The 72,089-nt window shown below is 38.8% G+C and overlaps 1 protein-coding gene and 1 long non-coding RNA gene across 2 annotated transcripts in view; one reads left to right on the top strand and one right to left on the bottom strand.

Annotated features, from left to right (window-relative positions):
* LOC308101756 overlaps positions 1 to 633 on the top strand; it is a 1,612-nt gene extending 979 nt beyond the window's left edge. The window contains exons 2-3 of the long non-coding RNA XR_013934557.1: positions 8 to 58; positions 210 to 633. This is a non-coding gene — a long non-coding RNA (uncharacterized lncRNA). The remainder of the gene's footprint in view (positions 1 to 7; positions 59 to 209) is intronic.
* Positions 634 to 16,199: 15,566 nt separating this feature from the next.
* Positions 16,200 to 42,018, bottom strand: LOC308102158 (uncharacterized protein; the record flags this gene model as incomplete). Its single annotated transcript, XM_080451759.1, has 13 exons — positions 16,200 to 16,207; positions 18,194 to 18,356; positions 19,616 to 19,748; positions 20,067 to 20,167; positions 20,666 to 20,792; positions 21,571 to 21,791; positions 21,880 to 22,043; positions 22,167 to 23,597; positions 23,953 to 24,072; positions 27,834 to 28,077; positions 31,172 to 31,338; positions 39,673 to 40,017; positions 41,763 to 42,018. 13 exons carry the CDS (start codon positions 42,016 to 42,018, stop codon positions 16,200 to 16,202), a joined length of 3,480 nt encoding a protein of 1,159 aa, XP_080307885.1.
* Positions 42,019 to 72,089: the final 30,071 nt, after the last annotated feature.

Genomic DNA, 72,089 nt, shown 5'->3' with positions numbered 1-72,089 from the left:
TCTCCAGTTGATGTTTTACATCCAGTGGAGCCTCAGACCAGAAAGGACTTTTTTCAATGTGAGTCCATGTTGATGCAGGTTCTGAACGTTGAAGTTTCATTCTGATATGTTGTTATTTAAAGCTCTAATGAGTTTGATCTGAGAGACTAACTCTAAACACAATAAGGTTCATGAGGTTTGATTTTTCTTTTGTCGTGTGTTTCTCACAGATTCCTCTCCTCTGTCTCTGGACATGAACACAATACACAAAATGCTCTCCCTGTCAGAGGAGAAGAGGAAGGTGACTTTTACACATCAACAACCTTACCCTCATCATGCAGAGAGATTTACTTACTATCAGGTGTTGTGTACAGAGGGTCTGTCTGAGCGTTGTTACTGGGAAGTAGAGTGGAGTGGTGGACGGGTTGATATAGCAGTTTGTTATAAAGACATCAGCAGACAAACCCTCTTTGGAAACAATGATAAATCCTGGCGTTTACAGTGCATGGGTAAAAACTACAGTTTCAAACACAACAATGTTGAGACTAAAGTGTCAGGGCCTCTCTCCTCCAGAGTGGGGGTGTACCTGGACCACAAGGCAGGTACTCTGTCCTTCTACAGTGTTTCTGACATAATGACCCTCCTACACACAGTTCAAACCACGTTCACACAATCTCTCTATCCAGGGATAATGGTTTGGTGCTATGGAGAGACAGCAGAGCTGTGTAAGACATGGTAGACATGTTAAGAATACTGATGATGATATTCAGTTGAAAACTTTATTTTCTTCATTTTATTATAGATTTTCTCTTCTAGATAAAGCATGTGTAAGAATGATGTGTACAGTATACTACACCATCATGATCGATCAATCCATTGTGTTCCGCTCATTGCATTTCTTTAATAATCCTGCTGCAGACAATCATTATACAGTATGCCCTGTTATCTTGTTGATATTACTACAGAGCCCTCTCTTCTTTTGTATATATGTTTTTCTCTCTTCATAACAGTAACCTGAAAGCTGATTGTATGACATAGTGTGTATATCTGTCTGTCTCTTATGTGTCATCATGATTTGTGTGCATGGGGTTCTCATCTTAAACAAGCCAAGTGCTTAATGAGTCTTCCAGTTTAGTAGACCATGTATTGTGAATTTGTACTTCCATGTACTGTGATTCTCATGTCTTACTAAATAAAAGTACATCAATCAATCAATCAGTCAGTCTGTGTAGATTGGTTATACTTCATGTAGTGGTTTTCAAACTGTGGGTCGGGACCCCCAGGGGGTCCCCAAATGATGACATTTTGTTTAATGTGCAACATTGTTTTCTCACTCAACAGTAAACAAACCAACATACAGTATGTATAGTGTATACAGGGTATCTGCACATTTCATATACGTCTAAAATGAAAACGAAAACATGGCATTACTGCGTTAAAAGTAATCAACAAACTATACTATAAAATTATGGTCAAAAATTGGCCAAAATTACCTGACAAAGAGACAGAAAATGTGAAAATAGCCGATCTACAAGCTCTAGATCTGCTATTTTCACAATATTTATGAAGTCAAACTAAATATAATGCCTCAACTCCTGCAATTCCAAGTGCTTGTCAGGGTGGGTGGTCCTCAGTTCAAATATTATTTTGGGGGTCCCCAGTTGGAACTTTGGAGTCCTTCAAACAGTTACTTACTTAAAACCTCTCATGTTAAAGACAAAAGAGGGGGAAAAGCTTCCCTAATTTCTTTAATATTCGATCTACAAGCTCACACCTTATCTGGCAAGATAAACAAAATGTTTCAATTCATATAAAGGAGTTTGAGACTGTCAGGTAATCATAATTCTTTGCATTAACTTTACTTCATTTACACAGACTTTTTTTCCCTTCAAAACAAATGTGCGCACTGTGGCTGCAACCTCTATAGCAGTGTTTTAGTCTTATTGTGAGTGTGTGTGTGTGTGTGTGTGTGTGTGTGTGTGTGTGTGTGTGTGTGTGTGTGTGTGTGTGTGTGTGTGTGTGTGTGTGTGTGTGTGTGTGTGTGTGTGTGTGAGAAAAGTCAAACTTGTGTCTATGCTACATTGTTCTATGCTATTCTATGTTGTGTCTATGCTACACTGAACAATAATAATAATTAAATATTATACATAGTGTAAATATAATGCTGAGTTTTCTTTTATCCATTTTCTATGTTTTACTAATTGTACACTTAAACAATGTTGCCAGTAATCTTCAATACATGTTCTATATACATGTTTCCATCAGAGGCTTCCATTCATAATGAATGACATCATTGACATGACATATCATGGGTTAATAACTCATTAACTTTGGATTACAACTGGACTTTCTATCATTTATTACTTATTTTCCCGTTGCACAATGGTGAATGAACTGTCTCTTTTCTTCAGTCAGTTTATTACAACTTCTTTAGCAAAATAGAACAACAGTTTTCAAGTTCACATAACTTCCTCAATAGTACAATAGACCAGTGGTGTAAACTAACTAAGTACATGTACTCAAGTACATGTACTTAGTTAGTTATTTGCCTCTGAGATGTAGTGGAGTAGAAGTAAAAGTTTGGAGAAAAAAAAAAGATTGGAAATACTCCAGTAAAGTAAAAATCACACCCAGTGTGAAGTGGGCGGTGTGGTCATCACAGTGGTCATCATAGTGATGGAAGCTCACTTCAAAAAGAAACACATTTATTGAAAATAATCTTTATTGGTCATCATAGTGATGGAAGCTCACTTCCCAAAAAAATGGATTTTTGGAAGTCCATAATCTTATTTATAGGTTATTAATGTCATCATGTGTCTCGCTAGCCAATCACAGTGCTGAATAGAGTCAGCCAATAGAGTCAGCCAATCACAGTACAGCTAACTGGGCCAGCTGGGCCAATCACTCCACTACTAATACTAATGAGATGTCCCAACCCCACTTATGTCCCAACCCCACTTATAGGGGCGGCTACACCGCCCAAAAATACCTCAAAATTGTACTTAAGTACAGTACTTGAGTAAATGTACTCAGTTACTTTACACCAGTGGTCATAAGTATAGGTCAAGTCCTACAGGCTGAGGTGGAGTCTGAAGACAATCCTCAATATCTATATTACAATACACAATATAGAAATACTCAACATTTTACTTAAAGGTAGGGTAAGTGATATTTTTTGGTTAAAACAAAAAGTATTTTGTTAAAAGGTTAAAGCACTATATTCTGATAGTAATCATTGCTATAGAGTGTTTGTTCAGTAACAGGAGTCTCCCCGTCTCTCCAGCTCTTTAATAAACAGAAAATACATTTTCCGGTAGGTGTCAAAATCTCAGCCAATTAGGAGAAAGTACCCATTTTTAAGCTTAATTTTTATAGTGTTCCAGTTCCAATTTTGCCTGCTCATTTCTTAGTGTCATCACTTCCAATTTCACTTGTTTAATCTATATCCTGATTGAGTTTTCTATCCTGATCGGATAAAATTGGAAATTAAACTGAAACTGAATATAAAGAGCTGGAGAGACAGGGAGACTCCTTTTACTGAACAAACACTCTATAGCAATGAGTACTATCAGAATATAGAGCTATTTAAAGGGATATTTCACTTTAAAATAAAATAAACATTTAAAAAATATATTAAAGATAAATGAAAAAAGTAATGGAAAAATCACGGCCCCCTCACGCATTAGAGTGTCCTACTAATGTGTGAGGGGGCCGCGATTTTAACATAACTTTTTTCATTTTTTAAAAATATTTATTTTTAATGTTTATTTTATTTGAAAGTGAAATATCCCTTTAACACTTATTTTAACCAAAGAAAATCACTTACCCTACCTTTAAGTAAAATTGCAAACGTATTGGCATCAAAATATACCTAAATAGCCAAGGTATCAAATATGGCTTAAGTTGTTCATGTGTTTTACAATAATAATAATAATAATAATAATAATAATAATAATAATAATAAGGGTAATATTAATAATAATAATAATAATAATAATAATAATAATAATAATAATAATAATAATAACAATATTAATTATAATAATAATTGACAAAGTAACTTGTCATTGAAGTTTTTAAGTAATTGTAGTGGAGTAAAAGGTACAATATTTGTATTGGAGTAGAAATATAAAGTACAGATAAATGTTAAATCTAAGTAAAAGTACCGTCAGATAGAACTTAGAGTAAATGTACTCTGATATTTTCCATCCTTTGGTATTTAGGAGTGGTTGGTATTTTGTGACCTTTGGTCGTAATGAAGGCTTCCTATTGGCTGGGGTTCAAAGGTCAGCAGGTAATGGACTGAAACATGCAGAATGTTACAGAAATGGAACCGCGCCGGTTTGACAGGACGGAATGTTCCTTTAAGTAACAACATGATGTTATTCTGTTCATTTGCATTTAAGATGCATTAAGTGATATCAATGGTAAATGGTGCATTTATATAGGGATATATATTGGGATACCATCTCATCCAATCAGGAGAGAGAACTCATACCAGGATGGCAAAAAGTGAAATTGGAAGTGATGTTGAATTGAAGTTACTAGGTTGGTGTATGTGACTCAGCACTGCCCCCTGGTGGTCAGATATGTGGAGGCGTGTAGAGCATGTGTCTGTCTGCAGGGCTCTTCAACAGGGGGTCCGGGACCCCTAGGGGGTCCTCGGAGCTACTAGGGGGGGCCAAATCGTTTTTACACTATCCACTTGAATCCTAGAATCCTCACTTTGTGTGCAGATCTACAAGCTCACGACTATTTTTGGCAAAGAGATTTGGTGCAGAGGGAAAAAAAGAGCTGAACAAGTATTGAGGGTTTAAGGCAACGGTTCAATTCCAAACCTCTGCAAGCAAGGTCACAGCTAGGTTCAAGTCCAGACTAGGGAGGCACCAAGGCCAATACTCATGGATGAATACCTTGAAGATTCTTGCAGGGGCCCTCATATAAGGTCATTTCGATTATGCATGCTCCTCATGGTATCACATCACCACCAAGGCCTTAAAAACAAGGCTCCAGACATCCCAAAACAAACTAGGGAGGCTACTTGTTGGCCTCAAACATACAACCCATCTAACCCCCTGCTCATTTTGCTGGGGTTGGATGGCTCAGGGTTGAGGATGGAGTACGACAACTTGCAATGGGCCTGGTCTACAAGATTCACAACAACATTGGGATACCCATGTACCTGTCAAAATACTTCAAAAACTTAAATGAAGTCCACAATCACAACACCAGAGGCAGCAACACGGATCAGGTTCAACCCTGATAGTACTGTTGCACTAATCACAGCAGCAGTGAGTTCACCTGTTGGGTTTGAGCAGGGCAGAACAAACACAGTTTCAGTGCTGAAAGGAGCTCTGTCTATGTTAAAGAAGAGTCTACAAAATATAAATACAGATAAATAAGATAAGAAAGGACATAACACTTAGATATTCTGTGCAGAAGGCGCACACGGTATGTCACCTGTTTATTTTGTTTGTCTGTACAATGATAATTGTTATTGTTTGTGTTTGTGTGTGTGTGTGTGTGTGTGTGTTATGCAACGTGGACAATTCATCAATATGGACATTTCATTTATGTGGACATTTTTCATGGACATTTAAAAAGACAGCATGACTGTCAACAAGGACATTCATAATTACGGGGCCAGAGCTCTCAGCTCTGGACCTGTTTTAATGTTCCCCTCTTTTTTCTTCTCCCCCTTTCTTCATACGCTTTTTACGAAACTCGGCCATATGGTAGATGGTCATGAAAAACTATCAAGAAATAATTCTCACAATCTTTCGTCAAAAGGTGGCGCTATAGCACTCAATTGAAAATGCCAACTTTGAACAGGTACAACTCATGCCCTGTTTGACCTACAGCCATAAAACTTCAATACACACATGCGTCTACTCATGATGAACAACTTTAACCCTCTGACTTTTGACCTCTGACCTTTAGATCTCCCACCATTTTGAATTATATGAAAAACAGTTAAAACCTATCTCCTCCTGGGATTTTTGAGTAATCTGCACGAAACGTTTTACACATGAACTTTGGACCTATGCCGACAAACTGATGCAAAAGATTTTCCATAAGTGAAAAAATGAAGCTTTAATGAGCCAATGAATATTGCAGTTTTATGACAATTATTCATCTGCCCCTAACACATACATGCAGACTCACATTTCTTTGAAACTTTGCGTTAATGTTGAGGGTCATTCCAAATATCACTGAAACCAATCTTACTCCAATTGGTCAAAGGGGGGCGCTATAGCGATTTTTTGAAAGTGCAAACTTTAAACAGGCAAAAGTCATGCCTCGTTTGGCCGACAGCCATTAAACCTGCTTACACATGTGCCTTGACTCATGAGGAACACATGTATCACGTTGACCAGTAAGCTCCGCCCTTAGATTGTCCGCAATTTTGAGCAGTTTGAAAAACACTTAAACCCAGGATTTTCCAGCTATTTGCGTGAAACTGTATCATCTGTGTGATCTCCTTTTTCACAAGTTCTTGTCTGTTGGTCCAATGGCTTCTCACTTAAACGTATGCCTCACAACCTGAAGGTTGCCAGTTCAAGCCTCACATGATGCAGACTCATTTAAGTTAAATTGCAAAAAACATGACTGTATCAATGAATACATGTGCAAACGGTAAAGATAACATGAAATGCTTATTTGAGAGTATGTTTTTTCAATGTATGACGTACTTCATTGTGAAAATAGCCGATCTACAATCTCACAACTTTTCAGATAGCAACGTTTTGTGAGCTTGTAGATCGGCTGCTTTCACTGGTTTCGGTTTCGAGGAGACATACAATTTCTCTATTGGTAAATGGTTTGTGAACGAGTGATCTTAGTGTTAGTGAAACAGGGGCTTGGTTCATGACAGAAGGCAAAAGTTTATGATCTTCAACAGACAACTTCAGCCTGGATGAAGCTATAGCACTACAGGTAGTGTCTCAGCCTGTGAGTCTGAAGGTTGAGAGTTTGATTCCTGTCAATGGCAATAGGTTGAGCTGTCTGTTTCTCTCACTCTGTCTATCTGGCTCTGGTAGGTGGGTCATTACGGGGCCAGAGCTCAGCTCTGGACCTGTATTAATGTTCCCCTCTTTTTTCTTCTGCCACTTTTGGCAGTTCTGGCTGTTCTGGCTGAACCGTGCATACGCCACAACCTGTTTTTAACTATATTTTTACACTATAGATTTTAAAGTTTTTAATTCAAATTGCTACTCAACAATTGAGTGACAAGCTAAGACTACAAGCAGACAACAGTGGTGGATGATTTCTGTGATTCCGGATATTTGGTGGATTCACTCTTCCTCGGCCTACTCATCTGCTGTGCTCGAATTAGCCTGAACCAGAGACAAAGACACTCTGACTGTGAAGGCCCTAGGATTTCTTCAGGTTCATCTCATCCCCAAACAGAGGGTAACCATGCCACGTAGTGACAGAAAAAACATCTCTAATGATGAAGATTTCGTCACTATGGGGACCATGAAAGAGATGATGGACCAGCAGAAGGTGTTCTACACGGAAATGCTCAACAGGCAAGAAACAAACTTCATGAACTTCACCAAGATGATCCTGGATTCTGCAACTTCCAGAATCGATGGACTCCTGAAAGAGGTACAGGAGGTCAAAACCAGCCTTCAGTTCTCTCAAGGCCAAATTGATGACCTGAGAGAGATGGAGAAGAAAGTTGGTTCATTTGAAACACAACTGCAGTCTCTGCCCTCTCAGGGTATGAACGATGAAAACAAAGACATCATTTCCAAAATTGATTATATAGAAAACCAGAGTCGACGAAACAATGTAATTATTGACGGTCTGCTACAGGACAACTCATATGAGTCTTGGGCAGACACTGAACAGAAGGTTAGAGATTTCATGAACAACAAACTGAAAATTGACTCTAAGTCTATTGAAATTGAAAGAGCCCACCGCACTGGAGCTGTGAAACAGAACACTGGAAAACCTAGACCAATTGTTGTAAAATTCCTAAGGTACAAAGACAAAGAACTTATAATGGCTAAAGCGAGAGCCCACCTTAAGAACACTTCAATCTATGTAAATGAGGACTTCTCTGAACTGATAAGGAAGAAGAGAGCAGCCCTCATTCCTGCAATGAAACAGGCCAGGGAAAGTGGAAACTATGCTGTCATAAACTATGACCGGCTGGTAATCAAACCACGAAAGCCACAGGATGAGTGAATCTATGTATCCCAATATTATTGTGATTGTTTTTCTTTTTTAACATTTTTTCCTCCCTAACAGGTTACCATGACATCGAACATCTTATATAATACTGACCCTGACACAAACTGTTTTACTCAGCTCAAACAAGTTTCTATTGGAATATCTGATTACTACACTGAGAAGGAATTTAAATCCTTTGTTGACCATCAAAACATGAGTAGTGATTTTTCCATCATTCACTTCAATGTTCGTAGCATGAAGGCAAATTATGGCACTTTATCCCTTTGTTTGACCAAACTTGACTTCTCATTCAAAGTGATTGGACTAACTGAAACTTGGCTGAATGAAGACAATGCTGATTTGTATGAAATGAATAACTATAACCATGTATATAGACACAGAGAAGACCAAGCGGGTGGGGGTGTCTCTTTGTATCTCAATTCTAATCTGGTCTATAAAGAAAGACATGACATTGAACACCTTTTCATGTCTTCTGCTGAAGCTGTGGTTGTTGAAACCGATCAGTCCATTATTGCATGTATCTATAGACCACCTAGCTCTAGTCTGCCTGATTTCAATAGGGACTTAGCAAAGGTTCTTGACGTTATCTCTAAAGAAGGGAAAAACTGTTATTTAATGGGTGATCTAAATATCAACATTGCAAACTACATGAATAATAATCTAACTAATAATTTAACTAAGGACTTTATTGATACAATGTACTCGTATTATTTTCATCCTATGATTTCAGTTCCAACCAGAGTGACAGAGACTTCTGCCACTCTGATTGATAATATTTTTACAAATGTGTTGGGTGTTAACAGTAAGTCAGGGGTCCTGTGTGTGGAGGTTGCTGATCATTGTCCAATTTTTCTAATTACATTCAAGGAACATATTGAGTCTACTTCTACCCTATATCCCAAATATAGGAGAAAGTTTAATGTAGCAAATACAGCTAAATTTGAATCGGTGATCAGCAAGTACCCATGGACAGATATCCTTCACTCTGCAGACCCACAGGAATCTTATACTTTGTTTTTAAAATGTATCTCTCGGGCCTATGATCTGTGTTTTCCCCTTAGATTGGTGTCTTCCAAACCTCATCATAACCCAACCAAACCATGGATAACCTCAGCCATCATGAAATCAGTAAATACTAAACATAGATTGTACAAAAAATATCTTCTTAGTCCAACACCATATAATCATGCCCAATTAAAGAATTATAGAAATAAATTAAACCACATTATTAGAGGAGCAAAAAAACATTATTATAATGAAGAACTGTCCAAACACAAACATAACATGACTCTCCTTTGGAGAACAATTAATAGTATTCTCAACAAAAACAAAAAATGCAAGAAATTACCAAAAGAATTTAAGGCTGATGGGGGGCTTATTTCTGACCCTCAAGTAATTGCCAATAATTTTAATACCTTTTTTTCAGAAGTTGGTCATAATCTGGCCTCAAAGATTCCTCCCAGCAACCACAATCCCCTTCAATTTATGAATGCTCCTATCCTTGAAAATATTAATTTCTCAACGGTATCAGAGGATGAGGTTCGGAAGACATTAATTGGTCTGAAAGATTCTTCTCCAGGTTATGACAATATTGACTGTAAATTACTGAAAACCATTCATGAGTACATTGTACAACCTCTAACTCACATTTTCAATCTTTCATTGGAGCAGGGAATAGTACCTTCTGAACTAAAAATAGCCAAGATTATCCCTATTCATAAAGATGACGACCCGGCCATTTTCAATCATTATAGACCTATTTCCATTTTGCCTGCTATATCAAAAATACTCGAAAAACTTGTTTATGAGAGATTAATTGAACATCTTAATAAGTACAACATTATATATACACACCAGTACGGGTTCAGAAAGAAGCATTCAACATATATGGCACTTATACACCTAGTAAATGAAATATATAAAGCTAGAGATAGAAAGGAAAACACTATAGGTATCTTTTTGGATTTATCTAAGGCTTTTGATACGGTCAATCACCATATTCTTCTTCAGAAACTGTCTCATATTGGAGTAAAAAACAATGCACTTCTCTGGTTCAAAAGTTATCTTAAAGACAGGCAGCAGTTTGTATCCTATAATGGAACAAACTCACCTCTTCTTCATATGCAATGCGGAGTCCCCCAAGGATCAATTATTGGGCCTTTGTTGTTTCTGTTATATATTAATGACCTTTCAAATGTCTCGGATAAACTGTCTAAGATTTTGTTTGCAGATGACACAAGTGTCCTCTACTCTCATAAAGATCCTGACACCATTATAAAGGTTATAAATGAAGAACTTGGTAAGCTGTCCATTTGGTTTCGCTCAAATAAATTATCACTCAACATTAAAAAAACTAATTTCATATGTTTTGGTCTTAAACCACATACTTTCAACAAATCAACAAAAATAGATATCGATAACATCCCTATAACCAATGTGTGTTCCACACGATTCCTTGGCATTATGCTTGATGAATCATTATCCTGGAAATCACATATTATGGCTATATCCACAAAAATAGCTAAGAGTATTGGTATCCTACGTAAAATCCGTCATTTGATCAGTTCTGAGGTAGCCACTATGTTATATTATTCCATGATTTATCCGTATATTAATTATTGTAATATAGTCTGGGCTAGTACTCATCAGACCAAACTGGAGCCCATATACCGTCTTCAGAAACGAGCTGTAAGAACAATAAGTTGTGCACACCCAAGACATTCATCTCAGCCTTTATTTATCCGATTAGGTGTCCTCAGTATTTATCAAGTGAACCATCTTCAAATTGGCTTATTTGTTTATGGCTCATTGGGGAGAACCCTTCCCTCCTTTTTTCATCATATATTTGAGTATAACTTTCAGGTTCATAATTACCCAACACGTAGCTCAAATAACCTCAGACCCCCAAAGGCCCGTACCTCTCAAACCCAGTTTAATATAGGCTTCAGAGGGTCAAAAATATGGAATTCTCTGCCATTACATCTATGGAAGTTGTCTTCTCACCAATTTAAGAAGTTTCTAAAATCGCTTCTCTTAACAACCAAATACTTTCCATATGGTCTGCCTAATATAATATAATATAATAACATTTTCCCTAGAGGTTTATGTTTTGGTTCCCTTGACTTTTATTGTTGTGATATGTTTTTGCTGATTCTTTCTTTTTTTGAAACCGTGTCCATTTTGGTCTTTTCCGTTCTGTTTCTTCATCTGTATGACATGTCTATTAGTGTTTATCTGTAATGGATGTGTATATTCCACATTGATGTTAATTTTATCCTATGAATGTACAAATATTCCCGGAGAATGCCACTTCTCAAGCCCCTGGAGGGTTTTTAGGCATTCTCCTTCACATTTCTACCGAATCTTTGTATCATTTTTAAATGTTCTCTAAGTGATAATAAACAAACAAACAAACAAACAAACAAAACGCTTTTTACGAAACTTGGCCATATGGTAGATGGTCATGAAAAACTATCAAGAAATAATTCTCACAATCTTTCGTCAAAAGGTGGCGCTATAGCAAAATGCCAACTTTGAACAGGTACAACTCATGCCCTGTTTGACCTACAGCCATGAAACTTCAATATACATATGCGTCTACTCATGATCAACAACTTTCACACTCTGACTTTTGACCTCTGACCTTTAGATCTCCCAACATTTTGAATTATATGAAAAACGGTTCAAACCTATCTCCTCCTGGGATTTTTGAGTAATCTGCACGAAACGTTTTACACATGAACTTTGGACCTATGCCGACAAACATGTGCAAAAGATTTTCCATAAGTGAAAAAATTAAGCTTTAATGAGCCAATGAATATTGCAGTTTTATGACAATTATTCATCTGCCCCTAACATATACATGCAGACTCACATTTCTTTGAAACTTTGCGGTAATGTTGAGGGTCATTCCAAATATCACTGAAACCAATCTTACTCCAATTGGTCAAAGGGGGGCGCTATAGCATTTTTTTTTAAATGCAAACTTTAAACAGGCAAAAGTCATGCCTCGTTTGGCCGACAGCCATTAAACCTGCTTACACATGTGCCTTGACTCATGAGGAACACATGTATCACGTTGACCAGTAAGCTCCGCCCTTAGATTGTCTGCAATTTTGAGCAGTTTGAAAAACACTTAAACCCAGGATTTTTCTGCTATTTGCGTGAAATTGTATCATCTGAGTGATCTCCTTTTTCACAGGTTCTTGTCTGTTGGTCCAATGGCTTCTCCCTTAAACGTGTGCTTCACAACCTGAAGGTTGCCAGTTCAAGCCTCACTTGATACGGACTTCATTAAAGTTGCATTGCACACAACATGATTGTGTCAATTAATACATGTGCAATTGTTAAACATAACCTGAAATACTTATTTGAGAGGGTATGTTTTTGCAATGTATGACATACTTCATTCTGAAAATAGCCTATCTACAATCTCAATACTTTTCAGATAGCAACGTGTTTCTGAGCTTGTAGATCGACTGCTTTCACTGGTTCACTTTTATCTTCAACAGACAACCTCAGCCTGGACAAGGCTATAGCACTATAGGTAGTGTTGCAGCCCGTCAATCCGAAGGTTGAGGGTTCGATTCCTGTTAATGGCAATAGGTTGACACGTCCAATCAATCCATTCTGCTTCAATCTATTGTTTCCATGTCTCTCTCTCTTCAATCTATTCCGTTTCCATGTCTCTCTCTCCGCCCTTAGAGTGTCTGCAATTTTGAGCAGTTTGAAAAACACTTAAACCCAGAATTTTTCAGTTATTTGCGTGAAATGGTATCATCTGTCTGACCTCCGTTTTCACTGGAACAGGTCTGTTGGTCCAATGGCTTCCCGCTTAAGTGAATGTTTCACAACACCAAGGTTGCCGGTTCAAGGCTCACTTGGTGGAGACTTCATTTAAAGTGCATTGCAAACAACAAGACTGTATTAATGAATACATATGCAATTGATAAAGATAACATGAAATGCTTATCTGAGAAGGTCTGTTTTTGCAATGTATGACATGCTTCATTCTGAAAATAGCCGATCTACAATCTCAAAACTTTTCAGATAGCAACGTGTTTCTGAGCTTGTAGATCGGCTGCTTTCACTGGTTCAGTTTTATCTTCAACAGACAACCTCAGCCTGGTCAAAGCTATAGCACTATAGGTAGTGTTGCAGCCTGTCAATCCAAATGTTGAGGGTTCGATTCCTGTTAATGGCAATAGGTTGACACGTCCAATCAATCCATTCTGCTTCCATCTTTCTCTCTCTTCAATCTATTGTTTCCATGTCTCTCTCTCTCAATTAATGCATGTGCAACTGTTAAAGGTAACATGAAATGCTTCTTGGAGAGAGTATGTTTTTGCAATGTATGACAAACTTCATTGTGAAAATAGCCGATCTACAATCTCACAACTTTTCAGATAGCAACGTTTTGTGAGCTTGTAGATCGGCTACTTTCACTAGTTTTCGTTCCGAGGAGACACAAAAATGCCTTTATTGGTAAATGGTTTGTGAACCAGTGATCTAGAGTAGTTCGGGACACAGAGGCTTGGTTCATAATGGACGGAAATACTTATAAATATCAACAGACACTACCAGTAATTGTGTCACTTAATACATATGCAATTGATAAAGATAACCTGAAATGCTTATTTGAGAGGGTATGAAGTATGTATGACATACTTCATTCTGAAAATAGCCGATCTACAATCTCAAAACCTTTCAGATAGCAACGTTCTTTCTGAGCTTGTAGATCGGCTGCTTTCACTGGTTCACTTTTATCTTCAACAGACAACCTCAGCCTGGACAAAGCTATAGCACTATAGGTAGTGTTGCAGCCTGTCAATTCAAAGGTTAATGGTTCGATTCCTGTTAATGGCAATAGGTTGAGATGTCCAATCAATCCATTCTGCTTCCATCTCTCTCTCTTCAATCTATTATGTTTCCGTGTCTCTCTCTCTTCAATCTATTCCGTTTCCATGTCTCTCTCTCTCTCTCTCTTCAATCTATTCCGTTTCCATGGCTCTCTCGCTCTCTCTCTCCAATCTATTCCGTTTCCATGTCTCTCTCTCTCTCTTTCTCTTCAATCTATTATGTCTCTCTCTCTCTCTCTCTTTCTCTTCAATCTATTATGTCTCTCTCTCTCTCTCTCTTTCTCTTCAATCTATTATGTCTCTCTCTCTCTCTCTCTCTCTCTCTCTCTCTCTCTCTCTCTCTCTCTCTCTCTCTCTCTCTCTCTCTCTCTCTCTCTGCCTCTCTCTCATCATCATGTAGATCGGCTACTTTCACTGGTTTCTGTTCCGAGGAGACATACAATTTCTCTATCGGTAGATGGTTAGGGAACCAGTGATCTAGAGTAGTTAGAAACAAAGGCCTGGTCCATGAGGGACGGAAAGACTTATATATATCAACAGACACTATCAGGACTATCATATCTCTAGCTCAATGAGAAGAAAGGCAGCCTATGAGTCCAGAGGTCACCGGTTCGATCCCTGTCCCCGACAATGTGTTGAGGCGATCATGATGATCTGTCTCTCTCTCTTCAATCTATTCAGTTTCCATCTCTCTCTCTCTCTCCAGTTTCCATGTCTCTCTCTCTAGTTTCCATGTCTCTCTCTCTCCATCTCCAGTTTCCTTGTCTCTCTCTTTCTTCAATCTATTCAGTCTCCATGTCTCTCTCTCTCTCTTTCACTGGCCCCGTGTTATCGCTGCTTGCAGCTATATTTCATGTTTATAATTCATTGTGGTTAAAAAATATTAATTGTCTTATGTCATTTCATTCACAGTTTTTCACGGTGTCTCTCTTGGGAGAAATAAAAAAGCCCTTGTGAACATCAGTCGGAGCGTGGTTTAGTCTGCCTCAGGAAAAGACAGTTAAGGAGCAGTTATAGTTCACATGACGCTCGTCTGTCACGAGCTTCATGGAGCAACTGGTTCCTGGCTTTGGACTTTCTCCATTTACAACCCGTACATCTACATAAACATTCACATTTCAAACATAAAGTGCTGACCCTACGGCCATGGATGTTACAAGTTGAAAAATCGGGTTTACAGTAAGTACCCGTATCTTCTGTATTGTTCAATAAAAAGCATTTTAATATGATCGGCGGCCATTTTCTCATAGAGTTATGATGTATATCAGAGTGCAATACACCTCCCTGCTGGACCTCCAGAATGCCTTTGACACCGTTAATTACCCAATTATGATCGATAAGCTCAAAGCAATAGGTTTTGATGATACGTCGGTGAGCTGGATGACTTTTTTCGCGTTTTTTCTACATTTTCCACTTTTTTCACCTTTTTCAGCAAATATTTTATTCCCCAAAGTTAAATACATCATTGTTTTAATATGTATGTGTGTGTAAAGACTTTAAGTATAAGTATTTTTTAAATAAAATTTAAAAAAAAATATATTTTTTTTTCTTTTTTTGCTTCCCACCACCAGGGGGGCTGCAGCCCTCATAGCCCCCCCCCTTCCCGCGCCACTGATACACCACAACATTGGGATTCCCCTGTATTTGTCTAAATACTTCCTAAATGTTAATGAAGTCCACGATCATAACACCAGAGGCAGCTCCACAAATCATGTTCAACCCAGATTTGGCTCAACAAAGGGAATGAAATCGTTCTCATGCTATTCATCAAAAATGTGGAATGCCCTACCAAAAGGAGTAAAGGAGTGTAAACCCTACTCACTCTCAAAACTGCCCTAAAGATACACCTTCAGGAGGCTGCAATTCGAAAATGGCCCCTGTCTAAGTCTTAACCTAACCACCCCCCCTCCCCGTTTTTTCCTTCTCTTGTACATATTTTTCACTCTTCATACCAGTAACCTGTAAGCTGATTGTATGACGTTCTGTATAGTAGTGTGTATATCTGTCTGTCTCTTATATGTCATCATGATTTGTGTGCATGGGGATCTCATCTTAAACAAGCTCAGTGCCTGGGTTTACAGACCGGGCCATGGCCTCGTTGGCCCCAATTAATGACGATACGCGCCTGGTAAAACATTTGAGTAATCTTCCCACCACTTGCTAGGGGACTAAGAGGACACAGGTGTAAATCACAGGACTGGTTAGACAAGACAGGTACAGATAACTAAGCAGATAGGAAACAATAGGAACGATACTACATAAATAACATACAGAACACCAAGGCAACAAACTACACAGAACTAGAAGACTAAAACAGAACAGGAATACACAGTAAAAGTCCACAAACTAATAAACACAGACAAAGTCCCAGGGCTGAGGAGCGGAGCGTGACTGTATGTTGGTTTGTTGACTGAGTGAGAAAACAATGTTGCACATGAAGCTAATCCTCTGGGGACTGACCTGACGGCAGAGGAAAGCATGCATGATGCTCATCAGGAGCAGTTATAGGGGTTCAGTGTCTTGCTCAAGGACACGTCCACACACGCAGCCCGGAAGGAAGGAGCCGGGGATCGAACCGGGAGCCTTTCCCGACAATGCCGAGACGGGCCGTATGCCTCCTGAGCCACTGCTGCTGAATGGGATTTAGGATTCATAAAACAAAAGGTGCACGGGGCAGATATGACACATAACTTACATCATTTAATAACTTTGTATGAGTAGTGGAAATAGCAGATCTACAAGCTCAAAACGCGTGACGTGTTTTGAGCTTGTAAATCGGATATTTCCACTATTTTCCGAAAATATGAAAATATATGAACATTTTTTCAACATGGAAACGATAATGACGATTATGCAAAAAATGTTGTTATTATCTTAAATAATTGTGACAGGCCTAGAACTGAGTGCCTCCTATTTAGATAATTCACTGTCAAAATATCATGGCTTTTTTTTTACATGATCTTACAATGTAAGGAAGAAATGCCACGGAATCCAGGGGAAAAAATATGTTGATAGTATGACCTACAGTTCAAGAGTTATAGGCCAAAACGTGAATCTGCCTGTTATAGCGCCACCATGAGGCTGATTAAAAAAAATTGGAATTTCCTCCTTGGTGTAGAGGGAATGTGCGTGTAAAGTTTCACGGCAATCGGACGCTGCGTTCATAATTTGAGGCATTTTGTACAAAACGGGTCACTCCTGCACTTGGAACTTTGGAAGCCAATCTTAGCCAATCAGGATGGAATATGAAAAAATCCTACAGATCCGTCTTGGTCACATGACTATAGAGATACAGTGTACCGATTTGCGTGATTTTTTGGACAAAATCTGTAGGAGTAACATAAAGATAATGTGTTTTGCTGAAATCGTCCTCCTGGTGGCGCTATAACAGGCCGATGTGAAAGATGTGGGGCAGAGGTTCTACCCTGAACTCCATGCCTTCCGCCTCGTAGAGACACAAAAAAATAGCAAATTTACCAATTACCTGAATGCCCCGTCCCCAATTAAAAATCGCAAAAATGATAGAAAGCAATAAGTCACTACATTTTAACACTCATCTATTAGTATCATTACAAACTAATGAAAGAAACCTTGTTTTGTAAAAAAACACAAAGTTGTCCTTTAATGGGATAAGAGCAGTCACACCATCACCAACACTCCTTAGCTGATCCTGTTATAATGTTATAAACCATATTATGTTGAATGTTTATATTTATTTCATATTTACAACATGATACATCATAGGAAGGGGGGGGGGGGGGGTAGGGGGGGAAACATGAGCAGACTGATTGGCCGTAACATGATCGATCCATGAATAAAAATATACTGTAATACAGGGGTCTTCAACAGGGGGTCCGGGACCCCTGGGGGGTCCTCACAGATACTACAGGGAGCCACCAAATCGTTGTGTGACAGGAACGTCACCCCCCCCCCCCCCCCCCTTAACCACTAAGGTGTAACAGAACTTAAAGGAGAATTCCGCATGACCTTTTTCTTACCTTTCATATGATATTATATCCTAGGGCGAGTGGTACAGTAGAAATAAATCATAACACCATACCGAGTCCATCACAGCTAAAAACCTGAGTCTATGGGCCATGCGCTAGATCACGTATTTTAATAGCTTTCTCTTTTTCTTTTTGGTGGGATCTGACCTTCATATCGACGGAAAACCCTCCACAGGGTTTTTGTCCCAAAGGGGCCGCCGTAGTGTTTACAAACAGACGTGGATGACGTCACGGGTGAAATCTCGTCTCGCGAGACTTCTGGAGGGTTAGGGTTAGCATCTGTTACTTTGAATGGTGGACTGGGCACATTCTAGGGGATATACATCAGACACATAATTATTCACAATATACCATCTACAACATCAATACAATATAGAAAACCAAACATAGTACACATATATCTATAAACATGTTCAATGGTGGTGTGACTATGAACATCCCTGACATTTGTGAAATATTCACAGAGATAGCCAGGAACTGAGTAGCTCACTATGTTCTGCACTCTGCACAACTTCATCATGATGCCCTCTCTTCTACCCTGAGCCACTTGAGCTGATGGAAGTGAGCTGGGAGGAGGTGGCTGCGTTCATGATTTGTGGCATTTTGTGCAAAACAGGCTCCTCCCACAAACGTTGAAAGACGATTGTAGTCAATCGGAATGGAATCTGGGGAGTTGCGTCATGATCCAAGGAATCCAGGGAAAAACATATATACTTTTTTGACTGCATGAATTGGCCTGTTGTAGCGCCACCATGAGGCCAATTCCCTTGCTACCACCTTGCAAAAGTTTCACACCAATCGGTCCAACGGTGCCGGAGATTAGCTATTCACGGACAGACAGACGGACTATAAGCTGCCTGTACCCCTTAAAACATGAATACTCCTTGAATAATAACGCCTTTCAAAAACTCAAGGATGCTTTACAATACATAGTACAGCATATATATATAGACAGGAAAATGGGGAGAGAGAGACAGGGAGTGACATGCAGCAAAGGTCGTCGGGATTGGGAGTCGAACACTACCTTGCAGCCTAGGTGCCCGAACCTCTAGGCCAGCGGTCCGGGGAGTTCTATTTCTCACTTCAAATGTTTTCAAAATCATTCTTGAGAGCAATGTTCAGCTGTAAATGATAATGTTTGTTTGTTTACATGGCTGCCATGTTGGATACGGCACAAAATCAAGCAACACAGATTAATATGAGCAGGTGCTCTGAGTCTTTGATTAGACAGATTGATATGAGCAGGTGCTCTAAGTCTTTGATTAGACAGGTTGATATGAGCAGGTGCTCAGGTGCTCTGATTAGACAGCGGTTTGTTATTAGAGTTCAGAGGTGAATTCGGTGATTGACCAATCAGAATCGAGCATTCAACCAAGCCGTATAATAAACTTAGTTACTGTTCACCACTGCCCTCACTCACAGACACCATCTAGACTGCAGTCAGATTACAGTTATGAGTCTATTGGACTCATGAATCATGAGTCCTTCAAGTCACTGTGAGTCATTGGGTCCTGATTCCTGGACTGGTAGACTGAGACTGGTCTTGCTCTCAGGGTTTGGGGACTTTACATCATCTGCTGTTACAAACATGTCCTTCAGGGAGGGCCTTGAGTTCCAGTCTTGTTCTTTGGCAAACTTGTAAACTCCTCCAAACAGATCAGGAAACATCTTCATCAGGTCAATACCTGCTACATCTTCAGCACTGTGAACACAAAGTAGTGGTCACTGAAGGTGAGCAGTGACATAAGGAACACAACTCATGGAAAGACATTTTACGTCCATTTTACATCCAACCAGGGAAACTCTCCCCTGTCAGGCGATAAGAAGGTCAGACGGCTCTCATGCATTGAAGGAGGCATGAGCTCGGCCCTGGCCTCCCTAGGTTGGCAGAGGGAAGGTAGTGCCCAGGATTACATAGACAATTGGTACTGGGTGGGTTAGGGTTAGTGGCGGTTTTGAAGGAGGGTAGGGGGTGCCCTACAACCACACAACAAAACCTTTTAAAAGCAATTCTACTTACTAGTGCTGATGGAGATCATGCGTGAAGCGTAGCAATCCAAATGAGTTCTCAGGGTAGGACTTCTTCTCATCATCCAACCTCTGGACCAACTCCTGTGGGAACTGTAAAATCATGCAACTTAAAGATCTAATTCACTTCGGAACATAATGATGAATGAGAGCATGACATTAGGCTCTAGTTACCTTGGCAAAGCAAGTGTTTTACCATTTTATATGCAAGGTTAAAATGTTATTTAGATTTAGACAGATGCTAAGTTCATTGTTCACCTGGTATGTTATAGGTTCAATGTACACATTATTTTTATTGTTGTTTAGACAGATGCTAGGTTCATTGTTTACCTGTGATCCTAGTTTACTGAGACACTACATTGTCTCTAATGTATTCTATGAATAGCATTTTGAGCTTTTGTTCTTTTCTCAATTTTATTCCTTCTGCCCTTTATTTCTCTAAGACCCTATTTAATGCCTTTAAGAAACGGTGTACATACCATTTTCAAAGTAGGTATTTAGCGGACACCCTTTATCCAGAGTAACTTACAATAAGCAAGGTAAACATTGTTCTCTATCTATTGTTCCTCACACTATGAGTAATAAAGTCACCTTGTGTTTCCATGTGTTGAACTGTCCCTGCTCACCATACTGGTCTAACCTCCTGATGAGATCCTCGTCATTTAGACAGTTCTCCATTTCCTTTAGATGTCCAATCCTTCTCAAGTACTCTGCTCTCCTGGGAATAATAATAATAATAATAAATGTATTAATAATAATAATAATAACAACTAGAAAAAGTGCTCTTCGGAGCATAGGTCTCCGCCAGGTCAGGTAGGCTATTGTGGGCCAGCAATGTTGATGGAATATGAAAAATCACACCCTGTGGGAAGTGGGCGGTGTCTTGCTAGCTAATCACAATACTGAATGGAGTCAACCAATCATGTACAAAAGATAAATACATTTATTGAAACACTCTTTATGATGAACGAAACCATAACTTTACAAAAACCAATTTATGTTTTTTGTAAAGTTATGGTTGCTTATATAGGGCTATGCACATGTGTCATGTGACACTGGCCAATCACAGTCCTGAATAGATTGTGATTGGCCAATCACAGCGCAGGATAATTGTACAAATTTCCAAACCTCACTTTTAGGGCCGGTTTCACTGCCCAAGATATTTGTAAATTTTTCCAAATCTCACTTATAGGGGCGGTTTCACCGCCCAAAAATCTGACTTATCTGTCTTGGACAAAATCTGTAGGAGTAATATCAAAAACTATGTTGTGCAAAAAGCGGCCTCCTGGTGGCCTTATGAAAGGACAATGTGAAAAAGGTGGCATGTGAGACAATAATAATAATAATAATTATTATTATTATTACATTTATAATAATTCTGAAAGCATGAGACTAAAATATATGTACCTTACCAGTGGATAAAATGATTAAGATTAGCTGAAATAATGTTTATCTGAGAATAAATGAATAACGCAATGCAAAATGTTCTATCTTACCTCTCGTTTGACCAAAAGAAGGGATGAACCAAGCATTCCTCAGCTCTAGGTCTTTTGTTTGGGTCTTTATTGATCATCCTCTCAATGAGATCCTTGGCAACCACATCCTGAACATGGTGCAGATCGTACTTTCCATCCAGAACGTTGGTTTCACATCTAGCTCCTTTGCCAAATGGGTGGTGTCCTCCAGACAGGATGTAATATATCAACATCCCAGCAACCTTAAGAATGAGCATGAGAATGAGTAAGAACATTTGTATGCTGTTGTCTTCAATCAAATTGTTCTCACGCAGAATGAAAAAGAACAACCTGGATATCAGAGCTTCTTTTATATGGGATATCACTGTGTGCATCCAAAGTCTCCGTTGCCTTCCAGCATTTGGTTCCTGCAACGCTTGTGAACAGGGTTGTTTGTCCTTCAGGTAGTAGTCGGCTTATTCCAAAATCTGCCAATCTTGCCTTGCCTCGAATATCTAAGACAAAGTGAGTAGATCAATATAACTGAAGGGTTTTATATTGAGCAAAGATAAATTCAGCATAAGTTGCTTAGATTACTGATATTATTTGCTTGTTTTTTTTCTTATTGCTATGCTTACCAATCAAGACATTCTGGGGCTTGATATCCCGGTGGAGAATTGTAGGATTATGACAATGAAGAATGCTTAAACTCTTGAGAAACTGCTCTGCTAGCTGTTTTCTGTTCAGTTCAGAAAGATTGTGTTCAGTGATGTATTCTTCCAGAGTGTATTCACATAACTGTAGAACAAGGTAAACAAAGTTCTTATCCTCTAGAAAGTCAACATATCGTACAATCGAAGGATCATCAAGGTCTGGAAGACCTAAAAAGTTTTTCTCCTTCTTCAACACATGATGGTTGGATTTAGTCATTCTCTTCACTGCCACTTCAGTGCCATCCTCTCTTAACCCCAAGAAGACCTCATTTCCATCACTTCCCTTTGCAATGCGGAATTCATAACCTTCCACAAAAACAAGACTCCCAACTTTGGTAACGTTACAGTCATCAGTGTTTGCGAGCTTCTCTAACTGTGGCCTCCATCTTTTACTGACTGGGCTCCACTCTCGTAGTTTTGATGAAGTAACTTTGACAACATCAGAGTCAACAGCGTTTGTAAGGTCCTCTAACTGTGGACTCCATTCTTGTGGATTTGGTGAAGTAAGTTTGGTAACTTCCGAGCCATCAACATTTGCAAGGTCCTCTAACTGTGGACTCCATTCTTGTGGTTTTGGTGAAGTAAGTTTGGTAACTTCAGAGTCATCAGCATTTGCAAGGTCCTCTAACTGTGGACTCCATTCTTGTGGTTTTGGTGAAGTAAGTTTGGTAGCTTCAGAGTCATCAGCATTTGCAAGGTCCTCCAACTGTGGACTCCATTCTTGTGGTTTTGGTGAAGTAAGTTTGGTAACTTCACAGTCATCGGCGTTTGGAGGCTTCTCTAACTGTGGACTCCATTCTCGTAGTTTTGGTGATGTAACTTTGGTAACTTTACAGTCATCAGCGTTTGGAAGCTTCTCTGGCCTCCATCTTATACTGACGGAGCTTCTATCTCGTGGTTTTGGTGAAGTAACTTTGGTAACTTTATAGTCATCGGTGTTTGGAGGTTTCTCTAACTGTGGGCTACATTCTTGTGGTTTTGGTGAAGTAACTTTGGTAACTTCGCGGCCATCAGCGTTTGCGAGCTTCTCTAACCGTGGCCTCCGTCTTTCACCGGTGTGGAGACATTCTCCTGGTCTTGGTGATGTAACTTTGGTAACATCAGAGTCATCAGTGTTAGGAAGTTCCTCTCGCCTCCATCTTACACTGACAGGGCTCCATTCTTGTGGTTTTGGTGATGTAACTTTAGAAACGTTATGTTCATCAGTGTTTGCAAGCTGCTCTAACAACCACCTTTCACCGATGTGGAGGCCTTCTCGTGGTTCTGGTGATGGACCAGGAATGCTGTCGTCTCTCAGCTGCTGCTCCTCTCCTGACTCCTCCTGACTCATGTGCATCTCAATGGATTCTGCTGGCTCTGTAATGGTTTTCATGGAAATGTCACATTGTGAGGTAGCCTCCCTTATATACAACACACACACACACACACACACACACACACACACACACACACACACACACACACACACACACACACACACACACACACACACACACACACACACACACACACACACACACACACACACACACACACACACAGTGTCTGCATTGTTGTACTGTAACAGTAGAGATGTGAGTCAGTGAATCATCAGTGTGGAGGCACTAATCATTTTCCATATTCACATTATTATCATTGTAGATGCATATAGTAGATGATTTATCAAATGTGTATTTGAAAAAAAATATTGATAAATCACTTTAACACTTACTAGTTTTCTTCTGCTTTTTCCAGTAGAAATATCCCAGAACTGATGTGACCATGATGATGATGATCACTGTAAACGCAATCCCTGCAATCACTCCTGCATTCACTCCTGCAGTCACTCCTGCTGTTGAATGATTGAATGAATGCACAGTTTTTAGTTAGCTTGACAAACTGAAAACAATAATTACGTCAACAAATGTTTGCATGAAACAAACCAAGAATGTAGAAATACTCAATCATACACATTAAGCAATCTATAGTGTATGCATATCAAATATAATACTGTATAGCACATAAACACACACCGCCTCACATATACGCAAATACATACACCACACCCATGCATATATAAAATATATATATATATATATATATATATATATATATATATATATATATATATATATATATATATATATTATGTACATAAATAGACGTTTATGTACACACATGTGCATACCACATTTCCATGTCTGCTATATGCCAAATATGTATTTTTCTGATTGACCTATACATGCATGTATTACTGATATATAATAATAAATGCATTTGGTCTATTTGCAGTGTTTAAGCTGATAATTAATATTTATTACTTAATACTTGCTATCATTGCTATTGATTTGGATATTTTCATAATTTTGTTAATATTTATTAAATACTTACATTTTCAAACATCTTTTTAAATTGTATGATTGATGTGCACAGTTTTAGTTGTTTATCTAGGCTATTTCATACATAAAACCCCTATTACAGATATACATGTGCCTTTTGTGTTGGTCCTTGCATTTGTTTTCTTTAATACGGGCCTCTCTCACTGTAAACAGCTCCTGTATGCATGGTGGTAGTGTATTGTTATGTACCTCTTACATGTATACTGCAGTGTTGAGGTGGACTATATCTTCTAATTTTAATGTGTTTTTACAGATGAAGAGTGGATTTGTAGGTGCAAGATAGTCAGTTTTATTAATGATTCTTATGGCCTTTTTTTGTAACATAAAGATTGGATTGGTTTTACTATTGTTTTGTATGTGTTCCCCCATACAGTAAGTTAGGTATGGAAGTATGAGGAAACAGTACAGTGTATATAGCAAATTATTATTATTGTTATTGTGGGCCAGCAATGTTCGGATATTGCCAATCAGGATGGAATATGAAAAATCTGACGGATCCGTCTTGATCACTTGACTATAGAGATAATGTGTAGGCCTACCAATGTTTGGATGACATTTGTAGGAGTAATATAAAATTATTTATTTTTTGCAAAAAGCGGCCTCCTGGTGGTGCTATAACAGGCCCATGTGTCCAGGGATGTCTTTTTTTTGTTTATGATTTACTGTTAAACAACATCTACAATTATGAATTGGAATTTAAAACAATAATTTAGTCTCCTTATTGATTACACATCAATCAAAAGGCAATAATTTGGTGCAGAAAGCTACAAATACCAAACAATAATTCATAACAAGCCTTTACATTAAAGGGACATTAAAATGCCCGAAATGCCCCTATATATATATACCCGCATATCTTGTGTGTGTGTGTGTGTGTGTGTGTGTGTGTGTGTGTGTGTGTGTGTGTGTGTGTGTGTGTGTGTGTGTGTGTGTGTGTGTGTGTGTGTGTGTGTGCGCGCGCGCGTGCGTGAGATTTCCTCATTTACGTGCGAGGAGAAGTGTGCGCTGTGGTGGCCGTGCCGTGGAAGAAAACGAAATATGCCCTGGCCTTTCTAAAAAGAAAATACTTTGTTCTTAAAACAAACAGTTGGAAGATAAACTGTGTTTAAGTCCATGAGTGGAGATGTGTCAGAGTCTTCTGAATCTGCACCTTGTGTCAAACGGACTCTGTCTGACTCTGTAGCACCAGGTTAGAACTTCCTACAAAGCTCTGGACCAGAGTTACTGTATATCAGAGGTAGGTTTCATAACATGCTGGCGACACGAAATAAAGGTGCATCTAACATTACTCTACCGAAAATAAGTTGCTGCATGTGAGGTTACGTTAGTATATAGCGTATAGTTAGTTAGACACGGACTGAGCTGCAACAGCATGGACTGCCAGCTGAACTAATGTTTAATGATCCAAATACTGCAAAGAAAATCCAAGGCTGCTGAGATGATAACAGCCCCGACACTGTGCTGGATATTCTAAAAGACCTGCAGCAGGTGAGCAAGTAAATGCACCCCCCTGTGTGTGTGTGTGTGTGTGTGTGTGTGTGTGTGTGTGTGTGTGTGTGTGTGTGTGTGTGTGTGTGTGTGTGTGCGTGTTTGTCAGCTGATTGATGGGAAAATAGCGCTGGGAAAATGGTTGGTTGAAGGATAACATTAAGTCTAATAATGATGTACAGTGCATGTTCACATCATGTATACTTTACATTACTTAATACCATTAATATAACATTATAGCCATTATAGCCAACAAAATAGCCAATTGTACATCAAAATGCCCAGATGTCCCTAGTGCCCACCTGTATCCGATTTGAACATGCTTGTTGTAGAACATTTCACATTTAAGGCCTCATTTGAACAGCTATAAAAGCTGTGGATGTCATTAGGGCATAAACAATAAGGTGAAGGCAGGGTACATTTTGGAGGTTCAAATCATGTACAGCCTACTTATTTCATACCCTTTTCCAAAGCATACTTTTGTTATTTACTTTTTCACATTTTGCAAACAACTGCCAATGTCAAACTGCAAAACATACACAATGGTGTATGGCTGAAGCTTGCATTTACTAGTATTTAGCACATAGCAGTGACATATGGTACTTTTTTGCCTTGAATATTCTTGAAAGGCAAAGAGTGACATGGTTTGTTTTTTTGCCTGGAAAACAATGCAATCAGACAGTATGGCATACTGTCTGATTGGGGAATTTTTTTTATTTTAATAGGACGTGTGTGTGTGTGTGTGTGTGTGTGTGTGTGTGTGTGTGTGTGTGTGTGTGTGTGTGTGTGTGTGTGTGTGTGTGTGTGTGTGTGTGTGTGTGTGTGTGTGTGTGTTTGTGTTAAATATGTTGTGTTATACCACTAGACACTATTAACCCATTCTATCCAGGAACACATCTGTGTCACTTTAGATTTCTTCAAGCTCAGAGCGCGGCACCAAGTGCCACGCTATGAGCTTGTAGATCTGCTATTTTTGAATAGCCTAAAGTATAAAATAATGGTTATAGTTAAAAATGTAATATGACACAGTATGCGGTCCTGGTCTTAAATCTGCTCCAAGCGCGCACGCACGCGCACACACACACACACACACACACACACACACACACACACACACACACACACACACACACACACACACACACACACACACACACACACACACACACACACACACACACACACAGAGAAAAAGCACTCAAATGTTTTACTTAAGTAAAAGTATCAATACTGCAATTTAGAAGTACTCTGTTATAAGTAAATGTCCAGAATTAAAAATATACTTGAGTAAAAGTACAAAAGTATTGGTATCAAAATGTACTTAAGGTACCAAAAGTAAAAGTGCTAAAATGTTTGAAAATTGGAAAACTACAAGCTCACAACGTGACGCGGTGTGACACGTTGTGAGCTTGTAGATCTGCTATTTTCAAATAGCCTATGTATAAAATAGGGCTAAAGTGGTTAAAGAAAGTTTTATAACGTAATAATATTAACTAAGTAACTAATAACTAAAGTTTTCAAATAATTGTAGTGGAGTAAAAGTACAATAATGTTGAATTAATAACAGCTATCAGGAAGAACTGGTTTATTATTATTACTATATTATCAGGATCCCTCACACTACCACAATTATTTTTTAAGTGATAACATATCAGCTTAATGAAAACTATTTAGTCATTCTATTTAATTGTTGTTTTTCATCCATGTTTTGAACAGTAAATCTTACCAACAAGGAGCTGGATGTCACTGTAGCGGTTCAGGTCTGGAACAGAACACTTGTATGGTCCCTGATCTGAGAGCTTCACCCTGGTCAGCTTCAGTGAGATGTTACCATGAGACAACTGCTCAGGAAACAGAGACGTCCTCTGTTTGTATGATGAGATCTGATCCTCAGAATCCACACGTCCATCTTGGAGACGGTGCACGTATGATGACCCCAGGTCAGGTCTGTCCCACCTCACCGTCCTCTTCTTCATGTTGAGAGGAGGTTCAATGTGACAAGGAAGGATGACATCATCTCCCACCATGGCCATCACAGGCTGAGATGAACCAATCACCTGCTGTTGTTCTTAAAACAAAACAAAATGGATTTAGTGTAGAGATATTAATGTGTAATGTTTAATTTATATTCAGATAGATGTGTGTGTGTGTGTGTGTGTGTGTGTGTGTGTGTGTGTGTGTGTGTGTGTGTGTGTGTGTGTGTGTGTGTGTGTGTGTGTGTGTGTGTGTGTGTGTGTGTGTGTGTTAAATATGTTGTGTTATTGTGTATAAATACAGGGTGGTGTACCACTATACACTATTAACCCATTCTATCCAGGAACGCATCTGTGTAACTTTAGATTTCTTCAAGCTCATAGTATGATGAGATCTGATCCTCAGAATTCACACGTCCATCTTGGAGACGGTGCACGTATGATGACCCCAGGTCAGGTCTGTCCCACCTCACCGTCCTCTTCTCCATGTTGAGACTCGGTGCCGCGCTATGAGCTTGTAGATCTGCTATTTTTGAATAGCCAAAGGTATAAAATAATGGTTATAGCTAAAAATGTAAAATGACACAGTATGCGTTCCCGGTCTTAAAGGGATAGTTCACCCAAAAAAGTATTTTTTTCTGTCAATTACACATTTTGTTTTTGTCTTGTTTATTCTTAAGTCATCCGTTTCTCTTAGCCAGTGGAGCATTAGTTACCATGAGCTGTGCTTTCTTTTTCTGTTCTTTTTCGATCTCCCAATTCTACATTCTCTTAAAATCAGCGTGAGGTTCCTTTTTGTTAATAGCGCGGTAGTTCCTGGCCAAACAGGAAACCGTTGCGGTAGTTCCTGAGGACGTCGGCCACGACGTCATGACGTTGGCCAGGAACGTCATTTTCCCGGGAAAGTCCCCCCCGTACACGTTCAATAGAAAATATATAAATAAAAGGCTTCCGGGGGTGAAATTCACGGAGTGGGTGTTGTGAAACTTTTGCCACTCGCAAAAGATATACAATTTAACTTTAGTTTTGTTGAAAACGTTACCTAGTATTACTTTAACTAATGCTTTATAGTGTATAGTTATTATAAAGTGCTACCGAATGGGTTAATAGTGGTGTATAGTGGTACACCACCCTGTATTTATACACAATAACACAACATATTTAACACACACACACTGCAGCAGGTGAGCAAGTAAATGCACCCCCCTGTGTCTGTGTGTGTGTGTGTGTGTGTGTGTGTGTGTGTGTGTGTGTGTGTGTGTGTGTGTGTGTGTGTGTGTGTGTGCGTGTTTGTCAGCTGATTGATGGGAAAATAGCGCTGGGAAAATGGTTGGTTGAAGGATAACATTAAGTCTAATAATGATGTACAGTGCATGTTCACATCATGTATACTTTACATTACTTAATACCATTAATATAACATTATAGCCATTATAGCCAACAAAATAGCCAATTGTACATCAAAATGCCCAGATGTCCCTAGTGCCCACCTGTATCCGATTTGAACATGCTTGTTGTAGAACATTTCACATTTAAGGCCTCATTTGAACAGCTATAAAAGCTGTGGATGTCATTAGGGCATAAACAATAAGGTGAAGGCAGGGTACATTTTGGAGGTTCAAATCATGTACAGCCTACTTATTTCATACCCTTTTCCAAAGCATACTTTTGTTATTTACTTTTTCACATTTTGCAAACAACTGCCAATGTCAAACTGCAAAACATACACAATGGTGTATGGCTGAAGCTTGCATTTACTAGTATTTAGCACATAGCAGTGACATATGGTACTTTTTTGCCTTGAATATTCTTGAAAGGCAAAGAGTGACATGGTTTGTTTTTTTGCCTTGAAAACAATGCAATCAGACAGTATGGCATACTGTCTGATTGGGGAAATGTTTTTATTTTAATAGGACGTGTGTGTGTGTGTGTGTGTGTGTGTGTGTGTGTGTGTGTGTGTGTGTGTGTGTGTGTGTGTGTGTGTGTGTGTGTGTGTGTGTGTGTGTGTGTGTGTGTGTGTGTGTGTGTGTGTGTGTGTGTTAAATATGTTGTGTTATACCACTAGACACTATTAACCCATTCTATCCAGGAACACATCTGTGTCACTTTAGATTTCTTCAAGCTCAGAGCGCGGCACCAAGTGCCACGCTATGAGCTTGTAGATCTGCTATTTTTGAATAGCCTAAAGTATAAAATAATGGTTATAGTTAAAAATGTAATATGACACAGTATGCGGTCCTGGTCTTAAATCTGCTCCACGCGCGCGCACACACACACACACACACACACACACACACACACACACACACACACACACACACACACACACACACACACACACACACACACACACACACACACACACACACACACAGAGAGAAAAAGCACTCAAATGTTTTACTTAAGTAAAAGTATCAATACTGCAATTTAGAAGTACTCTGTTATAAGTAAATGTCCAGAATTAAAAATATACTTGAGTAAAAGTACAAAAGTATTGGTATCAAAATGTACTTAAGGTACCAAAAGTAAAAGTGCTAAAATGTTTGAAAATTGGAAAACTACAAGCTCACAACGTGACGCGGTGTGACACGTTGTGAGCTTGTAGATCTGCTATTTTCAAATAGCCTATGTATAAAATAGGGCTAAAGTGGTTAAAGAAAGTTTTATAACGTAATAATATTAACTAAGTAACTAATAACTAAAGTTTTCAAATAATTGTAGTGGAGTAAAAGTACAATAATGTTGAATTAATAACAGCTATCAGGAAGAACTGGTTTATTATTATTAATATATTATCAGGATCCCTCACACTACCACAATTATTTTTTAAGTAATAACATATCAGCTTAATGAAAACTATTTAGTCATTCTATTTAATTGTTGTTTTTCATCCATGTTTTGAACAGTAAATCTTACCAACAAGGAGCTGGATGTCACTGTAGCGGTTCAGGTCTGGAACAGAACACTTGTATGGTCCCTGATCTGAGAGCTTCACCCTGGTCAGCTTCAGTGAGATGTTACCATGAGACAACTGCTCAGGAAACAGAGACGTCCTCTGTTTGTATGATGAGATCTGATCCTCAGAATCCACACGTCCATCTTGGAGACGGTGCACGTATGATGACCCCAGGTCAGGTCTGTCCCACCTCACCGTCCTCTTCTTCATGTTGAGAGGAGGTTCAATGTGACAAGGAAGGATGACATCATCTCCCACCATGGCCATCACAGGCTGAGATGAACCAATCACCTGCTGTTGTTCTTAAAACAAAACAAAATGGATTTAGTGTAGAGATATTAATGTGTAATGTTTAATTTATATTCAGATAGATGTGTGTGTGTGTGTGTGTGTGTGTGTGTGTGTGTGTGTGTGTGTGTGTGTGTGTGTGTGTGTGTGTGTGTGTGTGTGCGTGTGTGTGTGTGTGTGTGTGTGTGTGTTAAATATGTTGTGTTATTGTGTATAAATACAGGGTGGTGTACCACTATACACTATTAACCCATTCTATCCAGGAACGCATCTGTGTAACTTTAGATTTCTTCAAGCTCATAGTATGATGAGATCTGATCCTCAGAATTCACACGTCCATCTTGGAGACGGTGCACGTATGATGACCCCAGGTCAGGTCTGTCCCACCTCACCGTCCTCTTCTCCATGTTGAGACTCGGTGCCGCGCTATGAGCTTGTAGATCTGCTATTTTTGAATAGCCAAAAGTATAAAATAATGGTTATAGCTAAAAATGTAAAATGACACAGTATGCGTTCCCGGTCTTAAAGGGATAGTTCACCCAAAAAAGTATTTTTTTCTGTCAATTACACATTTTGTTTTTGTCTTGTTTATTCTTAAGTCAATAATTTGATGACTGGCTGAAAGATGCTTATGTATCCGGTAGGAGCGCGCGCGCGTGATTTTTTTTGCGGTTTTGGGCGGATATTTCAGAGTTTTTGGTGGTTATTTGCGGTTATTTCTTTTTATAACTCTTAATAAATGTGATTCTGTTCATCGTTTTTTTGTGGGGCTCCCCCAAGCGCGGGGCCCTGTGCGACCGCACAGTTCGCACACCCCTTCCTGCGGCCCTGGACACCGCCAGTCATCAAATTATTGGCTTAAGAATGCGATAAAAACCAAAACATCTGCATGAATTCAAGTCTCTATGGGTGTGTAATCGATAGAAAATAAGTCATTTTGGGAGTGAACTATTCCTTTAATGGGCAGAGGTGGACAGTAACGGAGTAAATGTACTTGAGTACTGTACTTAAGTACATATTCTGAGGATCTGTACTTTACTTGAGTATTAGATTTATTTGATACTTATTACTCTTACTCGAGTACATTTCCAAGACAAATATTTTACTTTTACTTGAGTAAGTCATTTTCTAGGAAGGCTGAAAAGTACTCGTTACTTTTAGGGAATGGACGCACACGGCCCAACGATGGAGAAAAAAAAATGTTTTCTGTGCATGCGCCAGGCAGTGCATCTGTCTGCCCGACTATGTATCTGTGTGTTGTATGCGAAGGGCGCTAGGACCCTGGGGGTGCCGCTCGCGCGCGCGCGTGTGTGTGTGTGTTTACTGTATGTGTGTGTGCATGCTTGTGAGATTTCCTCATTTACGTGCGAGGAGAAGTGTGCGCTGTGGTGGCCGTGCCGTGGAAGAAAACAAAATATGCCCTGGCCTTTCTAAAAAGAAAATACTTTGTTCTTAAAACAAACAGTGGGAAGATAAACTGTGTTTAAGTCCATGAGTGGAGATGTGTCAGAGCCTTCTGAATCTGCACCTTGTGTCAAACGGACTCTGTCTGACTCTGTAGCACCAGGTTAGAACTCCCTACAAAGCTCTGGACCAGAGTTACTGTATATCAGAGGGAGGTTTCATAACATGCTGGCGACACGAAATAAAGGTGCATCTAACATTACTCTACCGAAAATAAGTTGCTGCATGTGAGGTTACGTTAGTATATAGCAGGGACGTGCATAAGGATTTGGAGAGGCAGGGGCTGGAATTTCAAAAGGGTACTTTTTGGATTTTGTTTCACGGACAATTATCATACTTTTAGGCCCAATCACTGCGTTCTTAATGGCCTCAAAGTCACGCACCCAACAAGCTTTGAACTGAGCAGATTGGACATTCCGTTCCAGAGATAATGGCCAAAACATCTTGAAAACGGCCACTTTCGCCAATTTTCGGTCGCTGATTTTTGGCCATTGTCGCCCGTTTTTCTTTAATAACACGGGCTAGGAAGGTCGTACGGCGACAAACTAGATACCTGAGAAAAGTTCACTTTGAGCTGCATCCAACACATCCACTGGCATTTCCGTCAGCCTTGAATTTTTCTTCCTTTTTTTTTTTTTGTCCAGTCTGGAGAGGGCACTTTTTTTTTAGCAACGGGTAAAAGGGCAGGGGCTCAAGCCCCCTTTCATGTCTATGTGTGCACGTGCATGGTATATAGCGTATAGTTAGTTAGACACGGACTGAGCTGCAACAGCATGGACTGCCAGCTGAACAGTGCAATGTTTAATGATCCAAATACTGCAAAGAAAATCCAAGGCTGCTGAGATGATAACAGCCCCGACACTGTGCTGGATATTCTGAAAGACCTGCAGCAGGTGAGCAAGTAAATGCACCTGTGTGTGTGTGTGTGTGTGTGTGTGTGTGTGTGTGTGTGTGTGTGTGTGTGTGTGTGTGTGTGTGTGTGTGTGTGTGTGTGTGTGTGTGTGTGTGTGTGTGTGTGTGTGTGTGTGTGTGTTGTCAGCTGATTGATGGGAAAATAGCGCTGGGAAAATGGTTGGTTGAAGGATAACATTAAGTCTAATAATGATGTACAGTGCATGTTCACATCATGTATACTTTACATTACTTAATACCATTAATATAACATTATAGCCATTATAGCCAACAAAATAGCCAATTGTACATCAAAATGCCCAGATGTCCCTAGTGCCCACCTGTATCCGATTTGAACATGCTTGTTGTAGAACATTTCACATTTAAGGCCTCATTTGAACAATTGCTATAAAAGCTGTGGATGTCATTAGGGCATAAACAATGCTAGGTGAAGGCAGGGTACATTTTGGAGGTTCAAATCATGTACAGCCTACGTATTTCATACCCTTTTCCAAAGCATACTTTTATTATTAACTTTTTCACATTTTGCAAACAACTGCCAATGTCAAACTGCAAAACATACATACATACATACATACATACACAATGGTGTATGGCTGAAGCTTGCATTTACTAGTATTTAGCACATAGCAGTGACATATGGTACTTTTTTGCCTTGAATATTCTTGAAAGGCAAAGAGTGACATGGTTTGTTTTTTTGCCTTGAAAACATTAAAATCAGACAGTATGGCATACTGTCTGATTGGGGACATGTTTTTATTTTATTAGGACGTTTGTGTGTGTGTGTGTGTGTGTGTGTGTGTGTGTGTGTGTTAAATATGTTGTGTTATTGTGTATAAATACAGGGTGGTGTACCACTATACACCACTATTAACCCATTCGGTAGCACTTTATAATAACTATACACTATAAAGCATTAGTTAAAGTAATACTAGGTAACGTTTTCAACAAAACTAAAGTTAAATTGTATATCTTTTGCGAGTGGCAAAAGTTTCACAACACCCACTCCGTGAATTTCACCCCCGGAAGCCTTTTATTTATATATTTTCTATTGAACGTGTACGGGGGGGACTTTCCCGGGAAAATGACGTTCCTGGCCAACGTCATGACGTCGTGGCCGACGTCCTCAGGAACTACCGCAACGGTTTCCTGTTTGGCCAGGAACTACCGCGCTATTAACAAAAAGGAACCTCACGCTGATTTTAAGAGAATGTAGAATTGGGAGATCGAAAAAGAACAGAAAAAGAAAGCACAGCTCATGGTAACTAATGCTCCACTGGCTAAGAGAAACGATCCGTAGATAGTATAAAACAATTAAAAGATCGCTTTTTGAAACGCTTCCGGCTTCCGGTGAAAACGAATGGAATTCTGGGTAATCGAGGACTAGGGAAATTGTATGCAGTGACGGTAGTGACCAGCAGAGGTTGCTAAAAATCGTTATTTGTGATTTTGCATTGTACAACTTTAAGCATTAGTAAATGCTTAATTCCTCATGAACTCATCATTAGTAAAGCATTATTCATACATTACCAAGCATTAGTAAACACAGTTAAAAATGTTGCAACTATACACTATTAAATATTAGTTAAGCACTAGTAAAAAACGTAATTCATAATTAATTCATCATTTTTATAGCATTATTCATACATTACTAATCATTAGTAAACACAGTTATAAACCTTTCAACTAAACACAATTTACAATTAGTTAAGCATTAGTAAGTACTTAATTCATCATGAATTCATCATTTATATAGCAAGTAAGTACTTTATTCATCAGGAATTCATCATTTATATAGCATTAATAATACATTAATAAGCGTTTGTAAACAGTTATAAGCGTTTTTTTGCCCATCGATAACCTAATCTTTAATGTGCTTAATGATTGTATTCTCATACTTTGTAAATGATAGATTCAACATTTATAATTAGGTATTATATCAATTTACAAACCAGTTATTTATGAGTTGTTAATGGTTCATACGATCATTTAGAAAGTCTAAGTAAACACCATATACAAACCACTTGGTTGTATATTTATGCGGACATTTGTACATGATTAGTGAGTGTGTTAATAAATGTCTTATAAACACTTATTCATACTCAATGAATGATTTATTAAGGTAGTTACTACTTGTTAGTTAAGTATTTTGCGTGAGCCCATCTAAAGTGAGGACTATCTATGCCTTATAAAGCATTTATAAATGAGATATAAGCAGTGATATAGAAAATGTCAATATTTATTGCAACAATTGAGACAGAACATGGCCCTTGCAGTGTAAAAAATATAATTAACATTATTGTGCTGTATGAAAATAAACAAACAATATGCAATGCTATAAACGTGTACACATGGCTGATAAATTAAATAAACATTTGACTTCATGAAAATAAACAATAAACAATCTGCTATGCTATAAACATGTAAACATGTCTCATAAATTAAATAAACATTGTACTTTATGAAAATAAACGATAAACAATCTGCTATGCTATAAACATGTAAACATGGCTGAAGAATTAAATAAACATTGTACTTTATGGAAATAAACAATAAACAATCTGCTATGCTATAAACATGTAAACATGGCTGATAAATTAAGTAAACATTATTGTACTTTATGAAAATAAACCATACAGAATCTGCTATGCTATAAACATGTAAACATGGCTGAAAAATGTAATAAACATTCTTTACTGTATGAAAAAAATAAATCTGGGTTCTGCCTTCACTATGGGTATAGCCACCCTTGCAGAGCTAGGCAGACAGTTAACATCAGAAGGTAAAAAAAAAGAAAAACGGCTTGTTTTGAGTTTCTTCTTTAAATTATCTTCTTTGGTTTTTTATTATTTGTAGAACAGCAATGACATGAAATACACATAGAATGGATTTGTTAAAATGTGTACATTAGAAAGCAAGCCCAATTAAGCAACTACACTTAAAAAAAAGCCCCAAATTGTTATTACATTGTCCACCTACCTGCCCACTGTGGGCGTGGCCAGGTAGGGGAGTAGGGAGTTGGGGAGCCCCATATCAATGAGTTTCCTGTTTAGCAGTGTTGCCATGTCTGCTTATAATAAACAATTTGTGGCTTTTTTTTAAAGTGTAGTTTCTTAATTGGGCTTGCTTTCTAATGTTTTTTTTAAACCAGTGGTCCCCACATTTTTTCTATATTTTTTGAAAATAGCAGATCTACAAGCTCACAACGGGTCTTGATGAGACACATTGTGAGCTTGTTGATCTGCTATTTTCAAATTGCCGATGTAAAGTGGTAAAACCGAGCCTAGTTGCTTTCTTTTTTGGGCTTGTTTTCAAAGACCTAGCCGCTTGTTTTTTTTGCTAAATCTGGCAACACCTGCAGTATGCATTCACTTCCTGTTTAGCATACAGCAAAGCTATGTGCAGCTGTGTCTGTAAGTACTGTCCTTGTGATGTATTGTCTCAGTAATGATGAAACATGATTGCTAGTACCTTTTTCACAGCCCAACTGTGTATTCTGTCTGTGGTAAAAACGTCATGTTTGTTGCTAATCAGTGTCATGTTAGCTTATAGGCTATTCTGCTCTGAGCTAATGCTGTAATGCCATTATAGGGAGCAATGTTAAAATCATTGCAACTGTGTGAATGTTTAGCTGCTTAATTCATGTTTGCAAGTTAATTCATTTATTTTAAAGCATTGTTAAAAGGTTTACATATTTACTGTGGAAAACATTATTCAGTACACATTTTAACAAATCCATTCAATGTGTTTTCCATGTCATTGCTGTTCTACAAATAAGAAAAACCAAAGAAGATAATTTAAAGAAGAAACCCAAAACAAGACTTTGCCTCCAAACAGATTTTTTTTTATACTGTCTGCCTAGCTCTGCAAGGGTGGCTATATGCATAGTGAAGGCGCAGAACACAGAATGTTTTTTTTCATACAGTACAAGAATGTTTATTACATTTTTCAGCCATGTTTACATGTTTGTAGCATAGCAGATTGTTTCTTTTCATAAAGTAAAATGTTTATTTAATGTATCAGCCATGTTTACATGTTTATTGCATAGCAGATTGTTTGTTTATTTTCATGAAGTAAAATGTTTATTTAATTTATCAGCCATGTTTACATGTTTATAGCATTGCATATTGTTTGTTTATTTTCATACAGCACAAGCATGTTCATTTTATTTTTACACTGCACGGGCCATGTTCTGTCTCAATTGTTGCAATAAATATCGGCATTTTCTATATCACTGCTTCTATCTCATTTATAAATGCTTCATAAGGCATAGATAGTCCTCACTTTAGATGGGCTCACGCTATCTCATTTATAAATGCTTTATAAGGCATAGATAGTCCTCACTTTAGATGGGCTCACGCAAAATACTTAACTAACAAGTAGTAACTACCTTAATAAATCATTCATTGAGTATGAATAAGTGTTTATAAGACATTTATTAACTCACTCATTAACCATGTACAAATGTCCGCATAAATGTACATCCAAGTGGTTTGTATATGGTGTTTACTTAGACTTTCTAAATGATCGTATGAACCATTAACAACTCATAAATAACTATCATTTACAAAGTATGAGAATACAATCATTAAGCACATTAAAGATTAGATTATCAATGGGCAATAAAACGCGTATAACTGTTTACAAACGCTTATTAATGTATTATTAATGCTATATAAATGGTGAATTCATGATGAATTAAGTAATTACTAATGCTTAACTAATTGTAAATTGTGTATAGTTGAAAGGTTTATAACTGTGTTTACTAATGCTTAGTAATGTATGAATAATGCTATACAAATGACGAATTAATGATGAATTAAGTATTTTACTAATGCTTAACTAATTGTAAATTGTGTATAGTTGAAAGGTTTATAACTGTGTTTACTAATGCTTAGTAATGTATGAATAATGCTATACAAATGATGAATTAATGATGAATTAAGTGTTTTACTAGTGCTTAACTAATACTTAATAGTGTATAGTTGAAACATTTATAACTGTGTTTACTAATGCTTAGTACTGTATGAATAATGCTTTACTAAGGATTAGTTCATGAGGAATTAAGCATTTACTAATGCTTAACTAATGCTTTATAGTGTATAGTTAATATAAAGTGCTACCACCCATTCTATCCAGGAACACATCTGTGTCACTTTAGATTTATTCAAGCTCATAACACGGCACTCGGTGCCGCACTATGAGCTTGTAGATCTGCTATTTTTGAATAGGCTTAAGTATAAAATAATGGTTATAGTTAAAAATGTAATATGACACAGTATGCGTTCCTGGCCTTAAAGGGTTAAATCTGCTCCACACACACACACGCACGCACGCACGCACGCACGCACGCACGCACGCACGCACGCACGCACGCACGCACGCGCACACGCGCACACACGCACACTCGCACACACACACACACACACACACACACACACACACACACACACTTTACTTAAGTAAAAGTATCAATACTGCAATGTAGAAGTGTTCTGTTACAAGTAAATGTCCAGAATTAAAAATATACTTGAGTAGAAGTACAAAAGTATTGGTATCAAAATGTACTTAAAGTACCAAAAGTAAAAGTACTAAAATGTTTGAAAATTGGAAAACTACAAGCTCACAACGTGACGCGGTGTGACACGTTGTGAGCTTGTAGATCTGCTATTTTCAAATAGCCTATGTATAAAATAGGGCTAAAGTGGTTAATGAATGTTTTATAACGTAATAATATCTGCAAAGTAACTAATAACTAAAGTTTTCAAATAATTGTAGTGGAGTAAAAGTACAATAATGTTGAATTAATAAGAGCTATCAGGAAGAACTGGTTTATTATTATTAATATATTATCAGGAACCCTCACACTACCACAATTTGTTTTAAATAATAACATATCAGCTTAATGAAAACTATTTAGTCATTCTATTTTATTGTTGTTTTTCATCCATGTTTTGAACAGTAAATCTTACCAACAAGGAGCTGGATGTCACTGTAGCGGTAGTGGTACAGGTGTGAAACTTCACACCTGTATGTTCCCTGATCTGAGAGCTTCACCCTGGTCAGCTTCAGTGAGATGTTACCACGAGACAACTGCTCAGGAAACAGAGACGTCCTCTGTTTGTATGACGGGTTCTGACCCTCAGAATTCACACGTCCATATTGGAGAAGGTGCACGTATGATAACCCCAGGTCATGTCTCCACCACCTCACCGTCCTCTTCTCCATGTTGACAGGAGGTTCAATGCGACAAGGAAGGATGACATCATCTCCCACCATGGCCATCACAGGCTGAGATGAACCAATCACCTGTTGTACTACAACAAAACATGGATTTAGTGTAGAGATATTAATGTGTAAAAGTACATTTTGATACCAATACTTTTGTACTTTTACTCAAGTACATTATTTATTCCAGACTCTTACTTGTAACAGAGTACTTCTACATTGTAGTATTGATACTTTTACTTGAGTAAAACTTTTGAGTACTTTTTCCACCACTGCTTGCGCGTGCGTGCGTGCGTGCGTGCATGCGTGCGTGTGTTAAATATGTTGTGTCATTGTGCACAATGCACCATTCTATCCGGGAACACATCTGTGTCGGTTAAGGCCTCGTACACACAGTTAAAACACGGTACGCATGCTTCATGGGGGGGGGGTCTGCTATTTAAATAAATAAAAAATATGATGAAATCGTGTGCAAATCTTTGAAAATATTTACATTTTTAACTCAAATCGTTGCCTCTGGGGGGTCCCCGGAACAACATATTTTTTAAAAGGGGGTCCACGACCAAATACATATCATTTTGGGGGTCCTTGACATGAAAAGGTTTGAGAACCACTGATTATAGCAACATAGGTTGTTTTTTTTAACTGTTAGGATTTAGAAGACATTTGTAGAATACCCAGAAGCAAAGATTTGAAAAAAAATAATATATATATATAGATTTGCACAAGTTCTCATGATAAAAAAAATAAATAGCAGATCTACAAGCTCATAGCACGGCACTCGGTGCGGCGCTATGAGCTTGTAATATGACACAGTAGTATGTGTTCCCGGTCTTAAAGGGATAGCGCACCCAAAAAAGAGACAAGCTTTGGGCAGGAATAAAATGTGTACACACACACACACACACACACACACACACACACACACACACACACACACACACACACACACACACGTGGAAAAAGTACTCAAATGTTTTACTTAAGTAAAAGTATCAATACTTTAATGTAGAAGTACTCTGTTAAAATGTTTGAAAATAGCAGATCTACAAGCTCACAACGCGTTGCGGTGCCTAGGTGTAAAATAGGGCTAAAGTTGTAAATTAATGTTTTATAACGTAATAATTTATATCTGCAAAGTAACTAGTAACTAAAGTTTTCAAATAATTGTAGTGGAATAAAAGTACAATATTTGCCTCTGAGATGTAGTGGAGTAAAAGTAAAAGTAAAGACAATTGGAAATACTCAAGTAAAGTAAAAAATACCTCAAAATTGTGCTTAAGTACAGTACTTCAGTACATGTACTTAGTTACTACGCCACTGCTAGTCAGTCACACTGCTTGTAGGTCTATAAGTATCATATATAAGTATAGTTTTAAGCCTTTCAGACATAAATACTTTAGTGTTTCTTAACTATTATTTAAACTATTTTATTATGATCCAGTAGAACAAGTTACTTTAATTTCCATGAACAGATTTATCATTGATAAATATAATGTTATGCTGCTGAACTGAATCCATACCATCAACAATTCAACATTACTTTAGGATCATTTTGTAGATTAAATTATTATTACAAAGTATAACTGTTACACTTTTATGTCACATATAAAATCACCCTATGATGGGGAGGGGGGGGGGGGGGGGTGACAGTCCTTGTTGAATGAATAACAGCTATCAGGAAGAACTGGTTTATTATTATTAATATATTATCAGGATCCCTCACAATACCACAAACATTTGTTTAAGTAATAACATATCAGTTTAATGAAAACTATTTAGTCATTCTATTTTATTGTTGTTTTTCATCCATGTTTTGAACAGTAAATCTTACCAAAAAGGAGCTGGATGTCACTGTAGCGTTGGTTCAGGTCTGGAACAGAACACCTGTATGTTCCCTGATCTGAGAGCTTCACCCTGGTCAGCTTCAGTGAGATGTTACCACGAGACAACTGATCAGGAAACAGAGACGTCCTCTGTTTGTACGACGAGATCTGACCCTCAGAATCCACACGTCCATCTTGGAGACGGTGCACGTATGGTGACCCCCTCAGGTCAGGTCTGTCCCACCTCACCGTCCTCTTCTCCATGTTGACAGGAGGTTCAATGTGACAAGAAAGGATGACATCATCTCCCACCATGGCCATCACAGGCTGAGATGAACCAATCACCTGATGTCCTTAAAACAAAACAAAATGGATTTAGTGTAGAGATATTAATGTGTAATGTTTAATTTATATTCAGATATTCATTTAAGTACATTTTGATACCAATACTTTTGTACTTTTACTCAAGTACATTATTTATTCCAGACTCTTACTTGTAACAGAGTACTTCTACCACCACTGCTTGTGCATGCGTGCGTGCGTGCGTGCGTGCGTGCGTGCGTGCGTGCGTGCGTGCGTGCGTGCGTGCGTGCGACATCAGTAAGAATACTCTGAAGATTCTTGCAGGGGCCCTCATTCAAGGTCATTATGATTATGCATGCACTTCATGGTATCACAACACCTCCAAGGCCTTAAAAACAAGGCTCCAAACATCCCAAAACAAACTTGTAAGGCTACTTCTTGGCCTCAATCACAGAACCCATCTAACCCCTGCTCATTTTGCTAGGATTGGATGGCTTAGGGTTGAGGACAGAGTACAGCAACTTGCTATGGGCCAGGTCTTCAAGATACACCACAACATTGGGATCCCCCTGTATTTGTCAAAATACTTCCAAAATGTTAATGAAGTCCATGATCATAACACCAGAGGCAGCTCCACAAATCATGTTCAACCCAGATTTGGCTCAACTAAGGGTATGAACTCGTTCTCATGCTATTCATCAAAAATGTGGAATGCCCTACCAAAAGGAGTAAAGGAGTGTAAAACCCTACTCACTTTCAAAACTGCCCTAAAGATACACCTTCAGGAGGCTGCAATTCGAAAATGGCCCCTGTCTAAGTCTTAACCTACCCCCCCCTACCCCCCCCCTCCTTCATTTTCCTCTTTTGTATATATATATATATATATATATTATTTTTTTTCTCTCGTCATACCAGTAACCTGAAAGCTGATTGTATGACATTCTGTATAGTAGTGTGTATATCTGCCTGCCTCTTATATTTCATCATGATTTGTGTGCATGGGGTTCTCATCTTAAACAAGCGTAATGCTTAATGAGGGTTTCCAGTTTAGTAGACCTTGTATTGTGAATTTGTACTTCCATGTACTGTTATGTACTGTCATGTACTATTCTCATGTCTTTCTAAATAAACTACATCAATCAATCAATCAAAAGGTTTGAGAACCACTGATTATAGCAACATAGGTTTTTTTTTTTAACTGTTAGGATTTAGAAGACATTTGTAGAATACCCAGAAGCAAAGATTTGAAAAAAAAAAAATATATATATATATATATAGATTTGCACAAGTTCTCATGATAAAAAAAAAATAGCAGATCTACAAGCTCTTAGCACGGCACTCGGTGCCGCGCTAAGAGCTTGTAATATGACACAGTAGTATGTGTTCCCGGTCTTAAAGGGATAGCGCACCCAAAAAAGAGACACGCTTTGGGCAGGAATAAAACACACACACACACACACACACACACACACACACACACACACACACACACACACACACACACACACACACACACACACACACACACACACACACACACACACACACACACACACACACACACACACACACACACACCTCTTACAATAAACGGTACCACTACCCTGTATGTAACAGTGTAAATAACTTTTATATTTAGTAAATCTTTCATGTTTAACTTTATCGTCTTACCTGTTACAGATGTTACAGATGTGGTGAACCAGCTGCTCCAAGTTAGCAGGAAAATGAGTAAATAAATCCTCATGGTTGATTTTACAAAAACTGTAACTTAGAAGGAAAAACAAGAGAGCGAGTGAGACGTAAGATTTCTGCTGCTTCAGTTCTGACTGAAGAACACATTAATCTGATCCAACCTGTTTAAACATGTTTACTGAATACCATTGAAGAGCAGTGTTTCACAACCTTTTGCCTGCCAGGGCACACCTTTTATAGCCACAAGATCCCAGGGCATACCTATATCCAGTGGCGTAAAGTAACTAAGTACATTTACTCAAGTAATGTCATAAAGTACAATTTTGAGGTATTTATTACTTCACTGGAGTATTCCCACATTTTCTGTACTTTTACTTCTACTCCACTACATCTCAGAGGAAAATATTCTACTTTTACTCCACTACAATTATTTGAAAACTTTAGTTACTAGTTACTTTGTAGATTTTGATTATTATTACAAAACACACAGTAACCACTTCAACCCTATATACATTTCGGCCATTTGAAAATAGCAGATCTGCAAGCTCACAATGAATCGCGACGCGACGCATTCATGTGAGCTTGTAGATTTTATACATCTGAAAACTTGTGAAATGGGACATTCTGCATAATGAGTACTTTATGGTTCTGGTACTTTAAGTACATTTTGATACCAATTACTTTTACTCAAGTAAATTTTTAATCACAGACTTTTACTTGTAACAGAGTCTCTCTCTCTTTAAATCACAACATCCGCTTTAGATCCCGCCTCCTCCTAAACTACATCCACACATACGATACATCACGTTGGACACGACCGTTTCCGTATCCGGTCCGCGACCGGAAGGAGAAGTGTTTGAAGTGTTCTGTGTGAACAACACACTCATTCATCACATTCACTAACGTTCTACCACCAGTGGTGGAAAGTAACTAAGTACATTTACTCAAGTACTGTACTTAATTAATTGTTCGGTACTTTAACTTGAGTACTGGAGTATTTACAATTGTCTATACTTTTACTACTACAGCTGAAAGACAAATGTTGTACTTTTACTCCAGTACAATTATTTGAACACTTTAGTTACTTTTACAGATTTTGATTATTATTACAAAACATACATTTACCACTTCAGCCTTATTTAAACTTTGTTTATTTGAAAATAGCAGATCTACAAGCTTGTAGATCTGCTATTTTCAAAATATTTTTGAATACATTTTACATTGCAGTATTGATACTTTTACTTAAGTAAAACTAAAATAAAAGTACTTTTCCAACACTGTCTACCACTAAACTAAAGTCATGTTTCTGTATTGTTTACTTTCTACCACTAGAGGTCAGTGTTGGAACATATTTATGTACCTGAACTATCCACAAGTTAATCCAGAGTAAATGGAGACTTCTGTGTGTGTGTGTGTGTGTGTGTGTGTGTGTGTGTGTGTGTGTGTGTGTGTGTGTGTGTGTGTGTGTGTGTGTGTGTGTGTGTGTGTGTGTGTGTGTGTGTGTGTGTGTGTGTGTGTGTGTGTGTGTGTGTGTGTGTGTGTGTGTGTTTGTGTGTGTGTGTCATTTATACAACTTAATGCTGAATGCATTACATTTTTTAAAACATACTTGTTTTTTACAACATAAAATACATGATAACTAAGAGTCATAATTAAGATAAATAAGTTATTATTATTCTGATAGATGTTATTCAGGAGAATGATGAAGATGAATAATGTTTAAACTCTTTATCAAACTTTTGATTTGATGATCATGATCATAATATTAATTGTAAACTGTTTGCCAATGACAGGGTGGCTGGCTGGCAGTAGTTGAGTGTATACTCAAGTAATTACCTTGTCCCTCGTCCAGCTGGGTGCTAAAGTGGCATGTGATTTGTTTATTTGTTTATTTGTTTATTTGGCCGTCCGTCCTTTCCTTTCCTTTCCATGACAGTCCGTGCCATATGGTCCTTATCATACAAACTTTGGCCCTCATTTATCAACACGGTGCAAACCAAATAATGGGCGTACGGCGAGATCACCGCACCTTTCGGCATTTATCAATATATCCTGACGTTGGCTTCATCCTACCGTACGCTGAAATCTCACGTCTGGTAGAGACCAGTTGTTGACGTTGGCTGCATCCGTTTATTCCATCCTAGACCTGCGGATCAGCATTGTCTGACTGTCTGACAGGCATCTGGACACATAATCCACTCATAAATGTATATCTACACTAATAAATAATCCCTGTGAAAATATAACATTTTATAAAGTAATTTAAACAAACTGCTTTTTCTTTAACAGTCATTCAGATAAGATTGTAGATCTGGCTGCATTGAAAATAGCAGATATACAAGCTCACAAGCCAGCGTCGCATCGCGACGCGTTGTGAGCTTGTAGATCTGCTATTTTCAAAATATACGAGCGCTCGGGAGTTTAGACCGGTGCAGCGGCGCTGCTGTCATATTTTCATGGCCACCGGGAGATCAGACATTTAACCCATGGTCCAACACAAACCAGCCTTCATCTATTAATGTTCTCTCCAGGCTATCTCTCATTAATGCGGAGCGGAGTGGGACGGGACTCGCCCGTCCGACAGTCCGAGTCACACTGGGAAATGGGAATAGCCTACATGACTGCTTTATTTTAGTGTAACTCAAACGCGCACTGCTCGCTATGGGTTAAATACATTTATATACAAACTTATTCCATTCTTGGCGATGTGATTGGTATCATAATATGTCACTCATGTAGGCTACAAGCCTACGTGACAAAGATTGTACCGCTACGGTACGGATTACATGAAAAACACAGCTGGGCGGGCGTATGTGTGTGTGTGTGTGTGTGTGTGTGTGTGTGTGTGTGTGTGTGTGTGTGTGTGTGTGTGTGTGTGTGTGTGTGTGTGAGAGAGAGGGGCGTGTGCGTGTGTGGCGAGACGATCGGGGGAAACTCTTTCTTATTGGCTTTTGATGTCTTTGGTCGTATTCTGGTTCTTCTTCATGTCGTAAAATCGGGTAGTTTTGAGAATATTTGAGGGCGTGTTATTTAAATGACGCTCGTTTTCAGACATGAGATTTATCAAAGCACCGACCTGATGTACGCCAGGATTGGCTGTGTAGGATTCGTTGATAAATGTGACTTCGACGTTGGTGTACGGCCGAATATATGGAAAAATATAAGCCGGTTTATACGCTCCGTTGATAAATGAGGGCCACTGTATGGAGTTACATTTGTGTCTTTATTAACCAAACAAAAGAAAAACATTTGAGAGAGAAAAAATATAAACAGAGCAAAGAATAGTTTTGAATGAAAACAAATTAAAACAGCAAGCGAAAAATAATAATTTGTAAGCAAAGGAAATTATATAAACAGAACAAAAAAATATTTTTAATTAAAACAAATTAAAAACGCAATCCAAAAAATATATTTGCAAGCAAAAAAATATAAGATTTGAAAGAAAAGAAAAGATTATTGAGAACAAAACTTTTAAAATTCAAGAGTAAAGAAATAAGGAAAAACTGTTTAAACTACATAAAACAAAATACTTAGTAAAATGTTTGGGAAATAAAATGTTTTTAATGTTTTTTTCCTCATTTGCAAATGAAAGTTGTTTTTTCTGATTGCAAAATGCCTTCTCTCTCAAAACCTATGTCTTTGGTCTCGATTTTTTTTTTCTCTCTCTTGGATTTGTTTGTGTGAGGGGTTAAAGTTCAGAAGGCGGGTCCTACGCTGATAGATGTAAGACACCTCTCCATTGGTCACTTGGAATCTGAGTGACAACTCCCCCTTCCTTATGTAGCTTGTTGAATGCAGGGATGGAGGTGTGTTACGGCCAGCATGGTTTTTTGATTGATTGAATTATTAGCAGTTTGCAAAAAAAAACTAAAAAACATGAAAGTATAGTGCAAGGTCAGCTAAGAGTATTTAAAACCCAAGAAAGATGACTTGTTTCCATTGGGGTCCTTTGTACTCAATTCATAGAGACATTTAATGACAGACAGATATACACTACTATGCAAAACATCATAAAAAACAAAAACAAAAAAAATATGTACAGTAAACAGTTTGAGTAAACAGATTGATGGAATACTTTATTAACAGTAGGATACAGAGGTACAATTGTACAATGATTGTTATAAGGATAACACAAAAAGGCTCGTTTCCATTGTGGTCCTCTGGGACTGAGGTCAGAGCTCCATTCCAGCTCTGGACGCTACACTATTCGTTACAATATTGAGCATTTTAGGCTATTAGCAATTCAGATGATTCCCTAATGTTAGGTTTCTGTTCTACTTACAGTTTGTGATCTGTATTTAAAATTGTTGTATTGTTGTTACTGTTATAGTAGGCCAGTGGTTCCCAAACTTGGGATCGGGACCCTCAGAGGGGGTCCCCAGATTAGCTTAATGGGCAACATTGTTTTCTCTCTCAACAATAAACAAACCAACCTATACAGTATAAGTGTATACAGGGTAACACATTTCTAAAGTGACAATTTAATGACTTTTAAGACCTTTTTAAGGCATTGTGCGCTTGTAGTTCGGCTATTTTCACAATATTTATCTGTGGAACCGAGTCAAACTAAATCTAATTCCTACAATTTCAAGTGCTTGTCAGGGTGGGTGGTCCCCAGTTCAAGTATGATTATTTTGGGGGGTCCCCAGTTCAAATATGATTATTTTAGGGATTCACAGCCTGAAGCACACTATCAGACGAAACGTTTCCAAAGCAGTCTATCTGGAATGGGCCTGGCCAATAGGCCAGTCACTTCAGCCTTGCCTTAATTAGAATAACGAATATAACATAAAATAATGTAGCTTTATTTTATAATTTCAAAGGGTTCCGAGGCTGTGAATCCCTAAAATAATCATATTTGAACTGGGGACCCCCCAAAATAATCATACTTGAAGTGGGGACCACCCACCCTGACCCAGGCATTAGATTTAGTTTGACTCAGTTCCACAGATAAATATTGTGAAAATAGCCGAACTTCAAGCGCACAATGCCTTAAAAAGGTCTTAAAAGTCATTAAATTGTCACTTTAGAAATGTGTTACCCTGTATACACTTATACTGTATAGGTTGGTTTGTTTACTGTTGAGAGAGAAAACAATGTTGCCCATTAAGCTAATCTGGGGACCCCCTCTGAGGGTCCCGATCCCAAGTTTGGGAACCACTGGCCTACTATAACAGTAACAACAATACAACAATATTAAATACAGATCACAAACTGTAAGTAGAACAGAAACCTAACATTAGGGAATCATCTGAATTGCTAATAGCCTAAAATGCTCAATATTGTAACGAATAGTGTAGCGTCCAGAGCTGGAATGGAGCTCTGACCTCAGTCCCAGAGGACCACAATGGAAACAAGCCTTTTTGTGTTATCCTTATAACAATCATTGTACAATTGTACCTCTGTATCCTACTGTTAATAAAGTATTCCATCAATCTGTTTACTCAAACTGTTTACTGTACATATTTTTTTTGTTTTTGTTTTTATGATGTTTTGCATAGTAGTGTATATCTGTCTGTCATTAAATGTCTCTATGAATTGAGTACAAAGGACCCCAATGGAAAAAAGTCATCTTTCTTAGGTTTTAAATACTCTTAGCTGACCTTGCATTATACTTTCATGTTTTTTAGTTTTTTTTGCAAACTGCTAATAATAATAATAATCAAAAAACCATGCTGGCCGTAACACACCTCCATCCCTGCATTCAACAAGCTACATAAGGAAGGGGGAGCTGTCACTCAGACTCCAAGTGACCAATGGAGAGGTGTCTTACATCTATCAGCGTAGGACCCGCCTTCTGAACTTTAACCCCTCACACAAACAAATCCAAGAGAGAGAAAAAAAAAATTGAGACCAAAGACATAGGTTTTGAGAGAGAAGGCATTTTGCAATAAGAAAAAACAACTTTCATTCGCAAATGAGGAAAAAAAACATTAAAAACATTTTACTAAGTATTTTGTTTTATGTAGTTTAAACCGTTTTTCCTTATTTTTTTACTCTTGAATTTTAAAAGTTTTGTTCTCAATTATTTTTTATTTTCTTTCAAATCTTATATTTTTTTGCTTGCAAATATATTTTTTTGATTGCGTTTTTAATTTGTTTTAATTTAAAATATTTTTTGTTCTGTTTATATAATTTCCTTTGCTTACAAATTATTATTTTTTGCTTGCTGTTTTAATTCATTTTCTTTCAAAACTATTCTTTGCTCTGTTTATATTTTTTCTCTCTCAAATGTTTTTCTTTTGTTTGGTTAATAAAGACACAAATGTAACTCCATACCACTGTGTCTGCCGTCCTTTACTCCTCTACCACCAAGGCAGTTTCATTCTACTCTGCTGCTAGCAGCAGCAACACAGGTGAACCTGATTTATTCTAATCAGTGCCAATTCTGTGTGGTTCAGTTTGGACAGGAAACCCGTCAAAATAGAAGTCTCAGAGACCTGACTTTGGGCAGGAAGCCCTTCAAAATAAAAGTTTCAGGGAAACATTTGTGAACCCCCCCCACCCCCTTTGGGTCCGTTACAAACAGTGGTGGAAAACGTAATACCTTTTTTTAACTTAAGTAAAAGTGTCAATACTGCAATGTAGAAGTAATCAGTCACAAGTGAAACTCCGTAATTCTAAATTTACTTGAGTAAAAGTACAAAAGTAATGGTATTTACTTAAGGTACCAGAAGAACTCATTATGCAGAATGTCCCATTTCACAAGTTTTCAAATGTCTAAACATCTTTTGAAAATAGCAGATCTACAAGCTCACAACGGGTCTGTAACTCTGAGAGTGTACACATGTAACCAAATGGACCCTTACAGGTCTGTAACTCTGAGAGTGTACAAATGGAACCAAATGGACCCTTACAGGTCTGTAACTCTGAGTGTAAAAATGGAACCAAATGGACCCTTACAGGTCTGTAACTCTGAGTGTACACATGGAACCAAATGGACCCTTACAGGTCTAACTCTGAGTGTACACATGGAACCAAATGGACCCTTACAGGTCTAACTCTGAGTGTACACATGGAACCAAATGGACCCTTACAGGTCTAACTCTGAGTGTACACATGGAACCAAATGGACCCTTACAGGTCTGTAACTCTGAGAAGGGACAACTAACCAAATGAACCCTAACAGATCTATTGGTTCCATTTGTATTAATGAGTGATTGTGGCGGGGTGGAAAAATAACGAAGATATTATTTTAGAGCCGACTACGCCACCTGGAGGATAATAGAGCCCAGGAACTGAAATAAACACTTTCAAACAGGTTCTTATATAAACCAGGGTTGAGCAGAGTTAAACTATAGGAGCAAAGGGTGCAATAAAACAGGTTTATTGCCAAATGTACAAAATGATTCAAACAGAATGATCAGGTAATCACAGTCCTACTAGAGGCAATGTCCGTACGGTCCTGGTTTAAGAAGTAGAGCACAGTCCATATAGTCCATATAGCTTATCAGCCTTCTGTCCTTCTCCCAGGAGGGTCTCCTTTAGTGGTCAATACAATAATTCACATCAGTTTACACTGTCCCACAACGGCCTACTGCAGTGGTAGAAAAAGTACTCAGATATTTTACTTCAGTAAAAGTAGCAATACCACAATATGAAAACACTCACAGTAAAAGGCCTGTGTTCAAAATGTTACTTGAGTAAAAGTACAAAAGTCTTGGTATCAAAATGTACTTAAAGTACCAAAAGTAAAAGTACTAAAATGTTTGAAAATAGCAGATCTACAAAATCGCGACGCGTTGTGAGCTTGTAGATCGTCTATTTTCAAATAGCCTACTGTATGTATAAAATAAGGCTAAAGTGGTTAATGTATGTTTCATAATATCATATGTTTTCACTGAAAAGTAACTAAAGTTATCAAATAATTGTAGTGAAGTAAAAGTACAATATTTTCTTCTGAGATGTAGTGGAGGAGAAGTAAAAGTATTGGAAATTGAAAATACTCAAGTAAAGTACAAATACCTCAAAATTGTACTTACAGTACAGTACTCAAGTAAATGTACTTAGTTACTATCCACCACTGGTCTACAATCACTGCCCACACAAATAAGAGCTACAAAGTATTGAGTTTAACAGTATATAAAAGCTTGTTCCAATTAATACAAAAACCAGGCCAGAGCTAGTGTTCACAAAATGAATTAAATGTCCCAAAATGGAGCCTTTGTGTGGGGCTGAATAACTAATAAACACAAGAACTAAAATAATGGATTTAAAAGAACAACTACAGGTGCACAGTGCACACGCCGTCTAGTGTCACAAGAGGGGTATTTAGCTTTGAAGAGGGGCCAGTCTGAACTTGGCCTTAACCCTCTGCTGAGTTGGTTTGTCTTCCCCTCTTTGACTCCATGTCTCTGGTGGATAAACAGCACCGCCGCTCTGCATGTACGGCCGTCCAACCCGGCTGCTGCCTTTCCTCCTTGGCTGCACCGATGCTCCGTTAGAACGTGTCGTTTCCCTTTGGCTGTCTGTCGCTGATTCCACCTTTCCCCGGCGTTCATGGCGTGCTGTGCTGTAGCGTGCTGTAGCGTGTGTAGCGTGCTGTGCTGTAGTGTGTGTAGCGTGCTGTCTGGTGCGTTCCATGGTGTTTCTGTCTCACTCTGTCCTGAGTGGCCTTAAACTTGGCACCTGCCCTGCCCGCACAGCTGCCACTGATGGCGATTAATTGCCCCCGTTGATCCGCCCTTGTTGCCATGGGAACTGTTCTTAGGGTTGTAACTCAAACATATGCACTCAACGTATAAAATAAATGATAACAAACATATGCACTCAACTTATAAAAGAAATGATAACAAACATATGCACTCAACTTATAAAATAAATGATAAACATGCAGTTACTAAACTGACCCCATCACATAATAATGAGTAATAATGACTAAACAATGACAGTGTGTATACTATGAATCATAATAACAGCATCATTTACTGCATATATTGATGAACACAGAGATTATAAATATTGAAGCTCCAAAAGGATCCCTTATTGAATTACAAAAGACACGTCAAGTCAAGGTTTCACTCACACATACTTACAGGCTGTGTGCTGGTAGAGGAAATACATATCTACAAGCCCACATCTCATCCTGCTGTGACATGTTGGAATGTGAGCTTGTAGATCTGTGGTGTTTGGCGCACCTCACTGGTATGCAACCAAGATGATCAGACAGACAGACAGACAGACAGACAGACAGACAGGCAGGCAGGCAGGCAGACAGACAGACAGAATAGAGTTAATATAATGAATGATAAATAATACATATGAATACACACAGATTTATGGCTGAAGTGACAAAGGATTTGTTTTCATATTGTGTTCCCGTTCTGACATGACTTTATTCAGACAGAACATCTGCTCTGCTTCAAACAACTAAACAAACACACAGTTTAAAGAGAAGTGCAGCCCTTAGGCTACCTGTGTGTGTGTGTGTGTGTGTGTGTGTGTGTGTGTGTGTGTGTGTGTGTGTGTGTGTGTGTGTGTGTGTGTGTGTGCGTGCGTGCGTGCGTGCGTGCGTGCGTGCGTGCGTGCGTGCGTGCGTGCGTGCGTGCGTGCGTGCGTGCGTGCGTGCAGGGCCGGTTCTAGGCTGATCAGCGTTCAAGGCGAGATTCCTCTGATGCGCATGGGTTTGGGCTGATTATGACACGTTTTTGGCTACTTTATTTTGGTTTTAAGGTCAGGGTTAGGTTAGGGCTATGTTATTTAATTCTGATTTTACCGATTTATTATCTTTTTTTTAACTTTTTTTGCCGCCTCTCCAAACTGCCACTCTAGGCGGCCGTCTAGGTCGCCTGTATGGACGCGCCGGCCCTGTGTGTGTGTATATGTGTGTGTGTGTGTGTGTGTGTGTGTGTGTGTGTGTGTGTGTGTGTGTGTGTGTGTGTGTGTGTGTGTGTGTGTGTGTGTGTGTGTGTGTGTGTGTGTGTGTACACACGCGCGCACGTGTTTTAGAGTGTTGTCAGCTATGAATAGTTGGATGCAAAATATTGTATTCACCAACACATTATCCAAAAACAATGTAGCCTAGAGTCTAGAGAGTGTACAAATGGAACCAAATGGACCCTTACGGGTCTGTAACTCTGAGAGTGTACAAATGGAACCAACTGAACCCTTACAGGTCTGTAACTCTGAGAGTGTACACATGGAACCAAATGGACCCTTACAGGTCTGTAACTCTGAGAGGTTGAGCAGAGTAGATATCAAAGCAAAGCCTAATTTATGCTCCATTGTACAACTGTGTTGAGCTGTGACATGTGTCTGTCCACCAGCTAGCTCACAGCGCGTCACGTCTGCAACGTTGAGAGCTTGTAGATCAACTTCTGCCGCTCTACACTGTCATGCACCGAAGTATGTGTCTTAATAGAGGAGTGTTGTAGTGGAAAGGGTCCGCGACTTCAAGGCTGTGGTGTAAGTAACTAAGTACATTTACTCAAGTACTGTACTTAAGTACACTTGAGGATTTGTTTTTACTTTACTGGAGTATTTCCCATTTGCAATACTTTTACCTCTACTCCATTACATCTCAGAGGCAAATTGTACTTTTACTCCACTACAATTATTTGAAAACTTTAGTTTCAATCAAATATAATGAATTCAAATTGAATTAAGCCGTGGGTGAAGAAATGTGGGAAATAAATGAATGACATCTATCTATAGGCCTATTATAGATATATATAGATATATAGCTTTTAAAAAGCACTAAATCTCAGCATGCGTTTATAGTATTTTAATATGAGGTCATTTTTCATCAGGCACAAATCAGCCGTCTATACTACGCATGGTTTGCCGGCATCTGGGGTCCTTCCATTTCCAAACAACGGTGGACCACTAAAGGCAGCTAAAATCAGTGGTGGAAAAAGTACTCAAATTCTTTACTTAAGTAAAAGTACCAATACTTCAATATAGAAATACTCTCTAAGGGCGCGCTCCCACCAAGAGTTGGCTGGCCGCTGTTAAACGCAGGTTGTGCGCGGCCACAGTTTTTTGCAGCCAGCGGATTCTAAAAAACGGGAGTGTCGCGCCTGTCACTCACTTTCAGGAGCCTCCCCGTAGCCCGCACCGCCTGTGCCTGCTGCCTTGAGCACCATGTTGCTTCCTGAGTCTTGAGATGGTCCGCCTTCGACTCACCCGATTGGACAGAGAGAGAAAATCAGCGCCTGCCTCCAGCAGTTTTATGCTTAGTCGCGGAGAGCAGATAAACGCAAGGTCTGCGCGATTAGCGGAAAAATATGCTCTTGCGTGAATCAACGCATTTGCATTGACAATGCATTGGCAGATTCTGCAAACAGCGGCCAGCCAACTCTTGGTGGGAGCGCGCCCTTACAAGTAAAAGTCCAGAATTTTTTAATTTACTTGAGTAAGACTCATGGTGCTGAGTTTCAACTGCACAGGCTGAGTATTCACTTTCATCTCTTCAAGGAGGTCTTCTAACACAAATGTGGAATCGCTCTGTGTGTCGAGTAGGGCGTAGGTTAGGATTTCTCTCTGTGGCTCCTCTGTAGACGACATGAGAACGGGAACAATACTTGAAGTGGCAGAAGCTCTTTGAAACACTGTGTGCGTTGTATCAGTATGGACCTCCTGATCCAAATGTTCATCTGTGGAAGTGGACTCCGTCGCCATTTCTCCCACAGGTTTCTTGACTCTGTCGTCATGTAGGCAGGTCGGATGTCGTCGACTACACACTCTACAAGTATGTCTCTTCGTACAGTCTTTACTTCCATGTCCCCGCCTTAGGCATCCGAAACAGAGATGGTTTTCGAAAATGTATGCCCTTTTCTCTTCCATTGGCTTATTTGCAAACGTGGGACAGGTAGCGATGCCGTGCGCTTCCTGGGTACAAATGGGGCAGGTGAATGAGGGTTTGAAGTTTGAGTCGTTATTTTGGGTACTGGTATGGAAAGCGCTGGTTTTTCTTGGTGTTTTGTCGTCCGTAGACCGCTGATGTACCAGAAAGGGAGAGGCGATGGGGTTGCAAACTATGTTTGCTTCTGTCTGGATGTACTTAACGAAACATGAAAAGTTTGGGTAATCCCCAGATTGATCCAGTTCCTTCACCACCACTCTGCTCCACCTACGCACAATCCATTCAGGCAGTTTTTGGAGGATTTTATGGTTCTCCTCACAGTCATTCAATATGGATAGTCCTTTGATGTGTGGCATTGCTTCAAGACAGCTTTGTAAAAAGTCGGAAAATTCTCTGAGTGCAAAAGGGTCCTTTGGGCTGATGTTGGGCCACTTCATTACTTTATCCCGAAAGGCCTTTTGCAAGATGAAAGCGTTTCCATATCTCTCTTCTAGAACCCTCCAAGCTCCCTGGTACGCGTCCTCAGAACTTCTATAAAAGAAGCCTTCCACAGCCCTGAGGGCTTCCCCAGCTAAATAGTGTTTTAAATAATACATTTTCTCACTAGAGGGTATTGGCTGTCGATCTATCAATGCCATAAAGGCCATTCTCCAGTCCAAAAACTCCAATGGCTCACCGGAAAATATTGTTGGCTCTGGGGTGGGGAGGCGATTTATACTTAGTGAGCTTAGGAGTGATTGCGTGAAACTGTTTGTATCCAAAGTAGCTGCTGTATTAATGGGCGTTTGGGATGTTGTTGGCTTTGGGTTTGAATTAAGGTGGGGACGTGATGATGTGTTGGGAGGAGCAGAGGGTGGGTTGTTGCAGTGATCGGCAGCACCTTCGAACTGTTGGTAAACTTGAACCCGTGCTGCTGCCACTCGGATGTCCCTTTGCGCTTTAAGTTGCTGTAGCTTTGTCTTTGCCTCTTGCAGTTTGGCTTCTTGGTTGTGGATCTCCTGCAATGCCTTGGCCGCTTCTTGTTTGGCAGCGAGATCTGCTTCTGCGTCGGCTCTTTGGGAGGAAGTGTTGGATTGATGGCTGGAGTTGGATTTCGAGTCGTCGCTGTGTATAATGGAAGGGGGCTTGGGAGGGTGTAGAGGATGGGTTCCACGGGAATGTTTTCGGCTTCGTCTGATGCGTTAGAGACAACAGTTTCTGTGTTTGTGTGTCCGAAAATTGAGCCATAGTCTCCTTTATTCAAGGCCATCCTGATGCGTGTTTTTGCGAGCTGCTCGTTGAAGGGTTGATTAATAGTTTGTAAGTGTTTTTCCACAATTTCGTTGATTTCCGAGGTGACAATACCACAGGCGTCCATTTTCTGTACGATGTCAGGAGTGGGGGTGCAGTTGCGTTGAATTGATTTGTAGCATTCATTAATTACAGTGTGTTGGGTTTGAATAACCTTTTTCATGTCACAAAGATCCTCCTCTGAACAAAATGTTTTCAACGCTGTTCGAATGGTTTTGGCAGATTGCACCCAGGTGTCATACGCTTTGGTAAATGCTTTTTCATGTTTCTTTGTATTCTCATCATGCATCATTTGACCCCTTTCTGTAAAGGTTTTTTGTCGAGTGCTTAATTTTACCAGTGATGCACTGGACTCTCCCTCTTCAGGTTCATTAACGTCCAGTGTGTCACATGTTAGCTTTTCTGGATTTATAGGCTGCTGCTTGTTAACAGTCGTCTCAGAGATTGACATTTTCTTTGGATTGTTTGATCACTTAGCACTTCAGAGGGTATGACGTTCAGAGTATATACACACATATACAAACACATTTTGAATCCCAATAAAGAATTATGTCAAAGCAAATTAATCACAATGTATGTGAAATGACCTCTTTAATGTTGGTAGGCCAACTCTGTTTGAGAAATACCTTAGACCAGAAAAGCACATTCAAAACCCTTCACCTTGAAAGACACATTGGATTTTCCCATATTTTTTTTTGTTTGTTTTCTTCTTTATTGTCCTCTTTAGAAACTTCAGTCCAGCAGTGAAATGTAGGTCAAAAATACCTTGAAGTACAGGGTGGATTGAAGTACAGGGTGGCTGTAGTTGAGAAGGAGGTGTCGACGTTGAGTTGCTTCAGGGCCAAGTTTTCACTGTAAGCGCCCTCGATGTAAGAATGAAGCGGATTGGTTTCAACGGGTGTTTTATTTTTCTTGGAAGCACCATGGATCAACACCGTGAAAACTATGAAAAAATAGAGAATAAATACTTTTACAAATGTATCAAATATTTCATAGTTCCATTCAACAATAAAAGCAGTGTATTTGAATTAATTACTTCAGTTCAATTCAACAATAAAATACTTTATAGTCGATTGTAATTCAATATAAGTAGTCATTTAACATAGAAACCCAAGAAGACAAAGCAAAATGTATCATAACCAAAATATCATAGACCCAAACAAAACAAACAAAAGTAGTTAAGCCCAAAGTAAATAACAAATGAAAACCCCAAAACAAACAATCCTATACCTTGCTCCGGCTATCGAGGGGCTAAACAGGCTGTTTGAATGCCACCTGGAACCTTCATTCATCGTCACCCATCATAATAGTTGCATGTGTCAACACTGATCACAGCAGGGACTGTGGAAAATACAAACTGCTCAGTACACTGAAGCTACACATGTCTGAGTTCAACATTTACCGGAATAATGTGAGGCATTTCCAACAAACATACCGTGTTGCTCTGCTAGGCACACACACACGCCGTCTCTCTGCTGCTGTAACTGACTGAGTTGTGAAAGGAATGGGGTGTGTGAAGCGAGCTAGTTTAAATGCGTGCCGGTGCGGTGACAGGACGTTTCAAAATAAAGGTAAGCCAAAGTACAGGAAGTGTCAAGATAAAGGTATGCCAAAATAACGTAAATAAACAGATCAACTTCAAACCAAAATAATTGAAATTAAACCAGCAAGTGTCCCCGACACTTACACTAACTCTAAACACAATAAGGTTCATGAGGTTTGAATTCTCTTTTGTCGTGTGTTCTCACAGATTCCTCTCCTGTCTTCTGGTCTCTGGACATGAACTCAATAAACACACGTCTCTCCCTGTCAGAGGAGAAGAGGAAGGTGACTGTAACACGACAACAACAACCTTACCCTCAACATGCAGAGAGATTTACTACGTGCAACTGTCAGGTGTTGTGTACAGAGGGTCTGTCTGAACGTTGTTACTGGGAAGTAGAGTGGAGTGGTACAGGGGTTGGTATAGCAGTCAGTTATAAAGACGTCGGCAGACAAACCTACTTGGGATACAATGATAAATCCTGGTGTTTACAGTGCATTGATAAAAACTACAGTTTCATTCACAACAGTGTTGAGACTAACGTGTCAGGGCCTCTCTCCTCCAGAGTGGGGGTGTACCTGGACCACAAGGCAGGTACTCTGTCCTTCTACAGTGTTTCTGACACAATGACCCAGACCCTCCTACACACAGTTCAAACCACATTCACACAACCTCTCTATCCAGGAATAAGGCTTTTGTATAGCTTTGGAGATACAGCAGAGCTGTGTAAGACATGGTAGACATGTTAAGAATACTGATGATGATATTCAGTTGAAAACTTAGTTTTCTTCAATTGATAACAGATTTTCCCTTCTAGATAAAGCATGTGTAAGAATGATGTGATCAATCAATCCATTGTGTTCCTCTCATTGCATTTCTTTAATAAGCCTGCTGCAGACAATCATTATACAGTATGCCCTGTTATCTTGTTGATATTACTACAGAGCCCTCTGTCAGTCAGTGTAGATTGGTTATACTTAATGTAATGGTTTTCAAACTGTGGGTCGGGATCCCCAGGGGGTCCCCAAATGATGATTTTTTTTTTGTTTAATGTGCAACATTGTTTTCTCACTCAACAGTAAACAAACCAACATACAGTATGTATAGTGTATACAGGGTATCTGCACATTTCTAAAGTGAAAGGACTTTTAAGACCTATTGAATACCTCTAAAAGGTAAAATAAAATGAGACATTACTGTTACACACTTAAAACTTGCCATGTTAAAAACAAAAGATGGGGAAAAAGCTTCTGTAACTTCTTTAATATCCGATATGCAAGCTCACAACCTATCTGGTAAAATCACAAAATTATGTTTCAATTCATATAAAGGATTTTGAGACCGTCAAGTGATCATACTATTTTCATTAACTTTACTTAATTTACACTGACTTATTTTTTTCTAAATAAATGTTAGACTGCAACCTCTAACAGTGTGTTTTAGTCTGATTTGAAGAATGTTTCTGTTTCTGTCTCTGTGAAAGTTGTCTCCATGTTTAGATGACGTTTTATACAGGATCTGAATTTTGATGTTAGATGTGAATTTTGATGTTAGAACAGTGTGAGGACTGAGAGGACAAGACCAATATCTGATTAATTGTGTGTGTGCACTTGTACAATTGTGAACAAGACTAATTTTATCCAATAAAACATATTCATAATATTATGTACTTCTCGTGCCATGGTTCTTTTCAAGAGCAGCGGACCTCTATTGTTATTAACTAAGAGATTAATCAAACACTATACTATTGGGTTGATGGTGTCCTCAAACTAAATATTTTACACTATGATATTTGCTCTAGAAACCAGAAAGAAATGAAAAGTCATACTATACCAGGTGCTGTGTGTGTGTGTGTGTGTGTGTGTGTGTGTGTGTGTGTGTGTGTGTGTGTAAAATCAACTGTAGATTTAGTCGACTAAAATCTTATGATATTTAGTTGACTAAAACTAGACAAAAACAAACATTTGAGATGACTAAAATATGACTAAAACTAAACGAAATTCAAAAGATTTAAATTAAATCAAAATTTGGTGTCAAAATGAACACTGCGTCACAGTGACATGACAAGCCATGCTGTTAGACCCCGTCTTGTGGGTTGAACCTGGGACCTTCCGATTTCCGCTTGACATTCTGAGCTGTCAGTATTGTGCCTATTGCAATCATATTTTTAAGAGGACACCCTGCCACTGATGATACATATAACAGACTTTAGTAAATTCCTGTGTTATTGAATTATTCTGTATTGTTTAAGTTGCAGAGAATGACATGTGTTTGATTGTATTGATATATTGTTTGATGGTTGATTGTTTGATTGCATTGACTCCAGTGTAGGGAGCATGCAATCAAGCATGCTCATTCCACCCATGCTGAACCATACCAACTGTGGGTTGGTTTAAAATTGGTAAAGTGGGAAGATGGGTACTCTAATATTAATTATGATTATGTGGGTAATTCTTTGAGTAATATGTGACACTTTAAAGTGTGGATATGAATTGTAATGTCTCTGGACATTACAATGAACTGGTTAAATTGAGGATTCAATTCAGGTTTGGTACGGTCCAATGGGCGGGGCCTAGCCTATATAAGTAGGGGGACCTGCCACTGCTTGGCAGTCAGTGAAGGACTGTTGAGGAGTAGACCCAGGGCCAATCTGTCCAGTGTGTGTATATAGAGTTTGCTGTGCGTCATTATTTTTGTTCATGATTTTCCTGAGATGTAAGAAGGTGAATAAAATCCACTTCCATTCTGCAACATCGAGGGTTCTGTCTGGCGATTTTTGGCAGTTTTGCTATTTTACCAGTGGTTTCAAACTATGCCTTTCGGCAAACACTATCCTCACTAAGTCATAGTGTGACAATTCTGAAACTTAGTATTTTGCCGCAGATACTCCAACCCAGACGTAACCTATACAAAATTAATATTGCTCTTTTTTTTCAGAAGTGGTATAGATTTAACCCTTTATAACACTCAAAACAATGTAGCTATTCTATGCTGCTACAAACTATTAGGCATTTATTGTCAACTGGTTTATATACCACTTAAACATAATACTTTGTTCACAAATAAGCTGAAGTTAAAAAGTAAATGCCATCCCACACACACAGCAACAGATTTCGCTGTGCGGGATGGCACATTTTTTGTGTTAAATTATGACTGTAGCCTGAATGCATCAGTGGTCAATTGTAAGCAAAAACTGATTGTTGTAATTGGAAGTAAGTAATATCCATAATTGAATGCAAACCTTTTGCTGAGATCTGCAGACTAACAATAATTAGCAGTTTCTGGCCAGAGGCACTTGTCTGACCTCTGACCTCACTGGACGGCCCGCCACACATTATTAATTTTTTTTTACACCTCTCCAGCTTAGCTGAGAGTGTAATGTGGTAGAGGAGGTCTCCCTGAACGTGTGAGTATGTCAAAAGTGCTGACATGAAGAGCTGTCTCCTGTCCAGCGTCCAATTTGTAAAGGCTATGCACTCCAGTGAACAGCATTTATCCATTTAGATAAATTCTTAATGTTATTAAAACAGTTCAAAACTGTTTTTGTTACACAGAAACATAATTTGTGCTGTCTAGCTTCGTTTAAATGCTTAATTTATTTAGTTTTAATGTGCACATGAATCGTTTTTCAACGGCTTCTTTTTACCCCCCCCCCCTTTCCTTTTTTTCTCTTGTACATATTTTTTTACTTTTCATACCAGTAACCTGTAAGCTGATTGTACGACGTTCTGTATAGTAGTGTGTATATCTATGTCTCTTATATGTCATCATGATTTGTGTGCGTGGGGATCTCATTTTAAACAAGCTTAGTGCTTTATTGGCCTTCCAGTTTAGTAGACCTTGTATTGTGAATTTTGTACTTCCATGTACTGTTGTTCTCATGTCTTACTAAATTAAGTACATCAATCAATCATTCAATCAATCAATCAATCTGCTGCAGACAATCATTATACAGTTTGCCCTGTTATCTTGTTGATATTACTACAGAGCCCTCTGTCAGTCTGTGTAGATTGGTTATACTAAATGTAGTTCTGTCAGATAACTCACGAATAGATTGAACCAATATTATAGACCGAATATATTTAAGCGATATAATAGAATGAGAATACAAGTGTGGAAGAAATATTTTATCTTGGCGTTCAGGCTCTGCTATATTTTTTCTCCCTGCTCAGCACAATCATACGGCCATCATTAACCATTAAGAGCAGGGAGATAGATATACCATAACATAACATAACATCCCCCCATGGGGAACAGACCAATAGCAGAGCCCACTGGTGGTGCTGGGGTGGTGGTGGGAGCAAACGCTGCATGACAACAAGCTAGAAGACACAACCGGATGGAATGCCCGATTCAAGAGAACTTAAATACCCGCCCAATTGGACAGCTGATTGCCACGTCTGTGTATGACGTAAGGATCTTGCATGACGCTGTAAACAGCCATATAGAATGAGCAATGCATGTAACCTCTCGAGTGTATGCTGCCAGAACTAACTCGCAGGCTACGTATAATTTCTGTCAGATAACTCACGAATAGATTGAACCAATATTATAGACCGAATATATTTAAGCAATATAATAGAATGAGAATACAAGTGTGGAAGAAATATTTTATCTTGGCGTTCAGGCTCTGCTATATTTTTTCTCCCTGCTCAGCACAATCATACGGCCATCATTAACCATTAAGAGCAGGGAGATAGATATACCATAACATAACATAACATAACATCCCCCAACACGCGTGACCTACGGTGAACGCTCACCGATTCATCCAAACAGATATCCCACTAAACTCCTTCAGGAGACAGTGACGAATATGCAGCTAGCAATTCTGGATCATGCTAGGATATTCTAACATAACCCCCAACACGCGGAACCAAGAACGCCCTACGGTGAACGCTCACCGATTCATCCTAGCAGATATCCCACTAGACTCCTTCAGGAGACAGTGACGAATATGCAGCTAGCAATTCTGGATCATGCTAGGATATTCTAACATTATGTGAACTTGAATGTGAAGCCATGGCTACGCTTGCCGTAAGCCTTATCTATGTGAACTTGAATGTGAAGCCATGGCTACGCTTGCCGTAAGCCTTATTCTATATGATAGGAAAACTATGTGTGGGGTGAATTCTCAAACCCATACCAATTGACCAAGCTGATATCCCATCCACCACAGACCAGCGTCTGGGATCAGCGAGGACATACTAACTTTATGTGAACTAAAAGGCCTTAGCTGCCATGCACAGGCAGCACTTAACCATTCCTCTAATAGCCACATAGAGGAATATACTACATAAACTTAACATGCCTAAGTGTTAAGAGTTGATGCCCCCAACCGCATCAACTCTTATGCAAGCCAACTGCATCACCGTGATGCTATACCCAACCGCATCAGCCATGATGCAAACCAACCGCATCAACCATGATGCCTTTTTTTTTTTTTTTTTTTTTTTTTGAGTTTGAGTTTGAGCAACCAGCTGAACTCTTTAGTGCCAACTAAAGAAACATTTAAAACTTAACATGACTTTGAAGTCACGCTACCCAGCGACCACCAGATATGCATGGTAATAACAGAACTACCATTTACATTTAGCTATTACAACACTTGTATTCATTACATCCTGAGCCAACAAAGAACTCCCCATTTTAGCGCACATGACGAACATGGCACTAAGGACCATTTTATTCAGAACGGTTGATCTGTGCACCAACTGAAAATATGCAGATGGTTAAGATTTGTTCTGTTGAATTAAAGCTTAAACTGAAGATGGGACATGACCTGTTTGAACAAATGAGCCACAGATAAAACATAATGCTGCTCGTGTGAGAACAGACTAAGATCTGTGTTTTAACAGCTAAGATCTATGACTGCCCCATCTAACCATAGATTGACTTCTAATTAACAAAGAATACTGAAGCAGCTTCCAATGAGAGATTTAAGATATATTCATAAAATGTCCCTCCATAGAAATGAAACATCAGAAATCATGGATGCATGACTAACTCTTGATATACACTTATATTAGACTCCACATAGATGAAAGCAATGGTTATCAACTTATAGTAGTTAGTAGTACCAACAATATTTAATCTGAATCCAGTACTCCCTTTACATTACATGCTTGTAAAATTGCAACCTTGCTTACAAGACTGCAAGAAGAACCACGCCAACATAATACCAAGAATGATAAGCCACCATTTAAAGAACATAACATTAAATATTTGCCTCCTGAGCAGATTTTAATTAATGACCATAACATTCATTATCCAATAACTTCATAACAATAATAACGGAACTAAGTTTGGATTCCAAGATCCTTTGAAATGCCCATCAACCATGACTCTACTGAAGAGCCCCACCATTTATCTGGTAGCAATAACTTTACTCCTGTAGCTTGTCACACAACATGACATCAATTGTCAACCGCTTTTATAAGAATGCATTACATCCGGTGATTTGAACATATGTTGATCCCAAGATAAGACATGAGTGCCCTCATAAATTGCTCCCCTCCTTTATGCCCTGAGAGCATGAATGCCCTCTGCTGGACTGACTGCATTTCGCAATTAGCAGTGTTAAACCATCTTTAATATAACAAAGACCATTTAGATGGTCTGCTATTGCTAAAAATAAAGAAAAGCAGTTGTTTTCCTTCAAGTGTTTCAAGATTTACTTAAGAAAATCCCTGTAACCTACCAGTCTCTTATCCAAGGTGTAAGCAGCAAAATGTATATCACCTTGACAGCAAGAATAGCTTAATTAGCTTTGCAATACAATAGCACAGGGGGTACTTTAGAATGTAACCAAAAGCTTACATCTAACCAAGCACTGCAGCCAACACAGTATAATAGCCCATAACTTACTTGATTTGCACAATTTACTTCACAGTATAATAGCCCATAACTTACTTGATTTGCACAATTTACTTCATTATTATATATACCAGCCTCCACTATATCTTAGAGGCAAATTATTACCAGAAAATGTAGGCTACATCAGATGGAAATAGCTATAGCCACCAATTAGCACATACTAGCTGCAACATAACATATTACCACAATATAATGGCCATACTGCACACTATAGTCTACTATAGTATAAAATGATGCACCATGAACCATAAGTTCTCTTTACAGCATATTTGAATGCAGTCTCCTAGATTTGAAAAACTGCTGAAAGAATGCATCACTAATATAAATAGCCTATATATATTTTAACCAACTGTAGATTAACTTGAAACATTATTAATTCCTACACTGAGATACCTGGTACTATGCTGCTTTACTCAAGTAAATCCGCAGACTACTGTCTGCAACACTAAAACGAGATCAAGAAAAATGACTATTAGTTATAACTTGTGCTTATAATAAGCGGACATGGCAACCCAGCACTGTGTTGCGTCTATGCTTGCAGTCCCATAGCCCGGAGGGAACGCACTCGACGTTGATCAGTGAGTGAACCACAACATGTTTGGAAGCGCAAGAACACACACTAGCTCTTCTTCATCCACAAGTGTACTTTCTTATCCCACTCAAGATGACGGCCAGACTGTGCATTAATCGTTTTTAACCAGTACATTATATGAAACATAAGATTTGAGCAATGCACTGCATAAGTGACACTAACTATTGGACCTCTCTCTCCCTCTCTGCTCTGAACAGCTGATCACTGATACGTGCAGTGATGCCGGTTTGAGAGAGAAATCAGCCAACCTAGACCACGAAAATACTTGTATTTAACCTGTATTATGCTAATGTATGCATTGCCATTGAAATAGCCTAAAGTGAGCTTGTAGATGATCTGCTATTTCGAAATCTTGTGATAAAAGTGGAATATTTGGAATATGTATATTTTTAACTACACATTAATCTGGGGACCATGACAGAACCACATAAGAAAGCGATCCCAAAATAACTTTTCCCCAGAAATAAGCCAAACCACCAATAAGCGATTTGACAGAAAACCAGCCAATGTTGCTAATAATGAGATGAGGCCCCATAGCCCGGAGGGACACAACAGAAAGCTCTGCTGGCTGAGCTAAAACACCGCTGTTTTTCAGCTTAACTTTGAAAACATTAGCAAGGAGCAGTTTCACTACAATTTAAGATGCTTTGCTTTTAGTAATAGAACAAGTATCATATAACAACCAGCGGCACCAGACCACCACTGAAACCTCAACAATGACATTAGCATCAACAGCATATTAGCTTTTTTCAGCAGCATAGAGAAGAACACAGCAGCCTTAGTAGATAAACAAACGCGACGCCATACCACCTGGCCTTCACAGTAGCCTATAATAGACAGCAGCTTATGAACAGAAGCATGATTCAAGTAGCATGAAGCAGTAACACCAGCAAACAATAGCAGCTTCTGGGAAGCATGATAGCAAGTAGCAGTAGCTCCAGCAAACAACCAGCCAGGAACAGCAAACGCTGCATGACAACAAGCTAGAAGACACAACCGGATGGAATGCCCGATTCAAGAGAACTTAAATACCCGCCCAATTGGACAGCTGATTGCCACGTCTGTGTATGACGTAAGGATCTTGCATGACGCTGTAAACAGCCATATAGAATGAGCAATGCATGTAACCTCTCGAGTGTATGCTGCCAGAACTAACTCGTAGGCTACGTATAATTGGTTCTCAAACTGTGGGTCTGGACCTCCAGGGGGTCCCCAAATTATATTTTGCTTAATGTGCAACATTGTTTTCTCACTCAACAGTAAACAAACCTACAAACACAAACACACAGTACATACATGTATGTATAGTGAAAACAGAGTATCTGCACATTTCTAAAGTGACATTTTAAGACCTATTGAATACCTCTTAATTAAAAAATTAAATGAGACATTACTGTGTCAAAAGTAATTAACAAACTATACAATAGAAAATGGTCAAACATTGGCCAAATATTACCTGACAAAGAGACAGAAATTGTGAAAATAGCAGATCTACAAGCTCACTGTGAGCTTGTAGATCTGCTGTTTTCACATTATATATATATATTATATATTATACATTATTATTATGAAGTCAAACTAAAGGTAATGCCTCAACTCTGGCAATTCCAAGTGCTTGTCAGGGTGGCTGGTCCCCAGTTCAAATACGAGTATTTTGGGTCTCTGCCTGAAAAGTTTAAGAACCACTGGTGTAATGTCTTCCTCCTCAATGTGTAAATAGGGTATTGTGTGTCAACAGTGAATCGATTTAATCGCTTATAAAAACATATTTTAATGTGATGAACAAGTTTTTTTTTACCCCATTTTGTAAATACAGTAGAAACTGTTTGAAGAGTCCTTCAAACAGTTACACACTTATGAAGCCATGTTAAAAACAAAAGAGGGGGAAAACGCTTTGGTAATTTCTTTATAGACAAGCTCACAACTGATGAGGCAAAATGACAAAATTATGTTTCAATTCATATAGTTGTTTGAGACAGTCAGGTAATCATAATTTTTTCATTAACTTTACTTAATTCACACTGACTTCAAAATAAATGTCAGTCTGCAACCTCTAACAGTGTGTTTTAGCCTGATTTGAAGAATGTATCTGTTTCTGTCTCTCTGTGAAAGTTGTCTCCATGTTTAGATGACGTTTTATACAGGATGTGAAGATAGATGTTAAAACAGTCTGAGGACTGAGAGGACAAGACCGATATCTGATTAATTCATTGTGTGTGTGTGTGTGTGTGTGTGTGTGTGTGTGCAGCCTGATCTCCAGAGATCTCCGTAACATTGCACGGATCCAGTGCACTTCATTCCGTGGATAGTCGCCTAGAAACCCCGAAATTGCGTGCATATGTACGGCGAGTCCCACGGTGGGCGTAACCAGTCGCAAGCAGTCCCCACAACAAAATTTACGATTCTGTGCCTATCGGTACATAACTCAAACGGCGCTGAGTAGGCACAGGCGAACGTCACACAGGCGGGTGACAGTTCGCCTGTGACTGCGCGCCTCCGTCATGGTTTAGTCACAATGGGGGAGATGCGAGGCGGCTATGCACGGAATTTCGGGTTTTTCCGTGTCTATTCACGGAATTTCAAAAACTTCAAAAACGTTCAAAGAGAACGTTTCCTCTGGAGATCGGGTTGGTGTGTGTGTGTGTGTGTGTGTGTGTGTGTGTGTGTGTGTGTGTGTGTGTGTGTGTGTGTGTGTGTGTGTGTGTGCCTGCGTGCGTTGACTTGTGGAAAATAAATTGGGAACTGAGTGAAGTTTCTCTTCATATATAATCTATAAGTGAAGAGAAAGACGAAAAGGAAGGAGAAGGAAAAGTCTAACATTTGCCCTCAGAAACATTATATTAACCACATGAACCCTAGCGTCCCCTTTCTGGGCACGTCGTAAATAGCCGATCTACAAGTTCACAGCGTGTCTGTAGAATAATCTATTATTATGATGTAACGGTGGCGTTTGTATTGACATGTTACCTGCACATGTGGCCTTCTAGCACCTTCCTGTATCATATTTTCAGAAGGATATTTAGTCATAATAAGTACAAACATATACAATTCTAAAAACTACAACTCTGACCTACAGTGTTGAAATCAGGGGACTTTGCACATGTCACATGAGAGTCACATGAGAGTGTTGAGAGGGTTGATTGATTAGGTCAGATAAGGAGCTGGGGTACAGTGGCCATTGTTATAGAATAGTGCTAAAGCCTGTGTTTCCACATTTAAGACAATACACAAGTCACATGATTAATCACCCGAAGGTTTCACCCACATGGGTAGACCAACCCATATAAATAGAGTGGATGCTTGCTGAACAGGAGTGTGTTCTGCATGCATCAGTGTTACTTGTGACCAGGGTGTTATTGCTGTGTTTGTCATTTTCCATTATGAGCGCCGAGGGACTGACGGTAAGAATTGAGAGCGTGTTTACACAGCGATAAATGTTTATATTTCTGATATGTTTTATAGTTGTGTGTGTATATCTCATGTCAGTAATTTGTCGTTGTGTTGTTGTTTGTGTTACCTCTTTCTCTTTACTTCCAGAATGTGATGAAGCTGAGCAGTACAGGAGGTCAGCAGTCTTCTGCCTCTGCTGCTCTGCTGTACGCCGGTCCAGCAGACGTGGCCTGTGATTTCTGCACCGGAGCCAGACCTCACAAAGCTCTCATGTCTTGTCTGGTGTGTCTGGTATCTTGCTGTGAGAATCACCTCCAGCCTCACTACAATGTTCCTGTGTTGAAGAGGCACAAGCTGGTCCCAGCCGAGAAACAGGTAGGACCATGATCACTTGAAGACAAATCATAAGATAGAGCATGTTTTCAAGCAGAACTAAATGACCATGTCAGAGACATAAAAAGCACAAATCAGGGTGTAATAAAAAGTATTAAAGGATGAAGTAAACTCATTTTGGACCCAATGAAAAACAGAGGCGATTGATAACTTTTCATGAATGGTATTTAATGTCCATTAATCTTGCCCCTGCAAAAGTGTATTTTAAAAAAAGAAGTTGATTTAAGATGATTGGATCCAAACTAAACTGTCTCAAATCTCACTAGTTTTTACCCTGTATCCTATATGAGTTCTCTTTCTCCTGATTGGATAGAATCAGTGGTGGAAAAAGTAATCAATTGTTTTACTTAAATCTACAAAGTGACTAGTAACTAAAGTTTTCACATAATTGTAGTGGAGTAAAAGTACAATATTTGCCTCTGAGATGTAGTGGATTAGACGTAAAAGTACTGAAAACTGGAAATACTCAAATAAAGTATAAACATCTCAAAATTGTACTTAAGTACAGTACTTGAATAAATGTAGTTAGTTACTTTACACCACTGGATAGAATTGGTATCCCGACTTGAAAATGTGCTTTGTTTACAAGCCAAACTGTCTCTTCCTGTTTCCTGCAGAAACAGCTGGTGACAAGTCAGGAGGAAGTCCAGCAGAAGATCCAGGAGAAAAAGAAGGAGATGAAAGACCTGAGACAGGTCATGATGGCCCTGAACGTGAGCTGATATTATGATAATAGTTCTTGTTCTTGTGTTAACTGTGATGCTATATGGATGAGACAGTGCCTTGTGTCATCAGAAGCACTAAAGCAGTGGTTCTAAAACCTTTTCATGTCAAGGACCCCCAATTAATATGTATTTGGCTGTGGACCCCCATTTGAAAATACTTGTGTGCCATTAACCCATATATAATATTTGTGAGACTGCGTAGGCGTTTTCCATGCGGCAACATCTCAAACAGTCTGTGGTTGGGATGGTTTTGATCATGGTTTTGATTGTGTGTGTGTGTGTGTGTGTGTGTGTGTGTGTGTGTGTGTGTGTGTGTGTGTGTGAAGCAGAGCTCTGCAGAAGCAGCAGTGGCTCAGACTGAGGCTCTCCTGAGGCAGCTGGAGGACCACATGGAGCAGCTGGAGAGGAGACTTGCTGACCCGGAGGAGCTGTCCAACACTGATGACATCATCACTTTTATTCAGGTTCCACACATGGCATTTTACTGTTTGGTTTTGACTCATTTAGGAGAAATCGTCTTCATATTTCATCTCATTCCATCATGTCATATTATTGTTACATCATAGTATATTACATAACATAACATGACATTATTAATGCTGGTAGTTACTAATACTAATATAGTTCTAGAATACAGTAGTTGTACAGACCAGAATAACAATGTCAGAATTAGGCCTGTCACAATTATTACATAATTGCCTAATCACAATTATTTGAGATAATCACAATTATTTTCTATAATTGTAATAATTGTAAATATTTTTCAAAAATAGCAGATCTACAAGATCAGCTTCTGAGCTTGTAGATTGTCTATTTAATATTTTGAAAGTATAAAATTATTCAATATCTGCCCTGTACAATTTGTTTTTGTATACCTCCACCAATTATGATCTCTTGGTTTAATGTTCTTCCATCCCTGTCTATTCTGGTTTACTTGTCTCTCTCCAGAGTTTCCAGTCTCTCACCAGTTCCAGTGGATCTCCAGTCTCACCCAGTGTGGTCATCTGTCCTCTGAATTTCTTCACAGATGTGATTGATGTGGTGTCTGGTCTGAGAGACCAACTAGACAACATCCTGAAGACAACAAAGAGAGGTGAGATTTAAATGTGTTTCTTGTTTTTCTAACCAGCCATCATAGTAAACATGGATTGATGAAGTCAGAAGGCAAATGGAGATATTTGAACTGGAGCAGACTGATGGTACACAGGTTGGCTGTCTGTCAGATTGGACAGAAACATTGAAGAATCTAAGCAAGAATATTTCTCAAAGGAGAGGTTAGGGTTAGATTTAAATGTCTTTATTGTGTTTTAACCGGCCCCTATACTGTACAGTAGGACATTTCTAAGTGTTGAAACAATGTGTACAGGTGGAAGTATGTCTGGGAAGGCTACTAAAGACTGTAGTATGGGAGGCAAAAGTGTGCAAAATGTCAATTCTCCTAAGATTTTTTGTAATGAGCAGATCTACAAGCTCACAACGTGTCGTGATTCGTTCGATGTGTTGTGAAGTTGTAGAACGGCTATTTTCAAATAGCTGATGTATATAGGATTATGGTTGGTTAAACTAATTTTAAGGCTATATTAACACATTTTGCTGGGGATCCCCTGGAACCCCTTGGGGAACCACTGCACTAAAGTACCCAGAATGACAGTAAAGAACAGTGACAGTAAATAATCCAGGCCACCAATTCTTATGTTCCACAAAGTTCTACAGAAACATGACAACTAA

Source organism: Gymnoscopelus braueri (genome assembly GCF_963280865.1).
Source record: "Gymnoscopelus braueri genome assembly, chromosome: 15".
In the NCBI taxonomy this organism is placed as follows: domain Eukaryota; kingdom Metazoa; phylum Chordata; class Actinopteri; order Myctophiformes; family Myctophidae; genus Gymnoscopelus; species Gymnoscopelus braueri.
The sequence above is the reverse complement of the archived record's forward strand: the minus strand, read 5'-3'. Positions and strand labels throughout refer to the sequence as shown.